Source organism: Euleptes europaea, chromosome 1 (assembly GCF_029931775.1).
Source record: "Euleptes europaea isolate rEulEur1 chromosome 1, rEulEur1.hap1, whole genome shotgun sequence".
In the NCBI taxonomy this organism is placed as follows: domain Eukaryota; kingdom Metazoa; phylum Chordata; class Lepidosauria; order Squamata; family Sphaerodactylidae; genus Euleptes; species Euleptes europaea.
The window spans coordinates 96,680,966-96,753,054 of record NC_079312.1 but is presented as its reverse complement, the minus strand read 5'-3'; the positions used below and the strand labels follow the sequence as shown (position 1 = coordinate 96,753,054).

Sequence of the window (72,089 nt, the reverse complement as noted above, 5' to 3'; positions counted from 1 at the left end):
AGGGATCTCCTTTGCCCCTTGGACTAAGGCTCTAGATAACACAAAGAAAAACCAGCTGCAGTCAAAAATCTTGTTCATGACATAAAAGATCCTAGAAGAGATTGGTCTCAAGTGAAGTACACTTGAGGGAATGGGTGAGGGTTAACTGTCCATTAATCTATGTCTATTGCTACTCCATGCAAGCAGCCTCTTGAGCTCTGCATGTTAGCTGGAAAGAGAGATTCTGCCAGAAAAGGAAATGTTTCACCACACACACTGGCTTGAGGCTTTCCCAATTTGATCTGATTATAAAATATAAGCCATAAGGAACCCAGAACAGTCCCTAACAATTATCTCAGCCACTCAAAAAAGTTAATGTCCATGAAAAAGATTCTTAGTTCTTTCATCACCCCAGTTTACTTGTGAAAAAAACATAACCTACAAACTGTGTTTAAACCCAACAAGAAAATACAACAGATGCTACGATCAGCAAAAGACAAAAGAGACCCCCTCACCTGCAGGAGTATATCGTATACCTTGCAGTTGTGGACAAGTTTACATCGGGACCACACAACGCAGCATACAAACAAGGATAAAAGAACATGAAAGATACTGCAGACTTGGCCAACCTGAGAAATCAGCAGTGGCTGAACATGGACTGACCCAAACAGGACACAAGGTCTTATTCCAAGACACTGAAATACTGGACAATTCTACCAACTATTTTGTCAGATTGCACAGAGAAGCTATTGAAATTCATAAACATCAGCACAACTTTAACAGAAAAGTAGAGAGTTTAAGAATGAATAAGGCTTGGTTTCCTGTCCTGAAAACCTCCAGACTAACAAAGACTACAGTCCACAATAGCCATGCGGATTAGCTTTGGATTGCACACATTAACAGATCACTTCAGGATACAATGGTTCCACATTAACATACCACACCCTCATTAGCACATTATCTTGATACTTACAGGACAATGATTAGCACATTACAATTGATACTTTTTGCAGGACAATGACTCAGCTCAAACCCAACCCCTTTCTGACTATATATTACTCTTCCTACACACTTGACACTGAGAGACACTGTCCTTCAGTTTTACTCCTCTGAAGATGCCTGCCACAGCTGCTGGCGAAACATCAGGAAAGAAAATACCAAGACCACGGTTACACAGCCCGGATAACCTACAAAAACCAATACTTGTGATAAGTTTTTGGTTCTTCCCTTGACCCCAGTTAACCTTCAGCGCCTTCAAATTTTGCCATGGCTTTGATTCAAACTAAAATGACCACTCACTAGCCTGACTTTGTTTTAGATTGTCACTACTTTATATGACATAAGCCTTGTATAGAAGTTGAATAGCATTGTTTTATTTCCCCTTTGGGCTGTCTAAACTAATATTCAAGAAAAGCAATACAGGTGTGTTCAACAAAACAAACAATATTGCTTTCTAACATAAAATGACAGTTTTAACATCTAATATTAAATCTGTAATTAACCCATATTATATGTATCCTTTTGTGTGTGTGAGAGAGAGAGAGACTCATAGTTCAGCACTACTTTTTCTGTCTCCCAGCTGTGGACTTTCTTAAAATCTTGCATGGAGTTAGATGCATAGTTTGCCCAAGGATCAGAATTCTGGTTCAAATGTATGTAGCTGAAGTTAATGTGACACAAGGTAATTTTCTGTGAATGAGATTACCAAGATTTAGTGAATTTTCTAGTCATTGTGAGCACAAATAAGATTGCTGCTTCTGTTTATCTGTATCTATTGCCCTGAAAGATATGGATAACGGATGCGAGCCAGACTAGATTAAATGTTGGAAGATCCATGTTTGGATCTCCTGCTGTGTTTTTTCATTCTTAATAATTGCCGTATGTGATGGGGCAGAAATCTAGATAAGGGCCTTAGGAAAAGGGAAGTTAACTTCTACTCAGAGCTGATATTTGCTGCATGGTGAAACTGTACAACAAATAGCAGTTTAGGGATGAGGAGTAACCTAGGTCAGGAGAGCACAGTAAGGAGAAGAACGCACCCCAGCTCTCCAGCCCCATGTGACATTGTATACAGTCATAAACTGCATTGTTTCTCTATGTGAACCCCATCTTGTTGTATTTATATGGAATGTGTAGGGAGAAATTCTCACCGCTGCATTCGATGGGCTCAATCCAGTCCTCTTCCTTGAGTGAAGCATCCCTGTGTAGAGGGATCCCACAGGGCAGAACAGAGTTGTGTTTTTACCCCCTTTCTGGGGGTAAACTAATTCTAATTCCCCCCTATGAATTGTGTCCCCCATATGTAAAAGTAAAGGTCCCCTGTGAAAGCACCGGGTCATTCCTGACCCATGGGGTGACATCACATCCTGACGTTTTCTAGGCAGTCTTTGTTTATGGGGTGGTTTGCCAGTGCCTTCCCAAATCATCTTCCCTTTACCCCCAGCAAGCTGGGTACTCATTTTACTGACCTCGGAAGGATGGAAGGCTGAGTCAACCTTGAGCCGGCTACCTGAAACCAATTTCCACTGGGATCGAACTCAGGTCGTGAGCAGAGCTTGGACTGCAGTACTGCAGTTTACCGTACCCCACTCTTGCTCCTTGGAGGAAGGGCCAGTATTTTTACATGTTTAGCAGAGACTGTATGTTGCTCAATGTTCCCTTAGGCCCTGATGCCTTCCCACAAGCTCTTTGCCTCTGAATTAGGTGAGGCTTTAGCTGCCAGTCCTGCAACTGAATGGAATCTCTAGAATGTAGTTTAATATTTATCTTAGCCATTTGTACTTTGATAAGCAGTGGGTCATTCACAACTGAGTATAAGACCCAACACTGGTAGGCTGCTCATGGTGTTTGCTTTGCATTTCACATGTTTATTGATCACATTCTTCTGAGGACTCTCGGATATTGTAAAAAAGGTTGATAATGGGTTTTTCTTTTGTCCCACATTTCTGTTGGGAACCAATTCTGGTTCCCTTGCCTTTGGTTCATTTGTTTGTTGAGCAAACACTCAAATATATAATCTGTTAAATTCCTGATAAGAAAAAAACCCATAAATCAACTATGGGTGAGTTTATTATCCCACCTGAAAAACCAGGGCCTATTCAGATGAACAATCACTGCATGCCCCAATTATATTTTACCATCTCAATATTCTGCAAGTGTGCCATGGTGTAATCATCTTATTTCTGAGGGAGGGGGGAAGAGTCTGGCTTCCAGTAGGCAGCTCTTTACTGTTTTCTTCCCCTTTTAAAAAGGGCCTCTTTGTCCCAATGCACAAGTGGAAAATGCAGAACCGCTGGAGAAAATTGAGGGGGTGGCCTACTCACAGACGTCAGGTGAGTAGTCAAGTGGGTTCATCTTGTGAAGAATTCAGAACATAAGACAAGAGAAGCTTGAGCAGTGGCATGAACGATATGCCTGGGAGATCTTGTCACGGGTCATCACAGGAGTCACAGGCAGTGCTCATTAGGTGCCTGAGACTTGTGCACAGCCTCCTATGTCATGGCAGTGCATGACAACAACAGAGGAGGAGGGGGAAAGATATTTTCTCAGTACCAGTATACAGCTGTTTGGATTCTTGAAAAATCCCTGCATCAGATAGGGTTATTTGGGGAAAAGATTCTAGATTCCCTATATCAAATGTAATCACACGTAATAATCTTGAAGGACCTTGTCATACCTTTAAGCAGTCATTGTCGTTGTACTTCAGTGAAACAAATAGATTGGTGATAGGACAGCTGTCTACCAAAGGTTGATCCCTACAAACACAGGCCACTGTGTAAGTATGTATACATTTGCTCTCGAGTCCAGCTCAGCAGTAGTGTTTTACAATAAGTGTCAACAGGTATCAGTTATGAATCCAGATTGTAATTTAGGATTGCCAGCCTCCAGCTACTAGCTGGAGATCTCCTGCTATTACAACTGATCTCCAGCTGATAGAGATCAGTTCACCTGGAGAAAATGGCCGCTTTGGCAATTGGACTCTATGCCATTGAAGTCCCTCCCCAAACCCTGCCCTCCTCAGGCTCCTCCCCAAAAACCTCCCGGTGTTTCCCAACCCGGGGCTGGCAACTCTAATGTAATATGATGTGGTACCCATGTGTGCTACATTAGAAAGTTTACAGAACAATGTGATATGCTCTTAGAACAAAATCCTCAGATAGCACATGTCTCTGTGACCAACGTGGTGTTTGCATTTATGTCAGGTCCTCTGTGTTGAACAGTCATTACTACAAATGACACATGCTTTTACATAAACAAGTTTAAGTGTCTACAGAGCCGGAAAGCAAAATATATCCCTTACTGATTTACTTTTTAACAACAATGACTTTATGAGAAGGTTCTACCTCTACACTTCCAGTTTTGAAAAATCTGGAAGAAAGGTGGTTGCTCACCCAAATAATCAAGGATGTTGATTCTGATTAGAACCAGACGAATTGACTCAATTAACTGGCATGCTAACCAACTTTACTCAATCTGTTAATCAAAAACTGGACACTCTGACAAGTGACATGAAAAACATAAAATCACAAGTGACTACAATGAAAACAGATATGGGACAAATGGATTTACTATTTAAAAAGACAGATGAAGAACAGAAAGAAATAAAGAAAAAACTGGATATTCAAGATCAACAACTTAAAGCTATGCATTCCCAAGAAGAGATTATTAAAGACCAACTTGCTATGATGGAGATAAAAGTAAGAGAATCCAACATTCGCCTTCGCAATTTGCCAGATGAACTAGGTGATACTAGAGAATCAATTATAAAATCATTGGCTGATTTAACTCATATAAGTGAACAAGATTTGAACTAAGCAATAAATAGAATATACAGGATCCCTTTACCATCCAGACTGGAAAAATCGAAGACTAGAGATGTTAAGATCGCCTTCTATGACAATAGGATGAAAGACATCATTATGCAAATCTTTTACGACAATCCTTTGTCAGTGAAGGGAAATCCATTGATAATACTCAAAGATATCCCTCAACATTTGATGATGAAGAGAAACATGTATAAAGAGTTCACTGTGATACTGAAGAGGAATGGAATAAGATTCTCCTGGATATTTCCACAGGGACTTACTCTTACCTACAAAGGGGTCAGAATTACCATCATTTCACTGGAAGACATTGAATTTTTTTTGAAATGTTATGAACAAGATTTAGTCAGCCCTATGCTAGAGCAGAAGCAAGAGCAAGAAGAAGGGAAAGAAGCTCCATCTTTGAAACCTGGACAAAAAGGAACACACTAGAAGTGGTGGAAAAACTAAAATTCATGGCAAGAACAAATCCAAAAGACATCGTACAACCTATAGGTGAAAGAGAGACTCGGAGAGCTTACTATGGAATTAAATAACAATCAGCAAATTTTAGTTATTATTGATCTAATCCTTTTACTTTAATGATAATCTTTGAAAATAATTATTCTACTATTATTTTAAGCTAAAAGATAATATGTAACTGGTATATTTATTATAGTGGTAGAAAACAGAACTGAAACTACAGTTTGAAATATCCTAGTAGGATTAGAATTTTAAATACAAAAGAGTGTACAAATTTATAGCAAGACGGAAGAAGATGAAGGGGAAGTCTTTTTATTACATTATATGTTATTAACGATGAAAGAACTTTTCGACAATATTGTTAAATTTCTTCTTATGGTACCTATTCATAAAATGTATATGTTGTTGAAAAGATTTTCCTTACAGTATAATATTTTGAAAAATTATCTCTCTCTCTCTCTCTCTCTCTCTCTCTCTCTCTCTCTCTCTCTCTCTCTCTCTCTCTCTCTCTCTCTCTCTCTCTCTCTCTCTCTCTCTCTCTCTCTCTCTCTCTCTCTCTCTCTCTCTCTCTCTCTCCAGAAGAATTCCAGGTCTTTGCCTTTGTGCAACACTCACTTGTCTTCCGTTCTGCACTCACTGTAAGCTTGTTCCTGCACTCCTGCACTAGTGGGTGGGTGGGTGGGTTTCTCAGGTTAACTAGTTTTAGAACCACTAGTTTAGTGGTTAAAGTATTGGACTTGGATGAGGGAAACCTGGTTTCAAATCTCACTCAGCCAAGTAACATCCCTTGAATCAATAATTATCCATCAAGCTTAGCTAACTCACCTCAGAGGGTTGTTGGGAGGATAAAAAGGGGGATATCAACTCTTGCTCCTTGGAGGAAGGGCCGGTATGCAAATGTGACAGGAAAATCTGGTGGTGTGATATTAAAGTTTGGCTCTTGACTAGCTGATGGCTTGCTTCCCTCTGTTTATTTCCTGCAGTGCTAGTTTATTAAAGAACTTTGCTCCATCTGCTGTTTCTCTGGCATTTTGCGCCGCACTTCGTTTAATGTGCTTTCTTTCACTGGCAGACAACAGAGAGTGCCCTCCTGGAATGAGTTTATGTTATCCCAGTGACTTGTATTATGAGACTGCCAGGACATTTCTGGCTGCTTAGCCACAGGACAGTTTAGGAAAACAATAGTGTCATTTTTAACCTTGGCCAGATGATTTCCCCTTCTTTTCAGGGCAAAAAGAGATAGGGCTGTATGTCATTATAACTAACTTTAAAACATATGAAATATAAAGCTTCTGGCTTCATTGTTTAGCACAGGAATGTAAAAAGCTTTTCTCAAGATCTGTTTCTGCTTTTAGAACATTTACAGTGCAGAGTAATATTTGGACGTTTATTCCCAGGGCTTCCTGGGGATTTGCAGACACCTGGATAAAATGTAGGGCCTGATACAGCCAATATGAAGTACTTCTAACTTTTACTCATATCAATATTAACTTTCCCATTCGATTGGAATCTTACCCTTTGGCTGGGAACCCAGCATTCATTCATGCGTCATTACAGGATCTTGGATCTTGAATCCCTTGATATAATATGGGGCCTAGATTTAGTTTCTCAGGTATACTTAGGCTAGGCACTGAGTATATGTTTTCAGCTAATTCTAAGAGATGTGGAAAAAGTTGGTGCAGAAAGCCTTATAGAAGGAAATTGGTTTTTTGGAGGGGAGGGAGGATTTGCTCACTCAGACTGTGGCTATTCAAAAGTATTTAACAAAGCTCTTGACTCTTAAAGTTGACTATTCACTTCATAACTGTCTTTTATTGGAGTGAAATTGGTTGAAGTCTACAATGTATTGTGTAAAAAAATGTTTGGCATTTTCACATATTGGCCTCCTTATTTGGGAACAGACTTGAATTTTGCCATCTGTTTGGATTTGTCTGTCTCTACATACAGCAGAGTTCTCCAAAATCCAAGTAGGTCATTCTGACATCAGTGAAAGTCCAATTAATTCCTTTTCTCATCTGCATTATTTTGCATCAGAAAGATCTGGTTTTATCCCCAAAGGCTGAGGCACAAATGTCCTGTCTAGAATGCTATCGCTCTACCTTGCTGTTCTTGGGAGCTGTCTGACTTGTTTACTATGTCTTGTAAATCTAGCTCCACTTTATAAATTAACTTCTTGTAACTATTCACTGGCCTTCCCCTGCCTGACATTATCCAGCTTGGCTGCTTTCCACATTCCCCTTGGCTCAGAATGATTGATGCCAAGACTGTCCTTGAAACAGTACAGAGCTGCTAAGCTTTTTGTTGAAAGAGCACCAGGCATTTCCAGCAAAATATCTCTATCTCTTCTTTTTTCTCTCTCTGATCCGTCGAACCACAGATCCAGGACTAGCCTGAGATGCACTTAAGAACATTAGAAGAGCTGTGTTGTATCAGACCAGTGGGCCGTCTAGTCCAGCATCCTGTCTCACACTGTGGCCAACAAGTTTTTCTGGAGGTTCAACAGCAGGGCATAGAGGCTAAGGCCTCCCCTGATCTTGCCTCCTGGCACTGGCATTCAGAGGTTTACTGCCTCTGAACATGGAGGTTCTCTTTAGTCACCAAGGCTAGTAGCCCCTGATAGACCTGTCCTCCATTAATATGTCCTAGCCCCTTTTAAAACTGTCTCAGCCTGTGTTCATCACTACATCCTCTGGCAGCAAATTCCACATTTTAGTCATTTGCTGCATAAAGAAGTATTTCCTTTTGTCCATCCTAAATCTACCGCCCATCAGCTTCATTGGATGCCGTCAAATTTTAGTATTTTGGGAGAGGGAGAAAAAGTTCTCTTGGTCAACTCTCTTCACCCCCATGCATAATTTTATAAACCTCCATCATCTCCCCTCCCAGTCATCTATTTTCTAAACAGAAAAGTCTTAGACTCTTCAGACTTTTTTATAGCAAAGGTTCTCCAGCCCCCTAATCTGCTTGGTTTGCTCCCTTCTGTACTTTTTCCAGCACTGCAATGTCCTCGTGAGATGTGGTACCCAGAACTGCACCCTGTATTCCAAATGAGGCCACACCATAAATCTATGAAGGTGCATTATAATATAGGCTGTGATGCTTGCAATCACTTTGTTAATAATCCCCAGTGCAGAGTTTGCCTTTTTCACTGCTGTGGCACTGGGACTGGGACCTGTGGAGGGGGTATAAGGCAGGGTTGTCTGTAGATGGGCCAGCCACCCGTACTCTGCCATCAGTATTCCAGGCCACAACCTTCCCACCGGGCATTTGTCCCACACCCTTCTGAACTCTTCAGGGTTCCCTCCACATTTGGCCATCCTTGCCGGGGTTCTTGGTCCCTGGTGACATCTCTGTGACTTCTTGGTGTCCCAGGCACACCTGATTGATACTTTTCATTGAGCTATCCACTACACCTCCAAGTTCTCTTTCCCCATCAGTCTCAGCAGGTTCAGACCCCATTAGCATATACTTGAAGTTGGGAATTTTGGTTCCAATGCACATCACCTTACACTTACCAGCATTGAACTTCATTTGCCACATTCTTGCCTAGTCACCCAATTTGTGGAGATCCTCCTGGAGCTCTTCACAGTTGCCTTGGCTTTCACCATCCTGATTAATTTTGTGTCCTCTGCAAATTTTGCAGATTTATCCACTACACTGCTCTTCCCCAGTTCCAGATGATTTATGAACAAATTAAATAGCACCGGCCCCAATACAAATCTCCGTGGCACCTCACTGCTTACTTCCCTCCATTATGAGAACTGTCCACTTATTCCTATACTTCCTATTCTTCAACCAATTTTTAATTCACAAGAGGACCGTCCTTTTATCTTATGATTATTAAGCTAACTCGGGAGTCTTGTCAAAAGCCTTTTGAAAGTCCAAGTATGTAATTTTATCAGGTCACTGTTATCTACATGTTTGTTCACTTTCTCAGAGAACTCCAAAAGATCGGTGAGGTAGTAGGACTTCCTTTTGCAGAAGCCATGTGGATTTCCCCTCAGCAGGCTTTGTTCCACTATGTGCATAGTATTTCTATCTTTGATTATGGTTTCTACTAATTAGGATAAAGCAGGCATCTGAGAAGCTAGTAGATGAAATCAGGAACAGAGCTAGAAGAGGGAGGCTCCAGGGCAATTAGAAGAACAAAAGAAGGCTAGAGGGGAAAGCCTTGAGAGGGGAAAGGAAATTTTGCTGGAGACCGGGCAAAAGGGAAAGTTATCCAAAAAGGAAAGTTGTGCAAGGCCCAAGAACAACAGAGGTGAGGACAGCCCAAGATCACACACTGATATGAAAAAATGCAGGATGAAGGCCTCCAACGTTCGCATACTTGGGGAACTCAGCAGAGTTTTTTGGCCACTGAGGTAGGTTAGGCATCACTTCTGAACCTCGGGTGCCAGCGTGCATTTTTGGGCTGCTTATTACAAGAGGTGCCTGCAGAGGATTCTGCTTATTTGTGATAGTAAAGAAATCAAATTGTTAATAACCGTTGGGTATATTACTTTCAGCTGATGTTTGGGAGGGAAGGCAGCATGGTGTAGCCCGATCTCATTAGATCTTGGAAGCTTAGCTGAGTTGGTACTTGGATTGGGAACCACCAAGGAAGACTTTGCGGGGAAGGCAGTGTCAAAACCACCTCTGCTTCTCACTTGCCTTGAAAGCCCCTTGCTGGGGTCACTGTAAGTCGGCTGTGACTTGATGGCAGTTTATACCCACACACATATAACTGTCAGCTGATACAGATCCAGTCCTGTAATAAAGCGCCAGTTTTAAAACACTTTGCAGATTTACACTCAAGTGCCCTAACATTTCTAATAACAGAGCTCCTATAGGTTGCTGCTCGTCCCCCCCCCCCCCCCGTTACCATCAGAGCATTTCTGGGTAGTCGCTGTTTTTACAGGGCCAAAACTATTTGTCATAACGTATGACTCACTACCGACAGCACAGTTTATCATCCATTTGGATTATGTGTCTGGCATTTCGTTTTGGTGGTCCTTTCCCCCACAGTCTAGGAGATATTTCTCATGATGTAATCTTTTCGTCAGGTAGAACATTAAGTGGCTGCAGCAGCAGCATCAAGTGCCTTTTTCATTCTAGCAGCCAACCAAGGTACAACTCTATATCTAATTAAAAATTTGTTCAGGCACTGGAGACCTTTAGAGAACGATTTTTATCCTGGACTATAAACAGAGGGTTGGGCTGATTTGTGTCATTGTATTAGAAACAATTTATTCAGCATGCACTTATGAGCCTGTAACAGTGTGGACCTACACATGACAGGAAAATGTTCCATTGCCAGGCCACCAGCAAGAAGAATCTGGCTTCCCTGTTATTGGCCACGAGAAAGGAAAACTCTAGCCTCACAATGTGCAGCCAACTCATTCTAGCTTGATTTGAAACAGGCTTTCAGACATAGAATCATAGAATTCTATGCCGATAGTGAGAGCCGTATTGTCATAGTTCTCATATTTGTATTTATTTAATAAAACATTTATATCATGCCTTTCCCTTTGGCTCAAGGCAACTCAAAAGACCTAATGAGAACATAACAATAAAACACCCACCCACCCCCAATCTATTAAAACTTAGTACATCCACTCAAGCCACTGATAGCAATGTTTGTAGCTCCCATAAATCTGGCTCTCTTCCATTTAAAAATTAATGGATCAGTACTATGTATGGGTGTGAAAGCTGGACCATGGAGAAAGCTGACAGGAAGAAAGCAGATTCCTTTGAAATGTGGTGTTGGAATAGAATGTTATGGATACTGTGGACTGCCAAAAACAAATAAGTGGGTTCTAGATCAAGCCTGAACTGTCCCTAGAAGCTAACATGACTAAACTGAGGCTATTGTACTTATGGTCACATTATGAGAAGACAAGAGTCACTGGAAAACACAATAATGTTAGTAAAAGTTGAAGGCAGCAGGAAAAGAGGAAGACCCAACATGAGATGGAGTGACTCTATAAAGGAAGCCATGGGCTTCAGTTTGCAAGACCTGAGTAAGGCTGTTAACAATAGGCCATTTTGGAGAACATTGATTCATAGGGCCTCCATGAGTCAGGAGCAACTTCACGGCACCTAACACACACGCTTAATTTTGAATTTTAACCTATGCGTCTTTTTAATTTGACAGACATGCAATGCAATTTAAAGCAAAGTTATACCCTTCCAAATCCACTGACTTCAATAACTAAGATTTTAAAGTGCATAACTACAGCAAAGTCATGTCCTCTCTTTAAAACTTTGGTGCCTACTACATTTAATTTTTACAACTAACTGTAAAAATTATTTCTAATTTGACATGTGTACACTTGTATTCAAAATAAATGACAGTAGTTGTCAGATGTTCTGGAGTTCTGCTTTGGATATGAACTCTAGTCTCTTTCTTAGATAATGTAGTGAAATATTAACACAATACCACAATGATAGGCACATATGAACTGAAAGCCACATACTTTTTTCCTGTGACACAATCACAAAAAGCATTTATTCTTTTACAATTATGGTGCCATCAGATCTTCTATGTATATGTTTTAAAAGGTCAGTGACAAACTGTTTAAAATGTTGGCACACAAGATCAATTTTTTTCCATGACCAGTGTCTAATGGGTATATTGTCACATGGTCAGTCAAGAATGGCATTTGTTTATGTATCTGATCCAAATTTGTCTGATGTGATGTTAGAGGTCCAGATCCTATCTTAGAATCAGTTCAGATGCATGATGCAGAAAGTACAAATTTGGGGAACCAGGTGAGAAGAAGCAGCTCATATAGTAAGGACAATTCCAAGGGAGCAAAGTCATGGGTCATAATCCAGAATGGCAAACCAAAATTATGGTGACAGGTATGTTGCCCAGACAAAAACTACAAGAAAAGACTGTAAAGTTTACACATGACATAAATGAGAGGCAGTTCAAATGCTACACAGAAAGAGGAAGAAGCAAAAGCACCAGTGGAGCCATCTTATGATGACTGAATCAATTCTCAGTTTTGTCTAGTCTGATATTTGGGGGTGGATTCAGAAGATGGGGGTGTACAGTGAATTCAACTGAGAGGTGTAATTACTAATCTAACAATGTTGTCCTAAACCGGTCTATTCAGAATCATTTTGAGGGGTTTTTGGCCATCAAGTCACATCTGACTTATGGTGACCCCATAGGGTTTTCAGGGCAAGAGACATTTAGAGGTAGTTTGCCATTGCCTGCCTCCGTGTCACGACTTTGGTGTTCCCTGGAGGTTGCCCATCCAAATGCTAGCCAGGGCCAACCCTACTTAGCTTCTGAGATTGGGCTAGCCTGGGCTATTCAGGTCAGGGCATTCAGAATCTAACTTGGGTTTTATTCAGTGGGAGTTACTTCCAGGAAAGTGTAAATGCAGATGGCTCTTGCTGAATATCATTAAACCAACATTGGATGGACTATGTAACAGTTGTTTAGACTACCACCACTTTTATGCAAAACACTAAAAAGCATTCAGGTCACTATTGTTGTATTTGTGCTGTGTGTGAATATTGTTAATATGAAGAAAGCATGCAGAGGGACTGTGTCAGCTTCCATATTAGCACTAGTAATTAGTCATACTAATTTGTTGTGTCAGTTAAATACCATGGCAATATTAAAGTCATAAGTGTGAAATTACTAACAATTACATCTGTTTAATATACAATAAGAATATTCCCAAGAAGAAACTCTACAAGATAACATCAAACTATAATTGTACCAAGTCTTACAGGTAAATCAATACAAAGAAGAGCATTCTGGATTTTTACTATGATCTACAGGCTTTTATTTACAAAATATAATACTGAATATAAACTGTAAAAACACATTGCTCTGTTGATCAATGTGTTGTGTTACCTTGATGATCTTCCACTAAGCCTTACAGGTGTCCTTAAATGACATTCTCTCTTTTCCAGAATCATATCTCGGCTTATGAAGGATGATGCTGAAGTGTGATAATGCCTATCACAAAGGATGCTTATTCTCAGCTGTAAGCACAAGGACATCTTAATTCTATATCCACTCATTTCCTAAAGGACCTGAATGACTGATAGCAACAATGTCTTCCTGTGGGAATGAAGTGTCAAGATGGAACCTGAGACACGTTAGAAGAATAGCAGAGTTCCTGGAGCCAGCACCCTCACCCAACTATGCTAACAAGCTTTCATCTGAGACATCTATGAGTGGCATAGACCAGTGCTTACACATCCCTGGGAAAGCAGACTCTGCCTACAGTTCTTTTTCAGGTGGCTCCAATATTCCAGAATGTCATATTCCGTTGTGCTACAATGACCACGACACCCTGCCTTTAGAACAGCTTCCGTATATGGACTCAGGATATGTAAGAAGTGTTTTTAACCCTTGTGCAGTGCATTCTAACCTTAAACAGATATATCAAGACAAGCCAGTAGAAATGAGCGTGTACAACAATATGGACAATAATATGCCATGTGGAAGCACTGCTGTACCTGGGACATTATACCAACCACCATCACCTGTGGCCAAGCTTCCAGCTTGTTTTGCACACCCATCATCCCGACCAGCTCGATCTGATAGCTATAAAGCTAGCAGAAATACGGATCAAAGTGATTATGGAACTTGCTTTGACAACAGTATTCAAGCGGAGGAGTACAGTCAAGATACTAGCAAAACCCTCCCTTTTGACTCCCCAGCAAAGTGTAATGATGACTGTTGGCTCTCAAGATGTAAAAACAAAAGTCCAGTCCTAGAACTAGAAGACAGTGACATCTGGTATCCTGCCAATCAATATACCACAAAGAAAAATGAAACTATAATTTCCTCTAAACCTTATTTAAATTTTCAAGACTATTTAGAGTCTGGTTCTTTGGTCCACACACAGAAGGTTCATAATTCAGTCTACAATTATAAAATTCCTGAGGTACTGAACTCTAAGTTCTCTCCTTCGCCACATACCAGTCATAATGCTGTTAATGATATACAGGAGAACAAACAGTATCTTTCTGCTTGCAGTGTACACAAACCACCCTTCACAGGAGCAAATCTGCCATGTACCATGTCAGTATCCAGTGAACCAGAAGGACAGCTTTGTGGTGTTTTCAGAGCTGAAGAGCATTCAGATTTCGATCAGGAGATATATGAAAGCTGCCCAAGCTTAAAGTACATGGACAGCAGTCTTCCAAGTCTGACTGCCCCAGGGATAATTAATACTTATGAAGACAAGAGTCACTGTTTCATCTCTAGAGAAGAAAACAGCAGAAATGCTGGGCAGCCGCTTCTAAAACAACAAGATCGAAGGCAGAAGTCACCATCTCGTTGTTTGGATATTGCAGAAATTCATCATAGTGAAGTTTATGATACAGCCAAAACCATTTCTTACTGTAATCATTATGAGGAGTCTGCATCCCAGATTCTGAATGGAGTTAGAAAAGCAAAGCATAATGAAAATAATGGCAGCCCTGACCGTCTTACAAAGCCCAAGAAAGAGGAAATGCTGATTTCTGTTCATTTGCCACAACAGGATGACTCTGCCAATAGAAAGATAAACAGAAAAACAACTCCCTTGCTCTACTACCTTTCTGGTGGAAAAAATACCAACATTATGAGTAATCCAAATCACGCTCAGCTACAAGAAGACTTTGATATGCAATCTCCAAGGAGTGATCATTCCGTCTCTGCAGCACCAATAGAAATACCAAGGGACGGTAACAGCTGTGTGAATGACATTGCTGCCAGCCAAAAGACAGGGCTAATTCTAGGGAGCCCATCATCATCAGTGGATGAGAAGTTCAAGAATGACTATCGAGAAAAACTTAAAATCGCTCAAAGAAAAGTTCTGAGAGAAACCTCTTTCAAGAGGAAGGATTTACAGATGAGCTTGCCCATTCGGCTGAAGCAGAAGCCTTCCTCAAGGCCATCCATTAAGCACCTCAGGTCTCTGTCATTATCTAGTACAAATGAGGACTCCAAATCGATTCCTCCCTCCAGGCCACTGGAAGACATCAATAAGGAGGAAGAGCCCCCGAAACCACAAGCTAGTCGAATTGGGGGAAGGAAAAGAATCACCAAAGAACAAAAGAAGATCTCTTATTCTGAACCTGAGAAGCTGAATGAACTGGATGACCAGAGGGATGAAAGCACAGCGTGGAGAAAGAAAAATGCAAGGTCCAGGTCTGATGAACTCAATGACCAACACGCTGTGATCGTCAGTAATAAAGCTCTGGAGAATCAAGGCAGGGCTCTTTCAAAGGTGGAACTGAAGCAGATTCAGCACAACGCACTTCTTCAGTACATGGAACGCAAGATTGGACAGCGGCCTGCTCCTGCCCATACCAGCGCCCTGCAAAAGCCTCCTTTGCAAACGAGGCCTTCAAATTCAAAGAGGTTTTCAGAGGATAGCGTTTCCAACCTCAGCAGCAGCAAAAAATCACAGAGTGTTGATCATTCCTGTCCATTTCCTGATCTCGGGAGAAATCCGGAAGCACCCCCTCTCCTCTTTTCTGCAACTTCTATACCTCCTGCTTTTGATAGAGGTAGTGCCAGTTCTTCTTTGTTCGAAAGGGTTCATTGGAAAATGCAGTCCACTGCCAGTGAAGGAAGCTGTGTTAGCAGATGTGCTTCAACCAGAAGTCTTCTTTACTCGGGTGCTTCTGCCTCCAGCAAAGGCCATGGGAGATCAAAATCAACGCCTTCTCCTATGCAGGTAGTCAAAAACTTATTGAGCTGTAATTTGTCCAATTGTGCCAGATTTTCAAAGCTTTCCATATATTGGTGAGCACTTGTTCTTATCAATAATTTGATTGTTTTAAAATATTTGTATACTGTATCTCCAGAAAAATGTGTCCAAGGCAGTTAATGGTATAATAAAATAACTCTTAACAATAAAGCAATCCCATAATCAAATGGAAACAATAACCATAAAGCTTAAAATAGCATTGATCAACACCAGTACCTAAAAATATAATCAGCATGAAACTAGAACAAAACAGAAAAAGAACCAATGAACAGGAGCAGTTAAAAGCTAGCTGAAATAAGAAAGTCTTAGCCTGGAGTAGAATGTTTTTCAGTGATGGAGCCATAAACAAGGAGAGGCAAAAGGCATTCCATAGTTGAAATATTTAGTAGTTTGACCATGTGGGTCAAGATGGCTACTTTCCTGTCTGAAAGTCACTTAAAGTCCAGTTAATTTTACTGGAAAGGTCTCAGCACAAATTCTTGTGCAATTTTAAGAGCACAGAATGGAAAATACTGACTTATCTGTCCTCATAAATGTTCCTAGTAGTCTTAATTTAACACAGTCGCTTAATGTTTCTCTGGAAGCAGGCTGGCCGAAAGGGGGGGGGGGACTATCCGCATCCACGTGTGATGACATCACTTACGGCATGATGTAGAAGCACTGGCATCGCACTGGGGGGGGGGACACTCTATCACTTTCCCCAAGTTTTTAGGCAAGTGCTAGAGCATCCCCCCTGTGTAATGCTGGTACTTTGCGTTGAAAGTGACATAATCGCATGGGGATGCGGATCACCACCCCCTATACCCGCCTTACAAAAGCTCCCATTGGTTGCCAGGAGGAACCTGGCAACTCTAATGATCCCACCAAAATTGAGCCTCGTTGATTTCAGTTTCATTGATCTCATTGATTTTGGTTGATTTCACACAGCCAGTGTGGTGTAGTGGTTAAAGTGTCAGACTAGGATCTGGAAGACCCAGGTTTGAATCCCCACTCTGCCATGGAAGCTTGCTGAGTGACTTTGTGCCAGTCAAAAGCTCTCAGCCTAACCTACCTCACAGGGTTGTTGTGAGGGTAAAACGGAGGGGGGGTTGGAGGATGTCAGCCGCTTTGAGTCCCCATTAAGAGAAAGGTGGGATACAAATAAAGTAAATTAAAATATGGATTTAAAACTCCTTAATTTTGGCTCAACAATACCCATCTCCATGTGAGGGAGAAGCATGTACCTAACTTTCTTTCTCATTGAAATTGCTGGGACTTAATTATGCATGGAAAATGGCCAATATTTTTAAAGATGTCGCATCCCATGCAGTCTGTCTTCCCCCATGATTTCCTGCCCTCAAATGGCAAACTGATCAGCAATTTGTATATAGTGCACATGCTGAGTTGCTTTCAATCATCTCTTTTCACTGAGACCAAGGCCTTGACTACATACACAATGCAATGATATACAGGAATTTGGAGGTGGTGTAATGAGAAATACTACTTCACAGTTTAGGTGGGGAGATCTGCATTTTAATGCTCCCCTATGTGTTTCTTGCAAATTAAAAATTAGCACAAAAGGAAGAAAGGTTCTAGCCCAGCCCTTTATATGCTGTAGTAGTTTGCCATTTACAGAAAATTATTTATATTAAGGAGCAGTGAACAATGTAATGTGTCACCTGCAGTCTGAAGTGACTACCATTCTACCAACTCAACTCTCTGTCACGCATATCTAGACCAGGCCCTGGACTGCAAAATGCCACAAAATGAGGTGATATCCCAGTGGTAATATCTTGCTCAAACCAGTTGTTATAATAAGCGATTTACTTTTTTCCTGTCACACGCCATAAATATTTTTCAGCATCAGGGCAGAAATATGCACTTCTCAGTGCCAAAATTTGGAGGACAATGTCTGTTGATAATGCTGAGCAAACAGGATAAGGGAGGCAAACAAAGGGAAAAGGGAAAGAAAACGGAGGGAGGGAGTTTGTTTCACTTCTTCGCTCAGGCTCTTAGTAACTATTTCTCTGATAAGAAACTCCTAATCTCCCTTGTTTTCAGGTGTATCAGGGAAATGAAGTCAGTTCCTTATTCTCCTGGGGATTTTTATTCCAGCTGGGCTGAGAAGCTGACTGCCTGGCCTGTTCAACCCTTTGCTTTCCTTACTTTCCAGCGAGAATAGGCCATAGCTCAGTGATAGATTAAGTTCCTTCTGTACTGGAGATCTATCATGTATATTTATTCATTGAGTTGCTATTTAAAACATTTATAAGCTCGCCTTTCTTCCAGATAACTGGGACCCAAGGTGGGTAAAAACAGTAAAAGCAGTACAAAATCTTTCCCCTAGTTTCTCCCTGCTTTTGCTTGAGCTGACAAGTTTGAGAGACTTCTGCCTAAGTCCTCGGACAGTCACTGGTAGCCAGAATAGACAATAGTGAGCTTCATGGACCCAGTGGTAGGGTTACCAGGTCCCCCCTGGCCACCGGCAGGGGATGAGGTGGGGTAAGGGTTGCCAGATCCAGGGTTGGAAACTCCCAGAGATTTGGGGATGGAGCCTGGGGAGGACAGGGACCTCAGTGGAGTACAGTGACATAGAGTCCACCCTCCAAAGCATCCATTTTCTTGTAAATAAATGTATATTTTAGGTGAAGGGTACCAATATTTATCCAGCATTGACTATCCTGAGAAAAAGGAATGATCTAGTTGTAAAACTGCTTATTCCTGCAGCAATCAGGAGCCAGTGTTATGCTTGGTTATGCAATGGAACCCAAGTCTCTTCTACGAACCAGAGCACAGTTATGCTTACCACAGTATTAATTATGCCTTCTACTTGTGAGGCATAATAGATGTTACGGTATGGAATAGTTGCTTTCATGCTGTCAGTCTTCACAGTCACAACTGCGAGTTGGATGGGGAGGAGAGAACTCAGCAGTGGCATCTTTGTTTCCACTGTAACTTGTGGTGCCTGTAAGATGCGCTAGTGTATGTAAGGTTGTTTAGGACACTTAAGTCTGAAGGTATGGATAGTCTGTTCTCTGTGAGGGACTTTGCAGATGAATTAGGCAATGTATGAAACCCACTATTTATGTGGCCATTTGTGCAAGGCCTCCATCTCTTCATAGTTAAAAGCAATGAAGTTGTATGCAGAGATTCCTCATGATAAGTTTTATTAATTTCCAGGATTTCCATAAGTCTACAGCCTGCCCACCATCATCATCTCAAGACTACAAATATTATCCCTCACAGCCCAGGTAAGTGCTTAGTTGTATTTTTGTTGTGTTCTGTTTGACTATACCCAATCAAGGAAGAACTTAAATTCTACTTGCCCTTTCCACTGGTACAGCTGCATTCTCCCCATAACAACTTCCATTATTACAGCTGTACATTTTCCAGCAACTATGATCATGAACATTGTTTCTGGGAAGTCCCAGCTGTGTTCGGCTAGGTCACTGTTCAGTTTTCTAGATCAGTGGTTCCCAAAGTGGGCAGTACCACCCCCTTGGGGGTGGTGGGATTACCTGGGGGGGCACTAAGAGGCAAGGGGGAAGCATGGGGTGCTAGAGGTTGGCCCTTTCAACTGTGTTGTTGGATAGGGTAGGGGGCACTGGGGTTGAGTTTGTGGAACCAAGGGGGCAGTGGCCCCAAAAGTTTGGGAATCACTGTTTTAGATAAATGCATCTTTGGGAGTGATTGGGGTGCAATCCCTGGCAAAAAAAATTATACGTATGACTAAGCTCTCACTTTAAACTAACTGCAGTCTAAAAGATATTTCAGACATTTTTGAACAATGACATATATCAGCTTTCTAAGCAAAAGGAGAATACTTTACTATTGTCCAAGCCCTTGGATGAATTCACAGCCTGGAGCTCCACTTGGAGACTGTGCATATGGTTTGCATGATACATGAAATCCATTGTTCATGCTGTCGTTTGTGCATAGGGTTGAATTCCACAGAGAGGTTCCATTCACAACAAGATTTCTGACAGTAGAGCATAATTTCCTTGCTGTTACCAAACACATGCATTCAGATTAACATGGGAATTAGCTTGTGTATTTGTGCAGGGTGCCGAAAACCGGGACCTTTTACCTAAAGAGATGGGCTGTGGGTAGCATGTTTTAGCAGAAAAAATGGTAGCAGAGACCTGATTTAAATGGAATATAAAGTTTATTGAGGAATTTGGTACAGTAGTGTATGTGTGTAAGAATTTATCCTAAGCAAATGCTATTGGTACTAAATCAAAGCATAGACACATTTCTTATCCTAACTAACATTCCTTATCCTAACTAACATAGTAACAACAACCAAACATTCAGCAGAGCTACTCCAGTTTGGAGCAGGAGTTATACTATGGGCTAAATTTGGGAAAATGGGGAATAGGACAGAGGAGAAGTGAAATCAGTTGGGACTGAGGTGTCCAGTCTTCCAGGTGCGAGGGCCTAAGGAACAGAGTGGAGTAAAGTGTAGTGTAAGTGTGGTTTGGAACGGGGGATAGATCAGATGGGGAGCAAAGGGGATCTATCCTGGGATGCGAAGAAATCAGATGAAAGAAGGATGGATCCAGTGTGTGTTGGGAGCCTCTGTTGCAATAGGGTGTGCAGAGGAAAGTGGGTGGGGCTGGAAATATTGCCTCCCCAGGAACAGCATTGTGGATATAGGTGTGTGTGTGTGCGTGTGCGCGCACGCGCACAGCGGAAGAGGGGAGGTGAAGAAGCTGTGTTTTGTTCCTGGGGATCCTTTTGTCGGTGGAAACCCTCGGTGGTATCCAGTGTTCTCCATCACTTCATGTGATGTGCATAACTGCTAGCATTTATCTGCCCATTTTAATTTTGCTGTTAATCTGAGGAGCTCAGGGGGGTGTCCTGTTTTTTACTATATCTTTACTACAACTCTGTGAAGCAGGCTAGGGTGTTTCTGCACCTTCTGTATTTAGCATTTTCCACAATGTGTGTGTATGGTAGGGTTGCCAGGTCCCTCTTCACTGCTGGCAGGAGGTTTTTGGGGTGGAGCCTGCGAAGGGCAGGGTTTGGGGAGGGGAGGGACTTCGATGCCATAGAGTCCAATTGCCAAAGCTTCCATTTTCTCCAGGTGAACTGATCTCTATCGGCTGGAGATCAGTTGTAATAGCAGGAGATCTCCAGCTAGTACCTGGAAGGTTGCCAACCCTAGTGTATGGACAAACATCTAACAAGTTCACAAAGTGGTGGGAGTATGTGGGTGGTGGTTTGTCACTTTTTTACAGGCAATTTTATAATGACTTGTCAGCTGGTGTATGTGAGGCACTTGGGATTTCAAACAAAGACTCTGGCAGACAGGCCCAGAAACATTGTAATTATGCTTTCTCCAGGCAGCTCAGGGTGGTATTTTCTGTCTCTCCATTTTTTCCTCACAACAGCCTCATGAGACTGAGAGAGAGAAAGTGATAGGTGCAAGCACTGACCTTCAGGGCCGAGAGGGGATTTGAACCTAGTCAAACACTTAACCACACAAGCTATTTGTGTCTCCATCTTGGCTGTTCAGCAGAACAGATAGCCAGTGGCCTACTGTTGGCTTCATTTGAGCGATTCCAGATTGCCAGCCCTGTCGCAGCGACTATGACACTTGGGCAACAATTGTCCACTCCATCCTGCAAAAACTATCACCATGGGTCTGCTACAAAGTATTCTCCAAACAAGAAAATAAGACATTTTAAGAGTTAGATGATAGCATCACTTTCTTGACATGAGTCCAGTATGGCTTGCATCTACGCATGCAGGAAATTGAGATGATAGAATACTAAGGTGGTAGAGAGTATTATTTCAGGCCTCAGTTGGTAGAGTCAGTATTCTTCTGTCAAACGAACAAACCGTACCCAAACAATACTCCTCGGAGGGAGTAGGCTGTGCTAAATCTTTTCTCCCTGGCAATGCTAGATCTTTTTTTAATTTGCTGGGAATTTTGTGTGAGGCAGCATTGAATAAACTGGTATTCTCCACTCACTCTACCATCTTAGGATTCTCTTATTACACCACTGCTTGTTTAGACCAGGCCTGTATAGGATCTCCTGCAACTGAGTAATAATCACATTCAGAAGAGAGAGCATCTAGAACAATTCCAGTCAACCTTATGCTTTAACTGAAGGATAAAGGTTCACTAACTCATCCTGCGCTACAGCTGCTGAAGACAGACTCTGGTAAGGGTAGTGTTGAGTGAGAGCCTTTAAAAGCCTTGGAAGGTCCAGTAATCACTTCAAGTCCTAGGCTTTGAACGGCCTTTGCTTAAAGTCTGCTATGAATTCTTGTAGATTCTTCAGTCCGATCAACATCTGGAATGATACACTTCCTCAATTATAATGTTTTCCAGTTGAAACGTAGCACTTTCCTGGACCCAGAAATGTGTGCAAACACATGAAATGGCTGCTTGCAGACCTGGGACAACTCGGCTTTGTAATTCAAAGGCACAGAATCAGCAGCTCTCTTGACCATTATTTGAGATCAGAGCTCCACCATCTGATCTGCTAGAGAAACAGCAAGCAAAATTTAGGGGAGACATGCCATTCCAGTAAATAAAATGCAAGGTTTCTGTGCATCTATCTGCAAGGTATATGTTTAACACTTACTGTAACATATTTGCTTAAAATAAATTTTTGCTATAGAAGGGAAAGCTTCTGGCATTGGCACAGTAAAAATCTAGTCTCAAGAAATGCTAAATTCCATAGGACCGGAAAATAATTTTGGAGAAGGTAACTTTTTTTTGAGGCTGTTAGAGTTAAAGACTATGGATAATACATTTTATTATTCTTCATTGGTAGAGGAAGTCACAAACCTGACAAGAATACCTTCATCTGCTATCTTCATTTCCCGTATTCATCAGTTACTTCCCAGAATGATATGCAGTCCAGTGCTTTACAATACCAGCTGCAAGCCACCACCACCACTCCATAAAACTTTTGAAGATTTATTAGGTTTACACTGCTAGGTCCTTTAAAAAAGAGAGTTCTGCTACTTTAATGTGCGCAGTTTAAATAGCAAATGAAGATGGGGTGCTATTACAGTTTGCACAAGAATCCTTTCTCTATTGGCTGGAGATCAGTTGTAATAACAGGAGATTGCCAGCTAGTACCTGGAGGCTGGCAACCATACACAAGAAACCCACCACCGTAGTCACAGGCCTTAACTGCTTTACAGTCAAGATGCTTGAGGAGGGCAAAATTATATGTTACATACAGATTTGTGATGCTTCTACCGAGGCAAGAAATGGAAGGGGCCTCAGATCAAACATGGCTGGAAGGGAGGGCAAGAAAGGGAGTGTTTGACCCTTTTCTTGGCAGCCAGCTGTGTGTTCAGAAGATATGGGACGTATATCTTTTTTACAGATTAAAAGAAGCTGGGGTTGTATTTTGAACAGTTAAACAACTGGCACTGAATTCATCAAACATCTTGACACACACACACATACACACCCGGCAGTGCTCCTTAATCTGATCTTCCTGTAGCTGCTTTAGCTAATAAAGTAAAACCAGGAAACAATGCTTAGACCGTGAAACAGGGTGCAGTTCTGCAGTGTTGCTGGTATGAAAAGTCTGCTTATTTTATATTTACGTTAAAGTGTAATCATAATGAATGAAACAGGTTGTTGGCAATTTTCTAAGCTGACATATGATTTGAAACTAACTTCAGAGCCCCATCAAAGGAGGAACTGGAAGCTGGCCCATCTGACTGTTTCGGGACCACACAACAAAACACTTACACAGCTGGAAGGAGAGGGAAGTCTATGGAGGAAACTGAAAGCTCAGAAATGGTCAGGTTATCACCACTGAGTCAAAGTACGGATCAGCTTCACCATCAGAAAAACCTGCAGCCTCCCTCTGGGCACAAGCCGGACAAAAACAGCCAGAGGCCAAATCATCAAAATAGTGTTCTGCAAAACTGTGAGCCCACATCTGGACCTCTGCCCAGACCATCGTATTCTGAAGGTGTTGCGGTTCTAAAGGGATCAAATTCAACTGTCCAGGCGCTTGAACAGCCTCCTAGTACAAATAATCACAGTAACACATTCATATGTCTGGGAAGTCCATCCTTCTGCTACATACCTCCACTTTCTGTGGGTGGGTCGCAGACTCAGAGTGTACCTTTGGAACCTCTGCGTTCCTCACCAGCTCCTTCTCCTGCTGAGATGGACAATGATGTTTTTCAGGACTCTTTTCCCAGGGGCTCAGAAAAGACCTCAATTATTTCCTTCCCCTATAGACAAAGTAAGAATTCCATTCCGGACGGAACACCACCAGAACCTGCCTTGACTCTACCAGCTTTACAGGCTTCCATGGAAGGAAAACAAATCGAAGAGTATAATTCCAGGTAACAATTTTATTCCTGCTTGGAGCAATTATTTTCTTTTATAATGTATACGTCTGTTGAAGCATGTTTCCAGATGTGTCATAGGTTTAAAGGTCAGTAAAGGTGTCTCTTGCCATGAAAACCCCAAAAGGGGTCACCATAAGTCGGCTGCAACTTGATGGCACTTTAAACACACAAAGGTGTAAAAGGTAGTAAACCTCTAAACACCAGTTTCAGGAGGCTACATCAGGGGCTGCCCTTGGTCTTTGTGCCCTGTCCTCTTGGCCTTCCAGGGCAAATGGTTATTCACTGTGTGAAGCAGACTGCTGAACCACTGGTCTGATCCAGCAGGGCTTTCTTACGTTATTATGTCATCTTTCAGAAGAGTCATTCTTTGTGAAATATAATATACAGTATTATATTCTCAAAAGGAATTTTATCTGGAAAAGTGTATATTTTAGTCTTTGTAGAAAAGTAATGCCATTAGTTATGGGTTAGATCCAAAGAACTATGAACCATGCTCACAGAATGAATCTTCTGTGCCCCCCCTATTTATTTTTATTTATTAGATTTGTAACACACACCCTGGGCAAAGCCAGGCTCAGGGCTGCTAATGACATATCATCCATACAAAAGTCTATTAAATACAGTAAAATCATCCCTTATAAAACCATAAAACTACCTGAGAACTTTAAACCCAATAGATAAATAATAGATGGTGCTCATACATTGAAACCGCTGTGGCTTTCAGGCAGCTAGGGACCCAATTCAGTTGCAATCCATGATGTAAACACAGTGGGGGAGATGGGTGAGGCCAGCACAGATGTAAAACGCTTACCTCTTGAGAACCTTTTTTTGAGGGCTAAAGGACCCACCAGAACTGTGTGGGATGTGGTGAGGGCAACAGGATATGTCCCTAGTGGGAATTCATCAGAATTCTGCCCATAAAAGTACACCTTTAGGTCCATCCCATTGTATTCATGATCTCCCAACCCATTTGTGCCCTAATTGTATCCTAACGATCTGAAACAAAATCTTCAGTAACATTAGTTAAAACCAGGTTGCTTCTTTAGATATATTTCTGTTCAAATAATTTTTGGGATTTGGACAGGAAGGGGAGGGGAACCAGCAAGTAGTGTTGATACAAGCTGATAGAGATCTATGAAGCACACTTTGCCACATTTTTTTAAATTATAGGGCTGTAATTAAATGATTGCATTGGTACATTGAATTATTTAACAAATTCACACTTAACAAGGTTCAGCACGGTTACATGACAGACTTAAGGTAGCTTGATGATAATTCCCTCTCCCAAAGAGACCCAGACACTACAATTCTATGGGATCTGTAATTGAATTCTCAACCTCACTGAAATAAGGGTTGGACTGCACCAAATGGAAAAATTTCTGTCCATGAAACATGATTTTCTTGTGTTACTCTTTCTGCTGCAGCCCAAACTGCACCCCAAAATGCTGCTTTTGGGGACACCCCCCTGGAACAGCATGAGGGAGAGCCAAAGGTCTGCAGTGAGAGAGGAAGATAGGAGACAATTATCTCCCTTCCGTCCGTGGAAATCCTCAGTGGGATCCAACCTCACAAATCGCAGGTTTATTTGGGGGAAGTCATGACAGTTCTACTGGGATGAAACTGATCTAAGCTTGCTGTGTTATATCTTGGTTTAGCTTTGTGATATTTGCCAGAAATTCAGAAGGCATGCTTGTAAAAACAAAATGTTTACAAGAAAATGAATGGCAGGTTTTAAAAACAAGCATTTTGGGAAACCAATTTCATGTACTGTACAATCAGAGTTGGGTCACCTTGCTCCAACATTAGAAGTTTCCTTTTGTATGAAACATCTTTGTTGTAAGTTCACTCACTGGAATGCATTCCGGGACAAAGACTTCAGCTGAATTATTCAAGTAAATGCTTGATGCACAGGAATTAAGGGAAGAGAAAAGCCCTCACTGCTTATCTCATTATTAGGAAGTGTTTTATTGGTTGAATTTCTGTATGTCTTGTCAAAAGGCATAGCAGCAGAGTTGGTAAAAAGATGGTAGCCCTGTATAATTGTACGTACCTGGTTTGTTCTTCTAGCTTTTACGTTGCTAAGAAAGAAGAATCTAGTCTTGGGAGCAGAAATGGAAATAGTGAAGAAAATATTTCCGGTGAGAGTTTACATTGTCCAGAGACGTCTCCTGAATTTTCTGCTTTCTCCCTCAAAGAAAGAATTAACAAAGATTCTCAACTAAAGCAAGAAATAAGTAATCAACCCCAAACGTCTAATGTATTAGGGAGAATGCAGTGGCAACAGTTACAGGTGACCCATAGAAGAACAGGATATTGCTCAGATGATGTGACATACTTTACAACTACATTGGACACCCAAGGAGATAAAAATACTAGTCCATTAGCAAATGTAGAGCAAAGTGAACATGATCATATCTTTCAAGAGCAAGACACAGAATTGTCAGCAGCACCGTTAAAATCTCAAGAGGACCAGAGGCGTGAAGACCTCACTGTTGAGATTACTGCCAAAGACAAGTCTCTGGTTGACATCCTCAGGCCTAATCCTATTAGGAAGACTGCTTTAGATCTCATGGAAGGCCTTTTCCCTGTGAACATTTCAATGTCTGACAGATCCTTCAGAATAAAGAGGAGAAGTCAGTCTGTTCAAGAAAATGAGTAAGTTTATGTTGCATGGAGGCTTTGCTAGCATATTTTGGTGGGCAATGACATGTTGATGGCACAACTTGGTATCAACAGCCATGTGAACTATCTACATATGTGGGGGGAGGAGATAGCACAAATGCCAGTTATGTGGTTTTGCCAGCAGCAATAAAGAAAACCTGTAGGATTGCCATGAGTTGGAAGTGACTTGATAGCATTTAACACATACACATTTCTCTAATGTATCATGAGATATGCCCTAACCTGGATGGCCCAGGCTAGTCCAATCTTGTCAAATCTTGGAAGCTAAGAATGGGTTAGTATTTGGATGGGAGACCACTGAGGAAGTCCAGGGTTGCTGTGCAGAGGCAGGCAATGGCAATCCACCTCTGTTCATCTCATGCCTTGAGAATCCTATGGGGTCGCCATAAGTCGGCTGAGACTTTATGGCACTTTCCACCACCACATCATGAGATACATGGTCCACATGCTACTGAAGAACTCTCCCAATAAAACCCCCACTGAAACAAACAAGATTCCCAATTAATTGTGTTGTTACATGCTTCCCACCTCCTCAAGTGGTAAGAAATCTAGGGGTATTACAAAGGATTTAGTTTCCCTACAGAAGGAAGTACTACTTCACACAATTGGTTGTTGACTTGTAGCACTCACTGTCGCATCATGTGGTGATAGCCACTGGTTTAAATAGATTTTCAACAATTTGGGAAAAACTGTTCTTGTGAAGAAAATGTAGTCTTGATGACTGTAAAAATTGTTCTTTTAACAGTAAGGTCGCTGTTAATGAATTATTTGTCACGCTGATAATGAAATATTGGTCATATTATTTTCTATTTAACAGCCAAAGAAACAGTGATAGTTCCTCAGACCTATCTCATGAAACTGGGTATTTTCTTGGACAGAGAATATATGATCCCACATCACACATAAACCAAATCCTGAGTAGCAGCAGAGAGTGCCTTGAGGACCCAGAAAACATCATAACCAAGAAAGTAGGTAGATGAATGAAAAGAGAAAAATTATGCCAGCCTGGTCCAGACATACCCGGGCTGTCACTAAATGGTTATATTGTATTTGAAATTCTATGTGTGCAAAATAAGTTGTATTAGACCACTGAGGAAAGCCTGAGGGCCAAAGCATGTTTGGCTTGTTTTAATTATCAACCTTGTGTCTGTTGCCATATGGGCTTGTTTTTAATATATGCATAAGCGCTTTATAATAAATATATTTCATTGTTTTATTTAGGTCTTGTTTCACTCAACCTTTTGGGTACCCAACTTTGTTTTCTGGTTGGGTCTTTCCCCCCTCTGTTTCGTCTACGTGTTCCTTTAAAAGCCTGACATCACAACAAGGAGGCTGACCAGTTTTTGAAACCAGATCATATTCCAGCTCTGCTTAATGGCAGTCTACCTGTTATACACCTTTCTGTGTAACTTATAGTTCTCTTTTCACAGTCAATATTTACAAGTCATTACCTCAGGGCTCCTTTCATATCGCCCCTAGTCCAAGGACCGTCTTGCCCAGTTCATTTTCTCAGAGACTTCTCTCTTTGCAGAAAGAGCTAATTTCCAGCATCCGGTTGAAACTGCAGACTCTGTGGGACGAGAAGGAGCTTATCCAGTCTGAAGCCAAGGAGTATGCGGCTCAGGGTAAGGAGCTGGAGTCCCTGGTGCGAGATCTCTGCAAGCCCAACGAATACGAGCGCTACATGATGTTCATTGGAGATCTGGAGAAGGTTGTGAGCCTGCTGCTCTGCCTGTCCAGCCGCCTCGCTCGGGTCCAGAACGCCATGGAGAAAATTGATGAAAACACAGATGCTGAAGAAAAGGCAAGTCGTGAGAGGAAGGAGTTCAGTTAGAATCTTTTACCTTACCACGAAATCTTTCAGGATAGGTTGCAATGGGATTTTATTTATTTATTTTCTTTTTCAAATTTATAACCCGCCCTCATCCCTAGCGAGCCAGGCTCAGGGTGGGTAACAACAATTAAAATATATAAAATCCATAAAATCATCAGCATCATTAAAAATGTAATCTCAATAAAGCACTTATATGCAGGTGGCCATAAATTTACCCAGGTGCCACCATGTAATAGGATATCAGCAGTTCAACCCCCCACAGATTTCAAGAGTGGGAGGGCGGGATGGGGAGGCCAGTAATGATGAATCCTCTTGTGGCTGTCCTGTTATAGGCCTGGCGGAATAGCTCCGTTTTACAGGCCCTGCGGAACTCCTTAAGTTAAACTTATTGTGATGCGTGCTAAGTCCTGTGTTGGCTCTTTCTCCTCAGCAATCACTAAATGAGCGGCACAGCCTCTTGTCCAGACAGCGGGAGGATGCAAAGGACCTGAAAGAGAACTTAGATCGCAGAGAAAGAGTGGTGTCAGGCATCCTTTCCAAATACTTGACTGAGAGTCAACTCCAGGACTACAGGCACTTTGTACAGGCAAAGACATCGCTCTTGATTGAACAGAAGGACCTTGAGGAGCAGATTAAGTTTCTTGAAGAGCAACTGGAGAGGCTGGAGGAGAGTATTCCTCCTTAATCCACATCAGTGAACCACTTGCTTTCCTGAATGAACCATTTGTGCTAGAAATCGGTCTGCATCTACAGAACCATTGCTGAGAAGCAAACAAGGCATTGTTTGATGACTTCTAGTGGATTTCTCAGTGCAGCATTGTTGACAAGGGCTTAATTGGCTTAAGCACACATTCTTTGAGGAAAAACAACAAAACCTTAATCATAGGTAGCAGATTTTATCTGGAAATTGCTGTTGCAATGTGTGTTGCTGTGTTGCTTTACTTTCCTGCCAGTTGACATCATCCCAATTTTTTAAAAATCCAAAAAATATTTTCTTCTCTGTGGGTGGAATTAGTATTTTGTACAAGAAACAATGTGGGCATTTGAATGTGAGTTAGACAGAAAAACAAAAATGTCATGGCACAGCTCTGCAGGCGATTTAGGAAACTCCTGTTCTAGTTTAGTGCTGCAGGTTGCTAATAATTGAAGCTTTAAATAGTTTTAAATCCAGCCTAGAGTTGTCTACAGGACATAGCTGGTCCTTCTGCGTCAGAATGTTCATCAGATAACTCCAAGGGGCTAGAAGGACCAGTCCTTTTTCTTTTCCCACTCCAAAAAATGACTCTGAATGTATGTCACTTACAGTGCATTCCTAAAGACAGTTAGTCTAAGCCCATTGAAATGAATGGGCTTAGACTGGAGTAACTCTCCTTAGGAATGTACTGTTACACTTGGCAGCCCTGGGTTGGGAAAAACCTGGAGATTTTGAGGGTGGAATCTGGGGAGGGTGAGGTTTGGGGAGGGGAGGGACTTCAATGGGGTATAATGCCATAGAGTCTACCTTCAAAGTGGCCATTTTGTCCAGGGGAACTCTGTTGCCTGGAGATCAGTTGTAATAGAGATCTCTAGCCACCACGTGGAAGTTGGCAACCCGAGTGTCATTAAATGTTGGAAAACATTTTCTACCCAGGAAAACGCAAATTTTGTTTTTAACAATACTCACCTAGCTTTTACAGACTTCTAAATGAAAATAATAATCTTGGACTGGTGGTGAAATATCAGATTCCTTAAAAGGAGAGATGTTTGGGCAGCATCCTAATGTTTTTGTCTTAAGTGTACACATTATATGAAGCTGCCTTACACCGGGGTCCCTCTCACCCGATAGTCTTTTCTAGGGTGTGCATTCGGCTAAAGCCAAACAGAAATAAAACCCTCAAAAAATCTTTTCGGTATTTTTCGTGGGGTTTTTTTTTACCGGTAAAAGAAATGGCAGCAATAAAAAGAACCGAAAAAGCAGATCTGAATAATGCCGATGTTTTTTGGCATTATTTGGGACACTTTGGGCCCACTGCCATTTTTTTCCTCCCTCCAGAGAGCCAGCGTGGTGTAGTGGTGGTTTGGAGCGGTGGACTCTAATCTCGAGAAACGGGTTTGATTCCCCACTCCTCCACATGAAGCCAGCTGGGTGACCTTGGGCTAGTCACAGCTCTCTTAGAGCTTTCTCAGCCTCATCAACCTCACAAGGTGTCTGTTATGGGGAGAGGAAGGGAAGGTGATTGTAAGCCGGTTTGATTCTTCCTTAAGTGGTAGAGAAAGTCGGCATATAAAAACCACCTCTTCTTTTTCTTCTCCCCCTTCCTCCTCCCTCCCACGTGGAGGTCTGAGCCTGCAGGCAGCATGGATCTGAACGCAGGTTCAGTTCTGCACCAGTATTTTTCGGGTTTAATAAACCTGTATTTTTTTTTACTTAAAAAAAAAAATTCCCAAAAAATTCCAGGTTTATTAAACTTGAGAAAGATGGGGGGAAAGGTGCACAGCCCTAGTCTCTTCTCCAAACAGGTGTGGCTCTCCAAGATCTCAAGCCATGCTGCCCAAGAGGGTTTAACTGAAAGTGCTGGAGAGGGACTGTCAGCATGCAAAGTGCTTCAAGCAGTTCTAAAATAATGCTGAAGACTGATGCCCCATAACATTATTTCCACATTAAACATGCTTATTGATTTTTCAGGAGTTGTAAATGAATATTAACTGTTGGGGGATGCCAGAACTGAGCTAGAATAAATGCACTGCTATTCTTGGCTGCCATTGCAAGGTGGCAGGTGTGGGGTGGGAGAGATCCATGCACTTTGAGAAATGAAAAAGGTTGCTTGTCCTATAACTGGACAGTACACATGACTCAACCGAAATAAATAAATATCAATATGAAAGGAAAATTAGTAACCAGATCTCCTACTGTGATGTGCATGAGAACTGTACAATGGCTCTTGTGGGTTATCCAGGCTGTGTAACCATGGTCTTGGTATTTTCTTTCCTGATGTTTCGCCAGCAGCTGTGGCAGGCATCTGCCACAGTGTTACTCCTCTGAAGATGCCTGCCACAGCTGCTGGCGAAACGTCAGGAAAGAAAATACCAAGACCACGGTTACACAGCTTGGATAACCCACAAGAACCAATGAACTCTGACCGTGAAAGCCTTCGACAATATTTTGTACAATGGCTTTTCTCGCAAAGGTAGAAAACAGAGCAGCAATCTCACAATACATTGCAGTCAATCTGTGGGGTATAATGGAGAGACACTTAAGTCAATCTATAGGGCATTATAGACTACTCTGAGCTAAGCAAGTGGGGGGTTGTCTTCTCCAATAATAGCAGAAGGGGGTTTGTGGTGTCATTTAAAACAGGAAAAGTGTGTACTTGTGAATGGTTGTAATGGCATGAACTGAAATGTGATTAAGATTCTCCAATGTTGACTGAAGGGCATCTGATTTGACCCCAGCTGCTGGACTCTCTCCATGGCAGTTTTACATATTACTGATACAGGCTGGCATGTCCACGGGGGCTGTCCATGAGGGGCGCACCTTTTACACATTGCAGGGTTTTTGTAATTTATAATTTTTAAAATAAAACAAAATTTTGTTGGAGACACCATGACTCAGCATTATTTCTAGAAGTTCCCGGGAGGGGGGAGTCTTAATATAAGGAATTAAGATAAGAAAGATAAGAAAGATATAGACAAGCTGGAATGTGTCCAGATGGTGAGGGGTCTGGAGACCAAATCCTATGAGGAAAGGTTGAAGGAGCTGGGTATGTTTATCCTGAAGAGGAGAAGACTGAGAAGGGGATATGATAACCATCTTCAAGTACTTGAAGGACTGTCATATAGAGAATGGTGCCAAGTTGTTTTCTGTTGCTCCAGAAGGTCGGACCAGAACCAACAGGTTGAAATTAAATCAAAAGAGTTTCCATCTAGACATTTTGAAGAATTATTTAACAGAGCAGTTCCTCAGTGGAACAGGCTTCCTTGGGAGGTGGTAAGCTCTCCTTCCCTGGAGGTTTTTAAGGCTAGACGGCTATCTGTCAGCAATGCTGATTCTATAACCTTAGGCAGATCATGAGAGGGAGGGCACCTTGGCCATCTTCTGGGCATGAAGTATGGGTCACTGGGTGTGTAGGGGGGGAGGTAGTTCAGAATTTCCTGCATTGTGCAGGGGGTTGGACTAGATTACCCTGGTGGTCCCTTCCAACTCTATGATTCTATTATTCTACCCCAGTTTGGCTAAAACCTAGGCTACCTTTAACTGTGCAACTCTAATGATCTTGAGGGGGCTCTTCCTTGCATGAGATAATAGGTATTTCATATTCATAAACCACATTCTTGAGTGCAGAAGGAGGAAAAGCTTTTCTCCCAACATAGTTTATTTTCAACTTCCTCTGCAAAATCTTCCTTTATTGGTCTCCCATTCAAGTACCGACCCTGCTTAGCTTCTGAGATCTGACAAGATCGAGCTATGCTATTGGGGTTGCCAGCTCCCCCTTCTTGATCAGTGGGAGGTTTTAGGGGGTGGGGCTGGGGGGGTTGAGTGCTAAAGCAGCCACGGCAACGAGGTATTTCCCTGGGTAAAGCTGGAGGTGACATCATCACGTGCGTGCAACTGTGCGTGCACATGATTGCCACTCCGGAACAGCTGGGTGGGTTGGTGGGCAATTGCCTGCCGAAACCACCCACTTGACTATATACTATACCATTCCACACCCTGTGCTGAAAAATACAGTACCCTCACATGGGCAAAAGTAGATATGGGGAGGTGATGGTCCATCATTGAAAAATAATTGAATATGCCCTCCCTACCCCCCACATCCTCCCCTTTTAAATTACACCACCAGCACATAACATGTAGTTTCATCCTTTAGAATACACTGTGCTCAGTGATAACTACTACCATGTCTAATGTAATGCTCACAGTAATGGTATAGCGTGCTATTCTATTAGTAGAAAAGCAAGGTAGACATGTCTTAAAACATCTTGCCTTTTTCTGGAGGGGGAGGAATGGAATTCCATTTCCTTTAAGCAGAAAGCAGAAAAATACCAACTCCTTTTAGTGAGTAGTATCAGGTCTGAGTTCGTCTGGCTTTCTAGTATTTCTCCTCTTTTGGAACCTGCAGAGATGGTGTTAAAGTTTGGATCCCAGTGCCAGCCTAATTTGCATTCCTAGCAAACTAGAAACACACATAGTGGGTGGTTTGTTTTTTCTGTGCTTCAGCAAGGATTTGGAACATAGAGAACATTTTGATTTAGTCTAATCTCTCAGTGGGTGTTATTAGGTCTGCTTTTTAAAGTGGGTGGTCTAAAAGCCTTTCGCCAAGATATTTCTGGTGCAGCACCCATCCTATTATTTTATTTGTTGTTGCCAGTTTTCCTTGAAGTTTGTGGATAGTACAGAAGAACAAGGATGTGCCCTGCTGGATCAGACCAGTGGTCCATCTAATCCCTCATCCTGCTTCATACACTGGCCAATCGGTTGTCTCTGAGGTGCCAACAAACAAGGAATAGAGGCCAAGGCCTTCCCCATGTTGTTACCTCCAAGTAGGGATGGTTGCACACCTGCTGGTTCAGCTCACATCCTGTTCACCAGTAGAGATCGGGCAGCTGATTATTCTAGAGGCTGTTTGCAACCTGTTCCCAGGAACAGCCTAAGTGCAGCAATCAGCAGCTGCTTCCCAGCCGGAGGGATCAGCTTGGAGTCAGCTTCTGATCTCCTGCTGGGGAAATTTTGCTCTATACCCAGTAAAGTTTTTTTGGGGGGAGGGGGGAAGAGGAATCAGGACCCAACTCCCAACTGATCATGGGGATCGGTGGGAAATTGATTTCTTCCCCTTATCCCCACCACAAGCTGTCGGCTTGGGCTGCAGAGGGGGTGGGGGGAAAGGAGATCACTCCTGTTCTCCACAGTTCAAACTCTCAGTTTGGGGTGGGGGAGAGAAAACATAGCTTTTCTTTTCCCACCCCAAACTGTCAGTTTGAGCAGCAGAGACAAGGAGAAGAAGAATCTCATTCTCCTCTTCTTTTTCAGGTTGAAAGATCAGAAGTCAATCACTTCTGATCTCCAACTTCACTGTATAGCAATTTTTCTGCAGTGTGTGTGTGGATCAGAAGCCCATTCCCAGCTGACCCCTCATCAGCTGTGAGTCAGCTTCTGATCCACCCCCCCTCCAGCTTTCCTGTATTCCCTGTACAAGACTAGGATACAGAGAAGTGCTGGAAGATCAGAACCTGGATCAGCTGTGAGTCGCCTTCTGACATAGGGGCAGCTGTAAGCTTGTTTGGCTGCTGTTCAAGTTGTTCAGTGCAAGTCTAACATATCCTTGATTGGTTCACAGTTTGATCATGAGTATTAAACAGTTTGTACATCCAAACATGTTCCCTGCAACATTGGTGGCATCCCTACCTCTTTGCACTGCTGTTCAGAAATTTGCTGCCTCTGGAAATGGATGTTCAAAGGTAAAGTTTCCCAGTATTCAATCACAACATCACACATTGAAGTGATTGTTTCTCAAAAGCAATAGATTAGGCTCTAATGCAATTCATGGGCACAATCCAGAAAAATTTAGTCATAGTCACAGTGTTTCTCAGTCACCACTGAGAAAAGGCTATTAATTCATTGTGGCTGTCCCAATCCTTTACTTTCAGTGGGCTATAGTTGTACCTAACTTTGGATAGATCATGATTACATGAGCGTTGTGAGCCGCTGCTGTTTTTGTTGTGGGCCATTGACAGCACACCCTCCCCAACCCGTACCCTGGTAATGTCTTGACTCTTTCTTTTACTTTTCAAATGATTAAGGCTTCAATCCTAAAAATGCTTACCAAAGAATAAGCCCATTTACTTCTGAGTAAAAGTGTTTGGCTTGCACTGTATTAGTCTCTGTCCTCCTCCTACTATACAACAGTGGTACAAAGTAAAACTGACACAATCCCTAGGCTGTGCTTAGTTTAGTGCATCAGAATCTAACTATTAAACTGTATTAGCAAGATGCATACTTATTTCAATTATTTCACTATGACAGAACAGAGATTCACTTAAACAAGAAGTGGGATTGTTGGTTCAAATATGAAAGCGGAACATAGATTTCCTGCTAGTCAAGAAACCAGTTGTTATTTCTAGCTAGTGACTTGCCTAAAATAGAGTTAAGGGAGGCAGTAATATAGTAAGTGGCTGCAGGTGTCTGATTCATAACCAGGTTCAGTGGGTTCCTAAATGAATTCCCTTCTTCATCTCTGTGGTACAGATGCAGTATGGAATTGGATTATTATTGGATTTTAACTCTTGGATGGATGATGTTATATCAGGGTGGCATTTAATCCCAGGAGCATTCTCTTTTTAAAATGCTCAACTCCAACAAGCCCACCCGCTCATTTGGGCAGCCATTCAAGCTGCTCCATTTTCCAAACCATTGGGGGGGGGGCATTCAAAATGGCATTTATTGGGGCAAAGTGGCTCAGTCGTTGGCAGCTGCCTTCCTCATGGCCGCCAAAATGTTGCTGAGTTCTTCACGCTTTCTCTTGGCCCAGATGTGAGTCTCGACCCTTTTCTTTACAAATTTCAGAGCTCGCTTATCTTTGGAGACTTTCAACAATTCCATTGCATGTCTCTCATAAGGTGCAAAGCCGCAATAAACTTCTTGAGATATTTATTTTATTGCACGCAATAACTAGCTTCTATGACTGAGCAAACTCTGCTCTATTAACCAAATATCCCAATAGGGTTATGGGGCCAGAGGGAGTTTTCAAATTAAAGGATTTTTTTCTTATTTCTTTGTTTCTCTTGCTTGAGCAATTACAAGGCTTTACTGCCTGCCAGTGAGAACAAAATACGTTGGGAATTTGCTTAACAACTGGTCCCAAGCTCTGAGTGCAGAAATCAACTTTTTTTTCTTTTCCACTTCCTTTGAATTGCAAAACTAGAAAGAATGGCATTCAATCCTAGAGAAGTTAAATGGTATTTTCCAGGGTTTTTTCAGTTTATCCAAATGCACACCCCTAGTCATTACCTCACAAACCAGTGTCAGTACAGCTCATGCCTGAACCAGAAGCAATCAAGTGGAGGAAAGCAGCACAAGAAGAAATGAATGCACTGCATAAGAACAAGACACGGACTCTCACTGAACTACCTAAGGGTAAGAATACTATTGGGTGTAAGTGGGTCTTTAAGGCTAATCAGGATGCAAAAGGTGAAGTTGAGAGATACAAAGTGAAAAGATTCTCTGAAATTTCTGGACCAGGTTGTGACCAAACTTTTGTACCAGTTGTAAAATACTCCACAATTAGGATGCTCCTAACCATCACAGCATCCAGAAATATGCAGACTGAACATTTAGATATAAGTGAAACAGAGGAAGAATTATACATGAAGCAGCCAACAGGGTTTACAGATGAAAAAAATAAACTAGGATTGTGCATATCAATAAACCTGAACTGAAAATAATCCCGAAAAAAGGCCTTCTTGGCTTCTTTCGGGATTAATTAAAGCTATATATTAAAACTGGGAATAAAGCTGAAGCCGGATAGTCGATCGCTGAATCAGCCGAATAGGTATTCACCTTTTTTCGGCTTCGGCTTTCCCCAGGCTGTTACCCATGGGAATTTTTTTTATTGAGGTTGCAGGGAGGTATTTTTGGAGGTAGAGTTCCAAACTTTTCAGGGTAGCTTCAAGGGACTCTCCTTGCATGAATCCCAACGTTTGGTGAAGATTGGGTCAGGGGGTCCAATTTTATGGGGTCCCGAGGGGATCGACCCCCTCCTCCATAGAAAAACATTGTAGACTTTACCATGCATTTCTATGGAGGAGGGAGCGACCCCTTCAGGACCCCACAAAATTGGATGCCCTGACCCAATCTTCACCAAACCTTGGGGTTCTTGCAAGGACAGTCTCATGAAGCTACGCTGCGAATTTGGTGACTCTACCTCGAAAAATCCCCCCAGGAGAATTTTGAAAATACTTAGTTTTAATCGTCTGTTATGGATGCTTCCCCTCACTAAAGAATTGTGGGAAAACTCCATTTCCCTTGAATGCTTGCAATGGGCTATTGTGCAGGTCCATTGCAAGCATTCATGGGAAACTGAGTTTCCCCACGATTCTTAAGCGAGGGGAAGCGGCCATTACAGTCTATGAAAAGTAAGTACTTTTAAAATTCTCCCGGGGGGGGGGGGGGGCATTTTTCAAGGTAGAGTCATCAAATTCACAGTGTAGCTGCAAGGGACTCTCCTTGCATGAATGCCAAACTTTGGTGAAGATTGGATTAGGGGTCCAATTTTATGGGGTCCTGAAGGGATTGAACTCCTCATCCCTAAAAAACATTGTAGACTTTACCATACTTTTCTATGGAGGAGGGGGTGACCCCTTTAGGACCACATAACATTGGATCCCCTGACCCAATCTTCACCAAACATCGGGCTTCAAACAAGGAGAGTCCCTTGAAGCTACCCTGAAAATTTGGGAAGTCTACCTCCAAAAATGCCCCTATAGGAGTTTTGAATCCCCCCCCCCCAGACTATAATGAATTTTTTTCAGGAAACCCAGAAATGAAGCCGAATACCCATATTTACTGGTATGAGTATTTGGCTTATTTAGGTTTTACAAAAAAAAAAAACAGGCCAAATTAACCCAAACCCGAAATTTACTGATATATATATCTATTTTGCACATAGTCTGTAAACTGTATAAATAAACATAGTCTGTAAACTGTAAAGGGAAGATGACTGGGGAAGGCACTGGCAAACCACCCCGCAAAAAAAAAAGTCTGCCTACTAAACATTGGGATGTGACGCCACCCCATGGGTCAGGAATGACCCGGTGCTTGCACAGGGGCCCTTTACCTTTTACTGTACACTTCAAAATAGACTTTATGGGCTTAAACAAGCTGTGAAAGTGTGGTCGGACAAGCTGACCAAGATTAGGGCTTCAGACAAGGCAAAACTGACCCCTTTCTTTACAATAGACACAAAGATGGACATCTATTCTGATCTATGTTGATGATCTGATTATTTGCCATGAAAATCAAAATGACGGTGTTATGATTATATCCTAACTAAGTAAGGAAGTAGAAGTCAAACACCTAGGACATGCTAACTTTTACTTGGGGATTCAGACTGAACCGTAACCAGATGGAAGTTATCTTGTTAGTCAAAAGCAGAAGATATGGAACTATTGCAAAGCCTGGGCCTAGTAAATGTTAATCCAATGCCCACACCAATGGAATCAGGCTTCTACAAAGAAAAGGAACCTGACAAATCACAGCCAGACAACAATAACTATAGAGCTTCCATAGGCAAGCTTCTATACTTAGTGACGACAACAAGATCTGACATTGCAGCAGTTGTACGTATATTATCCAGAAGGGTTAGTGCACCCACCACAAAGGTTTTCAGAAAGCTTCTTTTTTTCCAGCAACTCTCTCTCTGTGTGTCATTTTGAAGAAATATATACCTTATCCCTGGGTGGCTCCCTCTTGCAGATGGTTTGATCCTCATAGGAGGGCTGCCCATTACTTTAGGTACATGATACCTTTGCTGCAGTGTATTTAGTTCCTGTCTCTAACATCTCATTGTAATATGATAGCTTTAACACCCTCCCTATTAACCTTCAACCTATGACCAATGATTAGGACAGTAACAGGGAATTGCTTCACATGTATTCCCCCCCTTCTTCTCCAGTCATTTTCCCCTGGCTAAATAAGCAACCAACCAAGTCCTTTAAATTTTGCATTCCAGCTCTTGTTCAAAACCCTGGAAAATTACCAGTTAACAGAGTTGTAGGTGGTAGAAACTCCCCTTTGCTCAGGCAACGTAACAAGATGGCTCAGATATTATACTTTAAAAAAGCCTATATTTATGTGTTCCATGCAGGAGTTAATCTAATGCAGCAGCACAATATAGGATCCCATCCCACAGGATCTGTGAATAACCTGGGAACAATTACTTGCTATCCATGTGTGGCCTTTTTTGCAGAGCTCTGAGATAACTCACAGCTGAATATCAGGTGTCTAAAGTGAATGCTTTTGCTTTTGTAAGAACTTATAATTTTGATGAAATGAAATGCATTGTAGAAAATGGCAGAGCAGGTGGGCGGAAGAACAATAATAGTGGAGATAAATGGGGGGGAATCAAGTAGAGACATCAGGTGGGTGAGCAGGATATCAACGCAGGTATGCTAAAGAAACAGATGACTCAGAGCTGGGGATTTGTAAAGGTCTCTCTCTTTCTCTGTGTTGTTGTTATTAATTTATTTATACCCCACTTTGCTCCCCAATGGAGACCCAAAGTGGCTTACACCATTATTCTCCCCTCCTCCATTTTATCCTCACAACAACAACCTAGTGAAGTTCATTATGTGCTGAGAGAGTGAGCGGCCCAAAGCCACACAATAAGCTTCCGTGGAATACACATGAACCTGCATTATACTGAATCAGACCCTTGGTCTATCAAAGTCAGTATTGTCTACTCAAACCAGCAACAGCTCTCCAGGGTCTCAGGCAGAGGTCTTTCACATCATCTACCTGCCTATTCCCTTTAACTGGAGATGCCAGGGATTGAACCTGGGACCTTCGGCATGCCAAGCAGATGCTCTACCACTGAGCCACAGGCTCGACCCCGCATATCCTAGTCTGACACTCTAGCGATTCACCATGCTAGCTCTCGGCATGCGGAACTGGAGATCCTAATGTATTCTTAAAAACAGACTGAAAAGGATTTACTGTGTGTTTTGGTGAGGAATTTACCTGATACATGTTTCATTGCCCAAATGGTAATGTCTCTTAAGTACACTCAGAAATTCATAAGAAAAGTAAGTTTCGTTAAGTTTTGAAAAATGAGTACCTCTAAATGACACAGTGTTCCCTTTAAATAAACATTCGGGGTAACAAGACGGAGGCTCCTTTAACATGTAGGCCAGGGTATGCCAAATCTTCCTCTTTGCCTCTCTAAGCAGAATGGGTGATAGGCTGCCACTGCCTACTGCTGCGCAAGACAAATGTATCTGCACTGGCATAAGCACTCCTCTGTAAGGTCACAGTGCATCGACTGGGCACCAAGGTACAGCCAACTTGCAAGACTAAGACTGCAGCCAGGTATTATTGCTGGTGCAATAACTGTGCTGTAACCTGTGCAGCTCAGAAGTGGTCCCGAGTCTTCCACTGTACTTTTTAAAGTTTCTAGCTTCTGTTTATAAAGCTCTTAATGTCATAATTTTGTTTATACTAGGTAACGCAATATACATAATACCATTAGATGAGGTAAACTCTCCTTCCTTGGAGGTTTTTAAAAAGAGGCTAGATGACCATCTGTCAGCAATGCTGGTTCTATGACCTTAGGCAGATCATGAAAGGGAGGGCACCTTGGCCATCTTCTGGGCATAGAGTAGGGGTCACTGGGAGGGTGGTGGGGGGAGGTAGTTGTGAATTTCCTGCATTGTGCAGGGGGTTGGACTAGATTACCCTGGTGGTCCCTTCCAACTCTATGATTCTATGATATCAATGGGGGGGGGCGTATCAAGATATAGCTTCCAGTGACATGGGAGCTGTTTCTGAGCTGTAGCCCTTCAGGCAGTAGGTGGGTGTTTGTGATGGAACGCTCCCGCATGAAAATTACAACACATAGAAAATTATCACTTTGGGGAGAAAGGCTGTGCAGTCCTCCCTAACATCTTTTTTTTCCTATGTAGGAGGATTTTTGTTTTAACATGGAGGATCATTCTGTCATGTGACCCCAGTTATGGCAGTCAGTACATACCAAACTCAGCTTTACCACCACAGTGAGAATTAATCTTAAAAATAACTACTCTGCCATGGCAAGTATTGATTTCCTTCATGCTTCTTGTACCTAGCAATCAGGCCTGTTTGTGACCTGGATATATGTTCTGGCAAAATGGGAGGTAGGCTGCTATCTGTACTTCTCTGGAAAACTCGTTTAGAACCGAAGATAAAAGCCTTCAGTGAATGAGCCACACAAATGTCGGTTGTAGAAATCCCTTTTTATAGTGTGTACTTGGGATACAAAATATACAGCCTACTGCATGGAGAACATTATGTACTGAAGGTCAACTTGATATGTGTGTGTGAGAGAGAGGGGGGACTTTCCATTATGGTAAATCCTGGTGGGATGAAAATGAAGTAACTTGTCTGCGCTGGGCTCATTTGGCTCCCTAGCAAAATCACTTTAGTTCTCTCCTGAAAGCCGCCCCCTCCCCATCTAAACATAGTCATAAGCAAGCTTTCCACCTCCTCTAACACTTCTATGGTAGAAGGGATTCAACATACATAGCTTGTCACAGGATGGAGAGTAATGAGGATACTGAATTGGTGGGGGGGAGGGACTGTGAAGCGGAAACTCTTCATCACTAGTGGTGCACCATTCAGACCACTGAGAAAACTTTTATGTTTGCATACTTGTAAGTATTCTGTTTATATTAATTGACACCCACTGGCTAATGAAAAAAACACCCAGTTATTATAGTAAGCCTCAATAACAGAGAAGTAACATTATAGCCTATGAATTCTAAGACGTAGACTGAGTAATGAGGGTTCTGTGAACCAGTACGTGCATTTCATTTCCAACTCGTGCTCATCTAATTCTTTTCTAATTCTAATTCCATCCATCATCAAGCAATGGGCAGTTCTGGAGCCTCCTGTGTGACAGTAACTACCGGTAAAGGGTATGACTAAAGTGTATGCTCTCTCTCTCGCTCTCGCTCTCCTGAGTTTTTGCTCATCTATCTTTAAAGCACAATCTTTCCAAGGAAATAAGAGTAGTGACTCACCCTGGCATGGAGATGTCTCCTGGCACAGATTCCCCCAAGCAACAGACAGATCTCATGCATAGCAGCAGATGTAGTCAATGAACTTGAACTACCTAGGGTTGCCAACTGCAGCTTGAAAGATTCCTGGAGATTTGGGGGCAGGAGCACAGTGAGACATTACAGTCCACCCTCCAAAGTTGCCATTTCCTCTGTAGTCTGGAGATCCATTGTAATTCTGGGAGCTCTCCAAGCCCCACTTGGAGTAGATAGCCCTACCCCTAGCATGTTGGATGGCCTATCATGAAATGTGAATGGTTTCTTATTTCTTCACAATCTGCTGCATATGAATGTGCTTGGCATAGCTATGTTGTTGTGGATGGGGGGTTCTATGTATGTGTATCTCTGAGGGCTTTCATTTAAGTACCAAAGGCCTCCAGAATCCATTTCCACAGGCAAAGGTTTCAGCACACTTCCTTGTCCACAGGATAATGGCCATTATAAGTTATAAATATAGAAAGTTATAAAGATTAATCAGGCATTACTGGGGAACAGAAACAAGCGCACAAGGCATCATGAGCTCCAAATTCCCAAACTAACCTTCCAGCCAAGTTTTTAAAAAGTCCCCTCCCCGATTCTACCAAACTAAGCAAAATTGTTCTTCGGTATAATTCAAATTACATTCCAAGGTGGGTAGGATTCATGTTGCATACAATAAGAGCAGCCAGACTGGTAGAGTTGCCAACCTCCAGGTACTAGCTGGAGATCTCCTGCTATTACAACTGATCTCCAGCCGATAGAGATCAGTTCACCTGGAGAAAATGGCTGCTTTGGCAATTGGACTTTATGGCATTGAAGCCCCTCCCCAAACCCCACCCTCCTCAGGCTCCACCCCAAAAACCTCCCACTGGTTGCGAAGCGGGACCTGGCCACCCTACAGATTACAGTCAATGGGCAATAATAGGCATTCAGTGATCTGGACACCAAAGCCTAAAGGGAGATTGGGCAGTATGAGCCACAGCAATATAGAGTTGTCAACTCCAGGAGGGCCTGGAGATTTCCCAAAATTACAACTGATCTCCAGACTAAGAGATCAGTTCCCCTACAGAAAATGGCAGCATTGGAGGGTCTACTGTGTAGCATTATACCCCGCTGAGGTCCCTCCCCTTCCCAAACCCAGCCCTCCCCAAGCTCCAGCCCCCAGACTCCAGGAACATCCCAACCCAAATTTCGCAACCCTATAGCAATGTAAAACATATAATTTCAGTTAGGACATGACTCTTGCGTTTGGGCTTTTAGCAAACTGTAGATACGACTTGTGGGATCATCAGCGTTCCTGAAAAACCATCCCCAAACATTTTCTTCAGTGAGAATTTCCCTCATTATACCAGACTCTTCCCAGTTTAAAGGCTTCGTGGCAGTTCTCCTTCTTTTGGGGAAGCCAGAGTTCTGTTTGACTTCTCTTACACCTTGCTATGTGTGTGCCGGGCGTGGACTTTGTTCTGCCCATCCTTGCTTCCTCAGGAGATTATGAAGCAGGCACAGAGCATGGCAGCAGACTGAGTAAACTTTTACACATACAGGATGTTTCAACTTCTAACAAATTAGTTGCTGACTTGAAAAGGAGGGGCAGTTTGGTACCAACAGGCAGATACCAAACAAAAGCCTCTTACCGCATATTTAGATAACAATGCTTTATCTAGTTCTGGCAAATAGCCATGGGATACAGTACCGTAAGTACCGTAAGTAAGACCCATGAGAGACCTGCTAGCTCTTTAAAAAGAATATCCTTCCTCAGAATACTAGATGGGAGTGCTGCTGTAGATTAAAAAAAACAAACAGATATACACCTCCCAACTATCCACATACTGATTCTTATCTTAAAAACTGCCCTGCAGTTCCCCTCCCCTGAGATTTCACGGTATGCTCAAAAGACATCTTGTAATAAAATAAATCCGTCTTGAAGAACATGAGTTGCCAGCTAGCCTTGCTGGGGCTGAGTGATTAACATATACTGCTTAGGAAAACCCACTTCCCAGTACAGAGCAAGTGGTAGTTTATTGGCTGTCTCTTTCTAATCTCCAAAAGGATTAGAGTCTGTCATTCCCTCCCCACCCCCTCGAGGCCTGGTCCACATGGTAAAAATATTGTTTCCCTGGTACAGTAGAATGCACCCAATCTGTTTACTGCAAATAATTACTGGGTTGTTTGTGCCTAGCAAGCTGCATATGCCAAAGACATATTGCAAAGATCTTCACTTAGAGGTTTCTTCATTAGTACAAATCACTGGAAACATCAATTACTGTCCCTTTACCCACTGAGGAAATGTAGGTCATGTTGTTACAAAACAGAAAGCAGGAGGCAGACAAAGAGAAATCCACAAACAAGGTGAATGAAAAGGATGCTGTCATTGGATTACTAGTGTCATGTTAGGTGGTTCTTCCTTTATTCAGACGACGGGACAACAATCTTATGTAGCGATCTCCTGTTTTTAAGAAACTGCAGGTGACCAGATCTTAAATAAGTTATGGGTCAACGAATTGAATAGTTAAATCTTGTACGGTATGCTCCTAAGCACTTTTCCTGAGAAATAAGTCCTGTTGAACTCCATGCCAAATAGATTTGAGATTTGTAAAGGTAGCAGCAATATAATACTTTTAATGAGGATCAACAGTCTAAAGGTTTCTTTTTTTACTTCACTTTTATCCCTCACCATCTTGGTGTTGCTTTATGCATTTTCGGTATGTATGTGCTTCTTCCTCCCACTTCTACAGTGAAGGCTCATTCTTTAAAAAATAAAAATAAAAAATGCTAGAGTTTCTCAGCTGCATTTCCTCTGATAGAAGAAGACTTTAATGAAACTGAATCCTTGGATTCAGCCCTGTGCACACTGGTGGTACTGTATAAGTTATAATAGTACACCTTTCAAATATATGATACAGTACCATGAAATGGATGACAAGGATAGTGAGAGGAATTCTGGAGTAAGTTAGTGTCTGACTGGAGATTCTGCATAAAGAAATCAGTGAATAATGCACAAATTCTACATTTCAAATGCACCACAATGTTTTAAAGACTTTAGTTCAAGACTGGGTTGAATCAAGGTTATATACATGAGTAATTCAGAGTAATTTGCCCCGACCTGGATGCCCCAGGCTAGCCTGATCTTGTTAGATAACAGAAGCTAAGCAGGGTTGACCCTGGTTAGTACTTGGAGACTACCAAGGAAGTCTAGGGTCACTATGCAGAGGTAGGTAATGGCAAACCACTTGTCAAGGTTGCCATAAGTTGCGACTTGACAGCACTTTCCACCACCAATTTAGAGTTAAATTACTAAGGGCTTAATTTTCCAAATGTGCTGAACACCTATCATTCCCACAACTCGAAGCACTGGATGTCTGGCACCTCTTCGCAACTGAGCCATACATTTATGGTCACAACTACTAACAGTTGCTTCAAAGGTTTTTCCACAAGAGTATAAAGCTGTTCGTTCAAGTTGTATTAGGAGATAAATTCACTTAGAGCATGTAATGCAATGAAACAGATAGTTATTCCTTGAAGAACAAAGGTGAACAAGTAAACAACACTATAGATTAACTTTAATCAGTTGCTGCTGGGTGTGGTAATGTTAGGTTATACTAAAATAATTTTTTGTGGCCTGCTGTTAAAATGGATCCCACAACAAGGAAGGATAGGCATAGTTGTATTGGTGGATCACCAATGTCACTGTTAAGTGAGCAGTGTATGAAAATAGTAGCTGACATGTTTAGAACTGGGATTAATTAGCAAACAACCTCTGAAAAGGACAATGGGCTTTTAACAGGTGTGTTTGCTGGCAGAAATAGCACTGCCTTCCCCACCTGTGATGGTGTCGTCATACAGTTTTTGAAGGCACAGGGCTTCTGCCAGGGAAAAGGGGACATGTTTAAATGCTGCAGATTTAAATTAAAAGGCTCAGCCTATATATACCGAACTATGTATTTAAAACAAATAAACACAATTCTGGGTTCCCTGACTATGATCTGGGTGTTGCCATGAAAAGGGTGGTATTGCAAATCAAAATGAGGAACTTTCCCTATCAATGTGACTAATTTTTAAAATTATTAGTGTGGAGAAAGTATACCATTTAATTATTAATAGTATAAAGAAAGAATAATATTTTGGTTAATTGGTCATGTATTTTGTTGCAATTTCAATAACCAGTAATAGGCTACATCCAATGTTTATCTTTTCTTTGAAGGAAAATGATTAGCTGTTTCAAGGAAAATTTTGTGAACAGAACAGCCAATGGATTAGTCCCACGCATTTTTGGTAATAAAGGAAATGTTGTTAGGATTTTACTCCTCCAGAATTACCAGTGAGTCATTTCAATATAAATTTTTAAGGGTGAACTATCAAAGCATTGAAAATTACACAGACAAACAAGAGATTTCATTATACCAGACTCAGTGGCACCTTAAAGATGCTGCTTTTCCCGCTTGTAAGTAAATATGTGCCATATAAAATTGATAATGTAACTTTAGTTGCTCAGGAGGAAGCAAATTGATAGGAATTCATTAGCATGTTCCTTTTTATAGTCTACAAAGCACATAAAAGAGAAATTCTAAACAAACGGGTTGCATTTAATTCCCCACTGCAATAATTCTATGCAGTTCGCTTCTACAAAACAACCACTTGGGGTATAGTGGGAATGAATGAGCAATAAATAATACCTATTTGTGAATGACACACATTTTGGATAACTGACATTTAATTGTTCACTAAGAAATGGGAAGTGAACTGAGTCACCACTTTAGTGAACCCTGTTCAAACAATAGCCTGGAAAGGGTGATGTGTTAACACTCTCTTTTTAAAGTCTTAAGATTTGTGTCTTGCACAGTCTTAAAAGCATGGAATCATCTCTGTTTGGCATCTAGCACATTTTATGATATACTCCAAACAGGTAAGAAATAAAAGGACCATTTGCTGTGCTAAGTGGGATGGCCATTCCCGCCCCCCTCTAGTGGGGCTCTCAGGACTTCAGCATGAGACTAACAGAAATTCATTCCCTGAAGTTTTTCCTTGAATGAATGTATCTTTCTGCTGTGCTGGAGGCACAGTGGGTAACGAGAAAAACACTAGTCTTAAAAATGACAAGAAAAACACTAGGGTCTTAAAAATGTATTTCTAAGTTTTGCGTAGAAGGTAGCTCCGGGTAATTTGTAAAGAAGCCTCTTGTTGCCTTTCCTAATTCAGTCTTTGATAAATTGCAAATTCATAATGGAGAGCCATTGCCAAGCACGTAGTAGAGGAAAATGTCAGCACTGCAGAAATACCTTAGCACGCGCTTATTAATAAATCCAGATTTATAATCCCCACATCCATTAGACAGACAAAAGCAGGAAGTTAATTAAATATCTTGATTTTTATCAGGAGAGCAATAAAAATATGTTAAATTGAAAAAAGGATTGCGTGTCTTCCCCCTTCTGAAAATAAAACTTCACCTTTGTATTTAGAATAACTTCATTGCAAATTATACCCAAGTTAGTAACTACTGATTTGATCTGTGAACCTAGTCAGATATACAGAAAACTTTTATTTAAATATACTGCTGAGGTCCCCGATGTGGTGCCCGCTGACACCTTTTCTGTTGCCTGCCAAATGTTTTTCAGAAATGGGGGGGGGGTAGGGTTTTTTCCCAACAAGGCTTCTGATTAACTATTGGAGATTTCATTGGCTGTGCAGATTTTTTAAAATGTTGCTTTGGCAGCAGCTGCCACCACAGCACAAGGATCTGCACTGTGTTACTGAAATTAATTTTGTGGCAATAATTTTGTGGCTGAATCCGCCTCTTGTGGCAGCCATTTTGTTACTGCGCCCACTAAACTGTGTCAGAATTCCAAATTTGCCCGCAGGCTCAAAAGGTTTGGGGATCCTGGATATACTGCTCAGTTCAGTCATAACACAAAATAGTGGTTTAAGATAGTCATCACCAACAAGATTCCCACCATTGGGTTTCATGGTGCCCATTTGCTTCTTTGACAGAGCATCTTTTCCCCAAAAGCAAAGAGCTAGTCCTGGCTTTCCTCTACATCACTGGAGCAGGAGCTGCTTCAGAAGAATCTAGGAGGTATCATCTTTGTGCCTGCAGGGAGCATCCATTCAGAACCTATGGACTAATTTGAGCCACATACTGGCCACTCAGTTAAGGGTACCTAACTAGACACGATATTGGAAGGCCAAAATATTTAAACCCATCATCTACTAATCACACTGAAAAAGAGAACACGGAGAGCGTTGGCATATTTTTCAGTAAATGTTAGAAAAAGACTACTTTTCACTCACAGCTTGCCTCTCTGCAGTCCTTCTTTTTAGTCAAGCTCTGATTTCAGAACACTCTGGAAGGAAAATGTCTTTAGGAACTAGGGCTGAGAGAAGCAAGCAGCAAGTGGAAAGGTGGGTTTTGCACTCCTCCCCTACATGCCCCTTATGCTAATAATGTTGGACCCCACTCTCTTTCCCGTGAGATTGGGACAGACCAGTATTTTAAAACATGGTTCTGTCACTGTTTCATCTACTTTGGCCTTAACTCTATGATCCATTGTGATCACCATGTGAAACTTATTTGCTAAGAATGGGAACAGGAGACAGTTGGGTACAATTTGTGGGACAAATTAGTGAATTCTGTTTTATACACACACAACAGAGATAAGAAATACCACATTTATTATTGCAAAGCAGGTGTCAAAACATTCCAAGAATCACTGACCTTGAAAAGAATTTCAGAGTGTTCTAGAAACACATCATTGTTGAAATGTAAAAAGCCTAATCAGGATTTATAAGCAAACTGTTACAATTACATATAACTGGTTTGTTCATTTTGATGTTGCAGGAAGATGAATTTTTAAAAATATATTAATTAAAAGACAATTATGGCGTGCAAATGCAGTGCAAGGAAACGACATTCCATGCAGAATTGTTTTATGAGACTCTAGCTCTGTTGTGTACTTCTTTTATTCTCCATGAAATGCATCCTGCATGAATTGAATCACAATATCTCCAGACTTGAAACGCATATATTTAACATGGAGTGTTTATGAACATGAATGCATACTCCACCCATGTGTTGCTATTCAGTATAAGTAATGCAAGGGTGACACAGTTTCAAATACTTAGCAGCAGAATAAATTAACTAGCATAAGAACACAAGAAAAGCCACGCTGGATCAGGCCAAGGCCCATCAAGTCCAGCAGTATGTTCACTCAGTGGCCAACCAGGTGTCTCTAGGAAGTCCACAGACAAGATGACTGCAGCAGCATTTGGCTTTAAGTACAAACATTGTCCCAAGATGTACTAAGAAAACAACCTTCCAAAGAAAATTCAACTTCAATTGGCTAAGACCTTCCTGTATGCTTTCCACCTTGCAGAGGTGCATGTCTTACTGTTGGAAATAAGGTTATTGTGTCTTTTTTCCCTCTCGTAGGGCTCCTGTGACTTTAGATAAGCATCTGCAGTAACAACTATAATTCAACAAGTGAATGTTGAATTGTTGGACATGGCAGCAATTAATTTTTATCTGTTGAGCAAATGATAAAGGCACAGAAGCTTTACGAAGAAAAGAGTGACAACCCTAAGTGATAAGTACACCTTTACTCATATCATATCAAAATGTCACCTAGTGTTAAGGGTGTGTCACAGAATCATAGAGTTGGAAGGGGCCATACAGGCTACCTAGTCCAACCCCCTGCTCAATACAGGATCAACCTAAAGCATCCCTGGCAAGTGTTGGTCCAGCTGCTGAAGGTTTAAGTTGGCTTAAAGTTAAAACAAAACAATACAAATGTAAAACATTTAGTGTTACCATGTGCATTTGATGTCTCTTCTATGTTCAGTCTCCAAATGTTTGGAGGGAAAAAGATATCTTGTCCCTTTAACAGAAACTTAATGGGATGTTATTTACCAGGTGATTTCTTGTCTATGCTATAAAAAGCTGCAACTACAAATTAAACCTCTATTAAAGGAACATTTTTCTCTCCAGGCAGTTGGCAGTCTTATGAGTAATTAACAATATTGACACCTGGCACAAACTATACAAGGGAGGCTCAAAGGTGGTTGTAATGATGGGCTTCAATACTATATACGATCATCCAGGAATAAGTTCCATTGAACACAATGGGAAGAACTTCCAATTAAAAACACATTGGGTCAGTTTCTAACAGCCCATTCCTGAAGGGGGGGGGCGAAGCTCCTTAGGAGCCAGTGTGACCCCGCACCAGCGTAGGTGCCACGTTATCATGGAATAAGGTGGCAGCTATTCCAGTGCGGAGGCAAACACACTGGTGTCTGGGCACCACCAGCCCAGCCACACTGGCAGAGCTTTTTCGGTTTCACAGCCTCACTGCCTGCTATGGGGCATTTTCCCCCTTTTAAAATTTTAAATGGTTGCAAAAGGGTTCCCCCCCCACCCACAATGGCCAGGAAGCCTCAGAGGAGGCAGTGTGGATCCACCGCTCCGAGCTGCCTCAGATCCACCCCCCCTTCAGGATTGCCCTCAATGTCTCCACAGAAATCCTTGGAACAATAAATTGTATTAAAATCAATTAATTACAACCAACAGACCATCCATTTGTAAAATGGAATAATTACCCATTTTTACAAGAACATTAGGCAAAATGTTATCTAGATTGACATCATGCTGAAAATTAGTGCATTTTAAAAATAAGCCACAGTATCTTTAATAAACAGGCCACAGAGCCACAACAACAATGAATTTTAAATCAGTATTTGTACAACAGATGCACATGCTCCTTTCTTGAACTTAGCAATGGATGGATCCAGCACATCCATTCATCTTTTAAAAATTCATCACCATAAAGAGATCACAACACATCACAATTTTATATGGCAAATAAGAGAAAAAAATAACTGCCTAAAGGGTTATATTTCTAGGAACGTATTCCTCATATAAAAATATGTTGCCTAAATACATTTTCTTGCAACTTCACTTTAAAATGCCATTTTAACAGATTCCAAACAGCTGTATTACATTTTGTCACTGCAGTTAGAATTATTATTTAGTTTGCAGGCAGCATATTTAGGGTTTTTTTCTGAATAAAACAAGACATAACTGAATTGGCCACCTACATATATTTTCAGTGAGGTAGACATGTTGGGGATTTCTTTTAAGTTGATTAAAGCTGGTTTCCTTATTTTACTGCATGTTCTTGTTTCACACATATTACGGTAAAATACTTTAAAAAACTCATTAGCCTTCTAGCAAATGATATCTTATAATTAGGTTTTTCTTTTTTTAATTAGCATGTATAGTAAAATATCCTTCTCTCCAAACTGTCACTAGAAATGGCCTTCCTTTTCAAACATGATTAAAATTGTAGCATAAAAGAGCCATTTTCAATCTCCACCAGCCACTTTAGTAGAAGAATGCAGACTGAGATCTTGTAAATTTTCTTTCTTTTTCAACCATAGGATTCACTGGAGATTAAAAGGGCTATCATAAGAACCACCTGAAACTTACACAATGTTATTGAAAATACACAGTATTAAGAGTCTTTTTTTAATTAGCAAAATTGTCTGTTCTCAGAGCTGACTAGGAAACTCTGAACACCCTCAGAAAAACATTAATTTCCAAATCAGAATATTTAAATGATAAATTCGATGTATCAAATCAAACAGTTTGGTTTTGAAAAGTATACATCAATAAACTAAACCGAAGTGTATTCTTTGTTTTTTGAGATGAACTGCCTTATACGCAGTAGCATCGATCAAAGATGCACACTTTCATTCTGACCCTTTATAGACACTTTCCAAAGTGATGCTAATGTAGCATACATCCAAATTAGTTATAAGAGCTAAAACCAAACATTTTTAATGATTCTATATTAAATCTCAGCCATTAGAAAATCTGATGAAGTTTCCTATCAACTTATTAAGGATTCTCCTCCCCCACCCCCAAAAAAAATTCTGTTTTATTCTCAGTGAAATATACTATCTTCTGTGAGGTAAAGGTCGTATCAATTAAAATGTTTAGACACAATCCTACAGAGAATCTTATTTCCAGTCTTTTGATGGGACCTGCTAAAGACGAACACATCCAAAATACAAAGTGCTTCTGTGAAAGAATAATCAACACGTGTCCTCTCTGACATTCCTGTTAGCTGATTCCAATTAGCTGGACACTAGTGACCAAGAAACAACTCTGATACGGGTCTACGTTTTACTGTGGCTTCCTCCTGGTCCTCCTCCAACGATTCAGATAAAGAAGAATGTGATGAGAAAGTCCCTCTGGACTTCAGCTTCCTCCTTGGGGCGGTAGCCGCATGAAGAAACTTATTGAGTGAAGGCGGTTTCTTTAAGCCTTTGGTCAGCTCATAGAAAGCAGTGTCATCAGACAAAACACCCAGGAAGGTGCTGGTGGAGCTCAAAATGGAAGCCGCCACCTTTGCACTCTTCTTGATAGAGGCATTGTGGCCCGTGATAGCGTGCAGATCCGGGTCACGCAGGAGATGCCTCACTGCAAAAGAGGAGCCTTCTCTGAGGTACTGGTAGGGCTTCTTCCCACTGTAGTCCCTCAAGTTCACCTTGGCGTTGTGGTCCTTGACCAAGAGGGCAATGATCTCCTCTTGCCCGTGTATCGCAGCAATGTGGAGCGGGGTGTAACCGCCATAGGACTTGGTATTCACGTTGACCCGGACCTCCCCTTTCTCGGCCACCTCGATGACTTTGCTCACCATGTCGCAGCTGCCGCTTTTCGCGGCCCAGTGCAGGGCGGTGAAGCCGGACATGAAGTCCCTTTTGCCGGCCAGGTGCGTGTCGCTCAGCAAGAGGCCGTGAAGGCGCTGGGACCACTGGCCGTCGGTGGCCTTCACCAGCCACTCGTGCTCGGCGGCGTCCAGCGGCACGGTGGCCTCGCCGGCGCCTTCCTCGCCCGCCTTGGGCGACCTCTGCCCCCTCCTCAGGTAAGGGGAGCCGGAGCCCGGCTGCTCGAGCGGCCGCCTCGTGGGGTAAGGCGAGCGAGGCGGGAGGCCGGCCGAGGGGCCCCCCTGCGGCCGCTCTGGGGCTTCAAGCCCTCGGCAGGGCGGCGCCTCGGCCCCCCTGGCGGCGCTGGGGGGCGGCACGCAGCGCACGGGCAGCATGCAGGGTTTCTGCGGGGAGCCTCGCGGGGCGTGGCCGCCGGGGCCTTTGGGCCCCTCCTCCGCGCCCCCCTTTTGGAAGAGGCTCTTCAGCTCGGACACGGGCATCCCGCGCTTCTCCTCGGGGGGCAGGGACGGCGCCTCCGCCGCGCCCCCGCCGCCCTGGCCGGAGCGCCCCTGGGCGGGCAGGGCGCCCGGCGGCTCCTCGCCCTGCAGGGGCGTCTCGCGCAGCGCCGCCCCCCGCGCGCCGTCCGGCTCCCTCGCCACGGCCAGGGCGGCGCGCGCGTCGGGGCTCCAGCCGCGGCTGGAAGCGGCTCAGCAGCTCGGCGTCGCGCACCTGCCCGCCGCGCTCGCGCAGGAAGCCCAGCACGGCCGCCTCGCCCAGCCCAGCCCAGCCCAGCGCAGCGGAGAGGCGCCCGAGCCCCTGCAGGCGGCCGGGCGGGGGCCCCAGTCCCGCAGGCGCGCAGCCACCTGCTGCCGCCGCCGCCGCCAACTCGCCTGGGGCACTGAGGCGCTCTGGCGCTGGCCCAGCCGGTGGGGTGGCCGCCCAGAGCCGAGGTGTCTGGGATTTGTAGTCACCTGAAGCCCTCCGGCCCTTTAGGGCGGCTTCCAGCGCAGCCCGGCCCCCCTCCCTCGCTTCCTCCGTCCGTCCCGTCGCTTCCCTCCCCCGATGAAGATAATTCCCAGCGGGTCGCCGGCTTAGTCTGTCTGCAGTAGTAGAACAGGGCAAGAGACCAGGAGCACCTTCAAGACTCACAAAAATATTTTCTGGCAGGGTAGGAGCTCTCGTGAGCCGCAGGCTCTTTGAGGTATTGGTAGGGCTTCTTCCCACTGTAGTCCCTCAAGTTCACCTTGGCGTTGTGGTCCTTGACCAAGAGGGCAATGATCTCCTCTTGCCCGTGTGTCGCAGCAATGTGGAGCGGGGTGTCACCTCCATAGGACTTGGTATTCCCTACCAGGAAAGACCCTGCCAGAAAATGGTTTGGTGAGTCTTGAAGGTGCTCCTGGACTCTGGCCCTTTTCTACTCCCCCCATGGTTCATCCCGGCCGAAAGCGCGCGCCTCGCCTGCCGCCCCACGTGAATAGGTGGCGCTGGAAAGGGAGGCGGCTCCCGCCGCCCTCCGAAAGGAACAGTTCCCCCCACTCCCCCACGCGGCTGCCTGGCAGCAACAACCCCAGGCTGTTCCTGGCAAAGCTCCTGGTTGGATGGCTGCGTCGCCGAGCTGTCGCTTCGCGCCAGGGGGGCGATTCGGAAAGGCGGCCTGCTGGGGGTGCGATTTAGTTCCCTTCCCTTCAGAAGTAGAAAAGGCTCCCGAAAGCTCCTACCCTACCAGAAAATATTTTTGTGAGTCTTGAAGGTGCTCCTGCACTCTGGCCCTTTTCTACTACTGCAGACAGACTAACACGGCGACCCGCTGGGAATTATCTTCCCTTCAGAGGTGCTCATCTCCCTCGCCTTAGTGGGACAGCAGCTCTGTCCCACCTGTTATTACGTGAACATATTACGACGAAGGGATGCAAATTAAAATGCCCAAGGTGGAGAGACTGGATTAATGAGCGATTGTTTTCAGCGCTAGGGTACGGCTGGTGGAGAGTGGGCAAGAATCCTTTAACGAAACCGATCATGCTCCCACCCAATTAGTATGCTGTAGGGTTGTCAGGTCCTTCTTTGCCACCAACGGGAGGTATTTGGGGCGGATCCTGTGGAGGTAGGGTTGCCAACCTCCAGGTGGTAGTATGTCTAAAGTAATAGTATGAGGCTCTCAATGCTTATCAAAATGCTATATTATACTTGTTACGAACATGTGGTGAATACGTACAGTGTGTCCACAATTATACAATTCTATACAGTGTAACAACTAAGACAATACAAAACATAAAGACAGAGAAACGAAGTTGCTAAATCTCTTTGCTACAATAGTACCAAAATGAATTATATTTCAGTTCAGTTAATAACTTTTTCTTTTCTTTTATAAATTTTGTTTCAATCATCAACTTCTTCAAGGGAACATGGAAGGAAGCATATTGAAATAAATGGAAACGCTGTCCGGATGAACAATTGCGCTTTCACTACCAAAGGCAGCTTCTTTAGCCAATAGCTTCACATATATTGTTGTTCCTTATTTGCAATCAATTAAGGTATAGAATTATTCAGTGGTTCAGGTTCTCAGTGCGCCCGGCACTGAGAATAATAATTCTATACCTTACTTAAGAAAGTTGTGGCAGAAATAAATCGAGTAAACATTTTATTTAGTTCCAGCAGTCTTGTCATTAATATTCTTTGCTCTGCTACTTTTAGAAGTTCATTTGGCAAGTGCAATTGCAGATATTGCTGCATTCTACCCTCTTTCTGGAAGGAGTGGGTATCCTGTATACTGCATGGTTGCTTGTCCTCTATGGGCTAGGAGGGGATGCTTGGGCACATGCCTGCTGGTGTTGTGTGCTGTTGCTGAGTCTTTCTTCCTATCTGCTGGCTCTTCATGGGTGGGAGGAGGTGGGAGTGGTGTCAAGGGGCAGCGGCCACTCACAAGGGTTTCATCAGCTGTCATCCAGATTGCTCACTATACCCTCTGTGCCTTGGGGAGGAGTGTGTGTTGTTATTTCCCCCCTGAAGAGCGTAGGGAATGGACCAGCTCAGCCAATTTTTCACAGTGGCCAGCCACCTCGGCAGCCCTTAGGATTGCACTGCCCGTCTATCCCATGGAAGTTACAAAGGGACTTTAATAATAACAAAGAGGAATCTGACTTGTGTTGTTCATTTCCTGGTAGGCTCTCTGTGCCTTGGGGAGGAGGAGTCCTCTGATATGGAGTTTCTTAAGTAATTAATTATTCCCCCCGCTCCTCAGTAATCAAATCAAAACCACATCCTTCATCTTAATTACTGGAAGTCTGCAAACTGAACTCTTTATGCTTCTCAAGCAAATCTCTTTCATGTGCATCTGGGTTAAGCTGCACTTTTTGTGACATGTGGCAAGGGCTCAAGCAGTTATTGCATCGTGCTTGGGATCAGTCCTCTGATCTGGAATCTGTCCAGCAGCAGGCTGATGCCCCCAGTACTGAGCAAGGCCACTTCCATGACTTTGACAGGGTTGCCACCCTCCAGGTAGTGGCTGGAGATCTCCCTCTATTACAACAGATCTCCAGCTGATAGAGATCAGTTCACCTGGAGAAAATGGCCGCTTTGGCACTAGGACTCTATGGCATTGAAGTCCTTCCCCTCCCCAAACCCCGCCCTCCTCAGGCTCCACCCCAAAAACCTCCCCCCTGGTGGCGAAGAGGGACCTGGCAACCCTAGAGATTGACAAGGATACAGAAGGGTAAGGAAGAGGGTGTGTGTGTGGGGTCTTCTTTGGCTCCCTTGTCCATTGTGTCCATCAGAGCCTGAAGCCTGTTTTGAGTTTTATGCATTGGTGAGGAAAGAGGTGGCATCTGCTGATATCAGTAATGGGGTGTGTGTGCATTGCCTGACCACGTTGTGACAGATCTGATGGAGAATTTCCACAGGTGGTTGGCTTCGACTTTAAAACCCTACACGACCTGGACAAGGGTTGTTTGCTCCTGTTTGCTTCTGTGAGAACCTCCTGAAATTTATGACGACCCACCAGACAGGTACCAACTCACTCAAAGGCAAGATTGGCTTGTGTGAAGAGTAGGAGTTTCTTAGTAGTTACCCCTGAATTTTTTTAATGCTCTCTCAAGGGCAATTTGCTAGCTCCCTCTCTGTTGGCGTGCCATAGGCTAGTTAAGATCTATTGGTTCCATTGGCCCTTCATCCTTGGTTGTTTTATTCCCCTATTCATTTGCTGGTTTTGTTCTGATAGTCGGGATTTATAGTATAGTGATAATTTTAACGTTGCCAGGGATGTTTAGTAATTTGATTTGATCATTATGTGCTACAGAGTTATTTAAATTAGAAGTTGGGTAACATTCTTCCACAGCCTTCTTGATCATCCTCTCTCCTTACCTTATTATTACCTGTAAAAAAAAGAGAGAGAGAGAGCAAAACAGAGTGGCCTTTAGAGTGCATCTATTGCTGAGTCAGTCCACAAAATGTTCTGCCGTGCTAATGCTCTCTCTGACTCGACACAGTGCAAGCCTTAAGCTTTCATGTTTACACGCTTATTGCATAACTTTATTGCTCTGCTTTTCACTCTGTCTGCACACGGCTCCACCCTTTACCCAAGTTACCTGTTGTGTGTGCCCGTCCTACAGGAAACATCACTTTGCATACTCACGCTCTGCTTGGCTAATTTGATGAAGAATGCAAATCACAAGCTTTTATTACAGCTGCGATTGCTCTGCTTTTCCACTCCTACTTGTTGGAATCATTTGGAATTATTTATTAGTTCTTCGTGTTCTTATGAGTATTGATCACATTGGATTTGCTGGCATGCTCTGCCCTAAAAGTATTACTGGATGTTTTAAAAATCCACCGGAATTTCTGTTTGTATGTTTTTTGCATGTCTTTGTTTATGCATGCATTTTGAAAAGACCCTTGTACTGTAGCATTGTAGGTGTAGAATGCACATGTACAATAAAGAGAATTGCTAACATAAAGCAAGTTGCAAAAGCATGCTGTAGATCTAGCAGATTTCCTTTCACAGTCTCAGTGGTGGTGGGTTTATTCTTATGACAGCAATACAGGGTTAGCCTTCAGCCTAATTAAACCACAGTTAGTTGCTCAAACTCTGGTTTGTCTACCAGGTTTGTCTTCACACCTCCAATTTGTCTGCTGCTTTCTCACCTGCAAACAGAATCCCTGAGCTACCCAAGAGCTCCCTTGCATTGCCAGGCTGATGGGTGCTATATTGAGATTCTAAACCATGGTCTCTACCTGGCAGTACTTCTAGAAATTGCCTATTTCTCTGGTATTATAAACAAACCTAGGAGTGCCAGCTCTGGGTTGGAAAATACCTGGATATTTTGTGGGCGGAGCCTGAGGAGGACAGGGTTTGGAGAGGGGAGGGACTTCAATGCCATAGAGTCCAATTATCAAAGCGGCCATTTTATCCAGGTGAACTGATCTCTAGCGGCTGGAGATCAGTTGTAATAGCAGGAGATCTCCAGCTAGCACCTGGAGGTTGGCAACCCTAAACAAACCTGTATTATACAAGTGAGCCTTCTGTTGTTTCTTCACGAGGAACACAATCTGGTTACTCTAGGTTAAACACTATATTCTTTATAGGCAAGTAGGTATTTAAACCTTTGGCAGTATTTAAACTACAATCATTGTTATTATAAAATGCATATTTCTATCAGTCTGCTAATAAAGGAAGTTTTACCTATCCCATGAAGAATTAATTTTATTGACTTTAAACCCCCAATTATAAATTGACACATCACCCTGAATAGAGCACCCACCTGATTTTGCATCCATAAGTAGCTCGGTTGCTTTCTATTCAATGCAAATTAAAATTAGTTTATGTGTTCCTGAACTGAATATTATTATCTTGATCACCTATATTCTGTGAACAGTATTAAGGACCTGGTATAGTGGAGAGGGGAGATTGGCAGAACAAAGGGAGGCAGAATTATAGCAACTGTTGGGGGAGTTAAGTAAAAAAACAGGCATATTGAGATCAGTGGCTTTAAGTATGCCTAACTCTGTATCGGATTGTGGCTGCTGTTTTAATCAGATATTTAAATACATTTTCTGTAAGACATGCTTTTAAAAAAATCTCTAGATTTGGGCAAATATCTTGAAAATATAACTCTTAAACAGGAAGAGCCCACAAGATTTCTCTAGCCAGTCTTTTAATTAAGGGATTTGTGATAGACCCTGGGGCAAAGGGACATCATTGGGACCGACTCACCCAAAGCTCACGAGCACCAGGGGAAGGGCCCACAGGAGCCAAGAGTCCAGGGCATCCCGTAGGGAGAGTCTGGCCAAAGACACCCACAGCTGGGCATGGCTATCTAATTCAGGCCGCTGCTGTGTGGGGTGAAAGAATACCACTAGGTTTATGGGCTCAGGGAAGCTGGAAACCAGCAGGGCGGGGACCTAGTGAGGAAAGGTGGGGCCAGTTATTGGGGCAGGATCAAGCAGATGGTGCAGAGGAGTTGGGAGACTTCCAAGAACTGAGGTGGAAGGCAGGACGAGGGAGGTCAATAGCGATGGCACTCCAGGGCGACTCGGGTTGATGTTGCTTGTTGAACTAGTGTTGTAACTGGAATCAAGAATAAATGGTAAGTTGCTGACTGACTGGAAATCTGTGTCTTTTTATTGGAATGAAGCCTGGACCCATACCGAATCTGCTAAGGCTGCCGCCGCCGCAGACATCCCACCTACCTGCCCCAATCCCAAATTCTGTGACAGGGTCTATCTATTTTTAGCTGTTTTGTGGTCTGCTTCTAATCTGGGGACTGTTATCTCGATATAATTTCAGACATATTGGCTAATTTTATTAGTTTTTCATGCTTGTCTTTATTAGCTTGGGTTGTTTTATTGGCTTTTTATTTATTCATTTTATTGCTTCTTTTATGGGCTTGTTTTAATTGGTGTGATTTGTTTTATTGTGTTTGGCTTTGTTTTATTCTGTTAATTGTGAGCCACCTTTAGCAGGTCTGGAAAGGTGACATATAAATTTATAAATAAATTAGTCAAATTACATGATTTCCTGTATCAGATCTCAGGTGTGGAATTTAGTCTTTTAAAGTTTCTTTAAGTTGAAGTTATCAAACATTCTGTATTTTCCCTGATGTAGTAATCTAAGGATCAGTCAAGGTGAAGGGTGGCGAGCTGGGATTTAATCTTCAACTGTGGTGTTGAGAGGTGAGTGGTTAGATTGCGGCTACTTTTGTCACTGTGCTCGAATGGCCTTGAACCTTCTACTAGTGTGACTGTTTCTACCTCAGGGGTAGAAGAGGTCTTCATGCTTGTTACATAAAAGATCACAGATCTTTAGGTTCTTCATTAGAAAAATGAAATTGAATCCATTCAGCAGAATTTTGTTAGTATCTCTGGTGGGAATGGAATAGAACTAAGTCAGGTGAAGCAAAGCATAGAATGACATTCCAAATCTAGGCACTGGGAAAGTTTCTTTTGAATCTTGAGAGACAATAATTGACAACCAGCATGTATGGAGTTGTGGAGACAGCCGTGCTTTGCAGATGGCAGCCGGGCTGCCAGCCACCCTTCCTTCGTAGGACAGAGTAATGGCGATATTTACAAATAATCATGGAGCAGCACATTGGCTTGTGGAATTCATTTGTATATTCTGCAGCACAGAATGATGAAAGCCAAGGCCAGAGAATTTCCCCATTCATATCTTCTACTGAAACAGAGGGTTCCCTGTGTAAAGACAAACAGCTCTTCCTTTGTTCAGAAGAGAGATGCAGTAACCTTTCAATGGACAAACAATCGAACGAGAGCCTGTGCATGGGGGGGAATGCTTGCACATTCAGTTAGGAGGAGGAAAACATCCTCGGATAAAAAGGCATTATCTGAGCAAACACTTGGGTACAGATCAAAAGCTAATTCTAAATTGTATTGGTCAAAGCCATGGACAATATCGCATGCTCTTCAAGCGGCCAAAGATTTCATCCGCACATGCTGTTGTTGAAGAAGAAGCTTTTGTTCAAGCTATTTTTGTTTTTCAAAAAGAATGATGTTATGCCTGAACTACAGAAGGGGGAATAGGGGGGGAATCAAAAAAAGGGGGAATCAAAACCTCCCTACCTGTTGAAAGGGAGCGTGTTGCAAGAAAGGTTTGCCTTCTATCTGCAAGGAGAGTGGGTAGCATCCATTCATGTGGGCAAAACTGCATTTTGAAATGGTACGGTCCCAAGATCTTTTCTGAATGTCTATGTTAGTCCCATTAGGAATGACAGAATGATATTTCCTTCAGAATCCTCAGAATGGCTCTTTTACTGATATCTTGCAAGAATCTATATAATTGACTTGGCGATCAACTCATCAGTTAAATGCCAAATAATCAGCCCACTGTAAGTTTTTAATTGACTGACAGATATACGAGTAAAAAGAAGCCCAGGGTGAGGCTAATAGCAGCCCTGATTATGAAGCTTTACTATAAAGGAATGGGGAAGCAAAACAATAGTTACAAACTGCTCACCTGTGCAAAACTCAGTCCTTATTTCATATATTTCAAATCTGTTGAACCAACAAAGAAAAGAAAGCACAAGTTCCTATATGAACCTATATACCTATCTTGGCATGCAAATGACAGACATTAGGTTAGGGTATATTTTTTGTTAATGCTGAACACATCCATGCAACTGAGTCAAAAGAATATACTGGGGTTCACCTACTGCATATGGTGGGTTACCTGGATGGTTGCTATGAAGGACCAGTAAGGAGGGATGAGCAATCTTGATGCTGCTGAGAACAAACATGTCACCTGCTCTAATGAGTTACTGTAATGTTTAAAAGAGTATGTTTTTCATCGCTATAATAGGTACACTATGATATGGAAATGAGAGAAAAGTGAATGGTTATTTCCTCCCCTCCTTCCACCTCCTGACCATTAGAACATAAGAACATAAGAAAGGCCCTGCAGTGTCAAACCAAGGCCCATCAAGTCCAGCAGTCTGTTCACACAGTGGCCAACCAGGTGCCTCTAGGAAGCCACAAACAAGACGACTGCAGCAGCACCATCCTTCCTGTGTTCCACCGCACCCAAAATTATAGGCATGGTCCTCTGATACTAGAGAGAATAGGTTTGCAGCATGACTAGTATCCATTCTAACTAATAGCCATGAATACCCCTCTCCTCCATGAATACGTCCACTCCCCTCTTAAAGCCCTCCAAGCTGGCAGCCATCACCACATCCTGGGGCAGGGAGTTCCACTATTTAACTATGCGTTGTGTAAAAAAATACTTCCTTTTATCTGTTTTGAATCTCTCGCCCTCCAGCTTTAGCAGATGACCCCGTGTTCTAGTATTATGGGAGAGGGAGAAAAACGTCTCCCTGTCCACTCTCTCCAAACCATGCATAATTTTATAGACCTCTATCATGTCTCCCCTTAGCCGCCTTCTTTCCAAGCTAAACAGCCCTAAGCGTCCTTAGCTTCCCTGGTATTTGACCCTGTGGAGAAATATAAATTGACCTGCACACAGGTACAGTCAGCAGCAGATGGCAGCAGCGATCCCCACTGTTTTAGGGGCTGGTGTTCCAGTCCTGGATGCTCAGGGCGGCCACTGCTGTATGATTCAGATTCAGCCCAGAAGGAAAGAAGTTTCTGGGCGAAAACGTACGGTCGCTTTAGCCTCCTTTATTCCGTTTCAGCCAGGATTTAGCCAGGATCGAACGCATGCGTTCAATCCTGGCTGAATCCTGGCTGAAACAGGGAATAAAGGAGGCTAAAGCGACCATGTGTTTTCACCTGTCTTGTATCCCATGTATTGGCTCACTGCTGTCCTAGGATGTGACTGTGATGCTGGCAGTGAGACTTTAAAACCTAACTTAAGACTTGTGCAAGAGGATGAAAAATGACAGAAGAATAACAATAACTGTTACTTCCATTTCAAAAGCCTCACAAGCTATTTGTATGATAGGCTTTTTGGTGATACTCATGGAGAGGCACAAGGAGATATCTTCACTGGACAGCCATGGCGCTTGCACATTCAGTTCAACTTCTTGTTTGCCCTTTCTAAAGGTAGATTTACATTTTTGGGATCCTCTTGTAATGTGTAATACAATGCTTCTCAAAGTTTTTGAGCCTTATTCTGTCTTCTGGGACCCCTTCCAATCCCATACCAACCATCCACAGCAAATCATTCACAAATTTATTTTATGTACTTCATTTATACTTTGCCTAACAGGGACCCAAAGCTGCTTACATTGTTCCTCTCTCCTCCATTTTATCTCACAACAACCTGGTAACCTCCATTTTATCTCACAACATCACAGACTCTTCTGCATACCACACCTAATCCCATCACGCCTGCTATTCACATTTACATACTGTTAACATTTACATACTAATGCTTGTCTGAATTCACTCTCCTCTACTTAAAGACAGATGGATTCACATTCTAGCTGAAGAAGTGAGCTGTGGCTCATGAAAGCTCATACCCTGCCAGAAAATATTTTTGTTAGTCTTTAAGGTGCTACTGGGCTCTTGCTCTTTTCTACTACTGCAGACAGACTAACACGGCTACCCACTGTGAATTATCTTCATGGAAAAAAGGTATGTGTGATACCTCCACTACCTGTTTTACAAGCAGCAGGGCAGGATCCATGAGCAACCCCAAGTTGTGTACCTGTTCTTTCAAGGAGTGTTATGCCGCACAGCACAATGTGTAACCCTACTCCCAGTTGGACTTTACCCCTAACCAGCATCTCTCTTATCTTGTCTGGATTAAGCTTCAGTTTACCCACATTCACTCCTTCACTGTCAGCAGACACTAATTCATGTTTTCGAATACCTTCCTGGATTTAAATGCAAAGGACAGATAGAACTGCATGTCTTCAGCATATTAATGGCTCTTTTCTCCAAATAGACAGATGACTTCGCCCAGTGGTTTTGTGTAGATGATTAAAATCATAGGAAACAAGGTGGAACCCAGAGGCCAAAGGGAAGGACACTAATCCACCAGCACCACCTTCTGGCATGTTGGAGCCAGGAAGCCAGTGTGGTATAGTGGTTACCGTGCTGGACTAGGATCTGGGAAACCCAAGTTCAAATTCCCAGTCTACCATGGAAGTTTTCTGGATGATCCCGAGCCAGTCACACATGCTTAACCTAACCTACCTGACGGGGTTGTTGTGCGGATAAAATGGAGAGGCGAATAATGTAAACCACTTTGGGTCCCCTTTAAGAAGAAAAGTGGTATATGAATGAAGTAAATAATAATATAGGATCAGAGGTGCCACAAAAGAATGCTCCCCAAACTCATTCCAGATTTCCCCATCTTCAGTGGTATCGAAATCCATTGAGAGGTCCAGTACTACCAACAGGGACATCCTCACTGACCTCTGCCAGGTACAGGTCATCAATCAGGGTGACCAAGGCAGTTTCAGTCCTATAACCAGGTCAGAAACTTGACTGAAATGGGTCTTGGTAACCTAGTTCATCAAGAAAACCCTGAAGGTACACCACCACAATCTTTTAGAGCACTTCGCCCAGGAAGGACAATTTGACATTGGGTGAAAGTTGCTAAGAACTTGGGTATCTAAAGACTTTAAAAAAACAAAAACAAAAACCAGAAGACCTGTGGAAAGGACCCCCACCTATAAAGAACCATTTATAATCTGCAACCATCTCATTACATCCTCTCTGCTTTTAACAGCAGAGATGGGCAAGGGTCAAGGCACAGACATTGGTACACACTTTTCTGAGGATTATGCTTACATCTGCAGGAGAACCAAGATGGCAAGTATTCGTAGAAATAGGACCATTCAACGTGGAGACCCAAGTCAAATTTCCCCCTTGCAAAGTCTCATAAAACTGTCCCTGCACGCCAGTGAGGGTTCAAAATGCTGCTGGGAGGCCTTAATGTAAGAAACCTCAAACCACGTGAAATGGCACAGAAGGGAGATTTCTTCACCCTCATCAACACTGCATGGTAAGCTTGAAGATGAGCTCCAAACTGTGTTCAGTTGGCCACAGTGTGAGTCTTCTTCCACCATCGCTCTTTCTGTCCATCAATTTACCAGCTATCTACAGTAACTTCTGTGTACACAAACGCTTCTATGGTTGCAGCATAATCTGGTACCAAGCTGACAGCATAAGAGTTTATTTAATGATTTTATGTGGTAAAGCAATGTTGCTTTATACAGCAAGCTGATGGCAATGATGACTAGTATGACAATATGTTCTGGCAAGCTTTGGGCTGCATGTGCAATAGGGGCTTCGTGATAACAGCCTCACAAATATTACATCTGTTGACATATTCCATATCTAACTTTACTATAAGCAAACATTTCCATACCAAATGACACAAGCCATTTCCTGAAATTTACACTGTGATATTCATTATATTTATGTTCTCTAAAAACATCAACAAGCTATGTTTTCCCACAGTGCTATTCTAAGCGGAGTTACACCCTTTCAAGTCTATTGAACACATGTTGTTCCAACATATACCTAACAGTTTAAAACATTGCTAGAAACCACTGAAATCCAGTTGCATTTTTAAAGCCAATTAATACATAAAACCATGAGTGGAGTGGAAAACTGAATGTGCTACTTTTAAGAGCAATGTTTCCTCTAACAAAAAAGAACACAAACCACAGTATGAATAAAAATTAATGTGCTGGTGTCCGTGGAACTCTTTCTCTAAAGGCATCTTTTAAAAGTTCATTACTATACTGCTAAAAAACGTATCAAGGAAGGATACCCCCCCCCCCCCGTACTTGATATACTGAGGAACGGAAATATAAAAATGGGGCTATGTCAGCTTTAGAAAGCCTGGGCATGGCCGTTAGACACCACCCAAACTATACCAGAGAACAATGGGGGGGGGGATAGAAATGATATATCCTGAACAAGACACTGAGCTGCAAACTAAGACCATATAAACAGAGCCCAAGTATTGTGTGCATGTGTAAAATCAGTAACTCTTTAAAGGGGCTTATAAGACAGTGGGGTTTACCGCACTTGTATTCCCAGCGATGTATTAAGAGTTTGAAAATGTTATAAAAAATACTGTTCGCACTTTCTATGTATTCCCACCGTTGTATTAAGAGTTTGAAAACGTTATAAAAAATACTGTTCGCACTTTGGCCCCTTTAGCTGTGAAGATGTCTTCCAACCATTTATAAGCCGTGGTATCCAAAAACCCTTTTAAAGCGATGTTTTTTTATAACATTTTCAAACTCTTAATACATCGCTGGGAATACAAAGTGTGGTAACTCTCAGTGATTATGGGATGGTTAAGTGCATGTCACAAGTTTGTCTCTGGTCCAGGAAAATGATGATTGGAATCTGCACATAATTCCACTTATTTTAGGTCACTGGAGACATCTGCTGGCTTTTTCATCCATATGTTTGCAGTGTCAGACAGATCAATGCCATTTATTTGATTTCCCATGTAACTTATCTTATATTCTAATAGCAAAGTCTGCAAAGCTTTGGACACTTTAATCCAGTGACTGGAACTGTGGCCGGGCACGATAGACCTTTTTACCCACCTGAAAAGTACCCCAGGGTTGCAGAAAAATCTGAAATCTAAAAAAATAAAAATACATTGGGGAGTTTTAATACAAACACAAAATTAATGTAAATATAAACAACTTGTAAGTATCCTTTTGGATCAGTCTCGAGAACAGCCCTCGACCATCGCATGGATCACTGGCTAAATCAGGGCGGGAGAGGTAAGGCACCAACTGCCGGACCCGGTGGAGATGGAAAAAGGCCACCTAGACCACCGCTGTAACCTGGGCCTCCGTTGACAGGGAGGCATCCAGGATCACACTCAGACTCTTGATGGTGGGCATAGATGTTAACGGCATGCCATCAGGACCCAGGAGCCAGCGCCTGACCCCCAAGCCGCCCCAACCGAGCCATCTTGGATGGATTCAGTTTCAGTCGGCTTTTCTTCAACCACTCAGTCACAGCATCCAAGCACCTGGGCAGTGTGTCCGGAATGGAATCCGGATGACCATTCATCAACAGATAAAGCTGGGTGCCAACAGCATACTGATGACAGCTCAGCCCAAACTCCTGACCAGCTGTGTGAGGGGGCACATGAAGATGTTAAACAACATAGAGTAGAGGATCACACCTTGCAGTACTCCATACACCACAAGGGTGCAGCTGAGATACCATCTCCCCAATGTTTCTTAAGTTTGTTACCTTGTGGACCCTGATTGGGTGGAAAGGTGGCATTAAAATGTCTTAAATAAACAAACAAATAAATAATGAAATAATAAAATATTGTATATGGTAAGGACAATAACTGAGAGGGCATGGTGTGTTTTGATTTTGGATGACGATGAAATAGTGTGACCCTCCTTCTCCCTATGATAGGCTTAGGACAATGTTATGGTGTGTCCACTAGGACTTCTAACTGCCAGATTGCGGGGGGGGGGGAAGTCCTCTCCCTTTAATGGAGGCTTAATGTGTGCAGATGGGCAGTTGAAGCTTTTCGCCACAAGTTGAAGCTTTTCGCCACAAGGGAGTCAATGACTTTGCCTGATCAATAACAACCCTCTATTACAGGGACTGGACATTTTTTTCTCCAGGTTGTTGACAATCCTAATGACCATACACACTGATTTTGGTTTTATTTTATCCTTTACTTACTTTACTGAGAACCAGCATGATGTAGTGGTTAAGAGCGGTGGACTATCATCTGGAGAACCGGGTTTGATTCCCCATTCCTCCACATAAGCGGTGGACTCTAATCTGGTGAGCCGGGTTGGTTCCCCCACTCCTACACATGGTCAGCTGGGTGATCTTGGGCTAGTCACAGCTCTCTTAGAGCTCTCTCAGCCTCACCTACCTCACAGGGTGTATGTGGGGAGGAGAAGGGAAGATTATTGTAACCTGGTTTTATTCTTTCTTAAGTGGAAGAGAAAGTCGGCATATAAAAACCAACTCTTCTTCTTTTTCCCCTTCTCCTCCTCCTCCTCAGAATTATAGAGGCTACCTAACAATGTGAAATAACACTGCAGGACGCTACCAGCAGAAACTGCAGCAGGAAGATCATAGTGTAATATTGCTCATGAATACTAAAGCTATATTGCAGAGATTTGTATTCCTCCTTGTGATGAAAGTCTTAGTATAATTAATAAATGTTATGCCGCCACACACACAAAAAAAGGCCTCTTGAAAGAATCTTACTTTGTGGTAGTAAACAGAGAACTGGTTTTTAATGTACTATTTTTTCTGCCTCTCCGTTCTCACTCTCTGGGCTTTTCTGCATTTCCTAGCTTGTGTATTCCTGTTGCTTCTGGGTCCCCCCACCTTCTGCACGTGGGTTTTTCTGCATTCTCATTTTCCTCGCTTGTAAGTTCTTGATTCTTGGGGGGGGGGTGTTCCTGTTCTGTGTGTGTTTTGCTTCCTCTAGTGGTCAATTCAATATTACACTGGTTTATTTCCTGCAAGATTTTCTGCCAGACATAAATTGGTGTAATATTGAATCGACCTTTAGAGGGAGCTAAACACATGTGGAACAGACACCCACCCACCAAGAAACAGAAACTTACAAGCGAGGAAAATGAGAATGCAGAAAAGCCTCTAGTGGTTTATTTGATATAACATTCCTTTATGTATGGTGTAAAAGGGCTTCCCAACATTCTCATTTTTATTGCTTCTGTGTTCCTGTTGTTTTGAGTCCATTGTTCAACGCTAAACTATTTTGTATGTAAATAATTGCAAACAATTGGTTACTACTGCTGGTGAGCCTGGTTTAACCTTTTACCTAAGTAGGGTATGGGTTTAAAAACATTCTTTCTTTTACTCAACAAGTAATTTAATACTTATAGATTCTCAAATGTGCATGGCAAGTATATTTCTCTTACTGCTTTCTTCCGCATTCTAATATGGTGGACTCTGGCCTATGGCTCTGACCTTTTCCTCCTTGACATTTTCTTCTTCAGGGTACCGTGATGTGTTATTGTCCCATTACTTAATTTCCCCCAGATGAGTGAATGGCAGCCATTTATTTCAGTGTTCTTAGACTGGAATAACTCAGCATAGGGTTGTACTGTAGGGGAAATAAAAATGGTGTGCTCATTAGACTGGGGGCTAAAATGACCCTGGTTATCCTAATCTCTGGGGTGAGGATCAGGTTATGTCGTTTGTTAACTGTATTCCAAATTTAAGCCACAGACACTTGGTGTGTTGAGCCACAGTGAAAGAGAACTGAGAACTAAGCCAGTTTTTTTAAATGTTCTCTTCAACTGCATGAGGGAAACTTACATTCAAACTGCAATACTAAGAACATTTTCTTGATAGTAAACCCTATTGAACCTTGACCTGGATGCCCCAGGCTAGCTCAGTCTCATCAGATCTCAGAAGCTAAGCTGGGTCAGCCCTGGTTAATAATTGGATGGTAGACCACCAGGGAATGCCAGCGTTGTTGTGCAGAGGAAGGCGATGGCAAACCACCTCTGTTAGTATCTTGCCTTCAAACCCCTGTGGGGTTGCCATAAGTCGACTGTGACTTGATGGCACATTACACACACACAAACCCCACTGAATAAAGACTTATTTCCAAGTAAATCTGCTTAGAATTGCTCCCTCAATTATATATTGATTTGAATATAGTATAGGGTTGCCAGCTCTGGGTTGGGAAATACCTGGAGATTTGGGGGTGGAGCCTGAGGAGGGCAGGGTTTGGAGAGGGGAGGGACTTCAATGCCATAGAGTCCAATTGCCAAAGCTGCCATTTTCTCCAGGGGAATTGATCTCTGCCACCTGGATATGAGTTGCAAGATCTCCAGCCACCACCTGGAGGTTGGCAACCCAATTATAGTGTGTCTATAAATGCCTAAAGTTTTGAAGAGTGGCTTCTACTGGAGAACTTCACTGGGTAACTGGTTACATCTTTTATATCAAACTCAATAAGAACATGGCAGAATCCACACAATACACTTTTTAAAATGTCATATTTTTCTGGTGCTTCCACATAAACTGGTTTGCAAGTGGCAGACTCTCTGAATTAAATTGTCTGGTACTCACAAATCACATTTGGTAAGTATTCCCCATTCTGATCACTGCTAGTCTAGGAAGAGGATAAACCCCAAACAGGAAGTGCCTCTTCAGAGAAGTATTTCCTTTTGTACTTCCTCTTTTATCCTAGTGACATTTGGGAAGCACCCTGAATGGATGGGAAAGGAAATAAACGTGTCCCTAGAGAGATGATCATAAATGTTTATAAATCAATACATCATGTATTTTCAGTATAATTACATAGCATTTCTTGCAGCCATCAGAAAGCTCACTCTACTGTACACAACGCACCCTCTGGAGTCATTGGTCAGTAAAGGTTTTCCCCTTTGTAAAAGGTGGATGATTATTGTAGAAATATCATTACCAACTTTCTAGTCTTTCAAAAGAGCTGCTACGTGTAGTAGGAATGAGTAGGGTAAGGAAAAGAGTACTTACTGTACTGTCATAAGGGCAGAGTATTATACTAGAAGAGTGAGTAGAGTGACATTCCTTAAACCTGACTTCTGGGTTGTTTATAAGTATACTGTATAACACAACTCCTAATATATGTTAACAAGTAAACACTTGTTTAGGTATGTTGATTACATTAGATGGGGGTGTTTTTGTATTCAACAAATGGAATAATATCTTACATTAAAAGGAAATATGTGAACAAGTTGCGCAGAGTGTGACTCTCAGCTGGGCAAAGAATTATGCAGGGCCAGTTTGCAATATTTGGCTGTCTTGAGTGGCTGCACTTGAGAAGTGTACCCAGTATCCCTTGCAAACTGCAGAAGATGGTGGGGCCCAGAATTAAATCCCCTTCCTGGACCACACATTGCTTTATTAGGTTTGCCAGCCTCCAGGTAGTAGCTGGAGATCTCCTGCTATTACAACTGATCTCCAGCAGATAGAGATCAATTCACCTGGAGAAAACGGCCACTTTGCCAATTGAACTCTATGACATTGAAGTCCCTCCCCTCCCCAAACCCCCCTGCCGGTGGCCAAGAGGGACCTGGCAAACCTATGCTTTATTCAGTATCAGATGTGTTTGTACAAACAGGGTTGCCAACTGTGGCTTGGAAGTTCCTGGAGATTTGGGATATGCCTGAGGAGGCTGGAATATGGGAAGGAGAAGATGCTCAGCGGGGATATGTTCCCTAGGATTACCAGCCTATTGCTGGCACCTGGTGAGAGATTGTGGTGGGGGGAGGACCTACCTGATCAGTGTCACACTGACATTGGATGTGATGTCATTGCGCCAGTGTGATTAATCAAACCATAGAGCTTTAGGTGAACCCTACAGCACCATGTTGAAGAGATTATGTCATTTCTGGTTAGGGTTCCCATATCCCAGTTATTCCATTTTTTCTGTAATCAGGAAATAATTCTGAGAGAACTCCAGGCTCCACCTTGAGGGTGAAAATTAGACTAGCTTTGAAAATAAGGGTAACATCTATAAGACCCAGGGGAGAAATGTAGCTTTCAAGATACGTGTGATGTATGTGTGCATATTTCTTTAAGTGAGTCCTCAGGAATTAGTTTCTGACAGCCACCGTAGTGTAGTGGTTAAGAGTGGTGGACTCTAATCTGGGGAACAGGGTTGGTTTCCCCGCTCCTACACATGAAACCTGTTGGGTGACCTTGGGCCAATCACAGTTCTCTCCGAACTCTCTCAGTCCCATATACCTCACAAGGTGTCTGTTGTGGGGAGGGGAAGGGAAGCTGGTTTGAGACTCCTTAAAGGTAGAGAAAAGCAAGGTATACAAACCAACTCTTCTTCTTCTGTTCTCCTTAGGCCTGTATAGGAAGGACATCACTTAGATCCTGTGTTTAATGATGGTGACAGTCTCTTAGTGTGTA

General features: G+C 42.6%; 2 protein-coding genes across 2 annotated transcripts; one reads left to right on the top strand and one right to left on the bottom strand.

Moving 5' to 3' along the window:
- The first annotated feature begins 13,324 nt into the window (after positions 1-13,324).
- SHROOM1 (shroom family member 1) lies at positions 13,325-29,594 on the top strand. Its single transcript, XM_056861040.1, has 7 exons — positions 13,325-15,946; positions 19,139-19,208; positions 23,662-24,292; positions 26,366-26,953; positions 27,798-27,948; positions 28,512-28,784; positions 29,245-29,594. Exons 1-7 carry the CDS (start codon positions 13,325-13,327, stop codon positions 29,497-29,499), a joined length of 4,590 nt encoding a protein of 1,529 aa, XP_056717018.1. The 3' UTR covers positions 29,500-29,594.
- A 23,092-nt stretch (positions 29,595-52,686) lies between these two features.
- On the bottom strand, positions 52,687-67,081 carry SOWAHA (sosondowah ankyrin repeat domain family member A). Its single transcript, XM_056847784.1, is given in 5 exon segments — positions 52,687-52,728; positions 52,730-53,875; positions 54,003-54,373; positions 63,955-64,057; positions 67,007-67,081. Coding segments are annotated over 5 exon segments (1,737 nt in total).
- Positions 67,082-72,089: the final 5,008 nt, after the last annotated feature.

What these genes read in the sequence shown, in the direction of transcription:
- SHROOM1 (XM_056861040.1), top strand. Translation starts at nt 13,325, where the DNA reads ATGTCTTCCTGTGGGAATGAAGTGTCAAGATGGAACCTGAGACACGTT. An exon ending in AAAACATCATAACCAAGAAA is followed by an intron (nt 27,949 to 28,511) that starts GTAGGTAGATGA and finishes CTCTCTTTGCAG; the next exon opens with AAAGAGCTAATTTCCAGCAT. An exon ending in ACACAGATGCTGAAGAAAAG is followed by an intron (nt 28,785 to 29,244) that starts GCAAGTCGTGAG and finishes CTTTCTCCTCAG; the next exon opens with CAATCACTAAATGAGCGGCA.